This window comes from Triturus cristatus, chromosome 2_1 (genome assembly GCF_964204655.1).
Source record: "Triturus cristatus chromosome 2_1, aTriCri1.1, whole genome shotgun sequence".
In the NCBI taxonomy this organism is placed as follows: domain Eukaryota; kingdom Metazoa; phylum Chordata; class Amphibia; order Caudata; family Salamandridae; genus Triturus; species Triturus cristatus.
Window position 1 is genome coordinate 109890880 of NC_140581.1, and position 72089 is coordinate 109962968.

A 72089-nucleotide genomic window follows, 5' to 3' on the forward strand; every position below is an offset into this window, starting at 1 on the left:
CAGAGTCAGCCAGGTACTCTTCTTATTAAAGGCCCTGAAACAGGGCTCCAACAATAACACTATTTTTACTACAGGCATTAGGTATGTTGTAGCTCAATGAACTATCAGGAATAAAATGTGCACAGTGTCAACATATATTTAAAAGAATGCCTTTAAGAAACATCAGTGTAGCTTTGGAATGTTTTGAATAGCATTTTATCATTCAAACATATAACAATGTGTAACATTGTGTTAGGTAATAAGAAGCAGCTATTTATTGGTGCGGTAACTGGGTAGTAGTATACTGGAAGCTATACATCTAGGGCAAGATTTACTAAACTTTAACGCAACAAAACACAGCAAGGGAAGTTGCTGCGCCACGTTGCATCAAAGAGAGAGCGGTACTGCTCCTTATCTATTACAGTATAGAGCAGTCTTGTACACTGGAGCACTTCTGTTTGCCTAGTGCCAATGCAGTCACCCTTTCCCCATGACATGAGGGAGCCTGTGTTGGGAACATATTAGTTTTCATGCAGGAAGGTGCACTATCCTGCACAAAAACTATTCTTAGTGGCTTACTCCTCTACTATGCTACTCCACTCTATGACATTCTGCACCACTCCACGCCAATTACTCTGCTCCGCGCCCCTCCACTCTACAACACTGTACTCTAGTCTATGAAACTCCACACTACGCCACTCCACTCTACCCCACTCCACTCTTGCCACTCTATGGCCCTTCACTCCATGCCACTCTGTGGCGCTCCACTGAACTCCACTATACTCCAAATCACTCTACTCCACTCCACTATACAACACTCTGCTACACCTTATGCCACTCCACTCTATTACATTGTACTCTATGACACTCTACTGCATTGTAAGCTACTCCACTCTACTTCACTCCACTTTACTCCACTCTACACAACTCCTTTCTACGCCATTCCACTCTACAACACACTACTCCACAACCCCCTATGCCACTCCACCCTCCCTCCACTCTACTTCACTCCATGCTACTCCACTCTATGCCACTCCACTTCATGACATTCTGCTCCACTCTACTACACTCCACTCTACAACACTTCACACCACTTTACTCCACTCTGCGGTACACCACACTATGCCATTGTACTCCAGTCTTCTCCACTCCACTCCATGACACTACTCTATTCTTCGCCACTCCACTCTACTGAACTCCAGTCTACTCCAATATAATATACTCCACTCTGTGCCACTCTATGCCCCTCCATTCTACACCACTCTGCTTGATTCTATGTCACTCTATGTCACTTCACTCAATGCCAATCCACTCTACTCCACTATACTCCACTCAACACCACTCCACTCTATGGAAATTCACTCAATGACACTCCACGACACTCCAGTACACTTTTCACCACTCCTCTGTACATCACTTCTTGCCACTTTACTGCATTCTATGCCACTCCAAGCCACTCCACTCTGCGCCACTCCAGTCTGGACCATTCCACTCTAATCCACCATACTCCACTTCATTATATTCCAGTCTACGCTACTCTATGCCACTCCACTTTGAGACACTCCACTCTACCTAGTCTAAGACACGCCTCTCTATGCCACTTTACTACACTTTACGCCACTCCATTGTATGCCACTCCACCCTTCAGCACTCTATGCCATTCTATGGTACTCCATTCTACCCCAATCCACTCTATGTTACTCCACTCTATGATACTCTACTCCATTCTACGCTACTCCATGCCACCTTACTCCACTCTACGCCACTCCACCTCACTCCACTCTGTGAAAGCTTCACTCCACGACACACTACTCCACTCTATGCCATACCACCCTACGCCACTCCACTCTATGCCACTCTACTGCCGCCATGCCAAGCCACTCTAGTCCACGACACTCTACTCCACTCCTCTCCATTCTGCGACACTCTGCTCCATTCTACGCCACTCCGCTTTGTGACACTCTACAACACTCTCATCCACTTTAAGGTACGCTAATCTACACCATTTTACTCTACTCTACACCACTCCACTATAAAGCCACTGCACTCTATGCCACCCTACTCTATGATACTAACTTTTACCCATGCTGAACAGCAGCCACACTGCTATATACAACATGGCTAAAACACATTGGCAAAGCCAATAGCTCCCCCATTAGCTAGGCCTTTTTGCTTTGCCAGAGCTTGTTATGCCTAGCAGTCCGTCTCTCCATCCCTGGACATCTCTCAGACGGTACAATCTTGCCCCCATCCCTGCCGGCTGGAATTTACCAGTCTGATGCTACCTGGCGGCGCGCATGACTGCCAACTGCCGAACAGCCATTACCACTCAATTTAATCTGGGCCTTAAAAGTAAGTAGCGCGTGTTGTTTACCTTCCATACCTCCATATCATCTCATTACAAGTGTGTGAAACATTACCATCACTCCGAGGAGATTCACTTAATGCCTTTTTCAACGACCAACAAAAGACATTCTACTGACAGGGCCCATATTTCCACAGTCCATTCTTTGCTGCAGCCGAGGACAGCGTGGGTACCTCGATAGATAAAAATGCATTTATGGAAGGAATTTAATAGAAGGCAGAAAATTGGTAGCATAGGAAAGGTTATCCCTTTGTTATTTAAAAAGGCAATATTTCCTTTGATAATGTACCAAATATTCATGATGAAATCTCAATTTCAAATTGAACATACTTGCAGCCGATGGAGGAAGGAAGAGATGGGCTTGGAACTGAGATGTGCGAGCTGGGGTGTTCTTGTTTGTGTCCCCCCCTGAGCCATCAGAGCTAGGGCATTACTGGTGCTGACTTCTGTCCTGTTTCAACTTTAAATCTAATCAGGATGCTTAAAATCCTTGTACAAACTACTAGTATTCGGGATAATATGAGTGAGTGCGTGAAACAATAGCATTGAAGAGGCGGGCAAAAGCTGGCTTATTTATTTGCCTCTTCTCGATGACATTTGAGGGGTGGGTGCTTAAAGCCTTATTACCCACATGATGTTCCTGCCCTTTGGAATGGGCATTAATAGATGTTAATTGCCTTCCGACTCATTATGCACCCTTGACTCTGATTCGGGTCCATAAATTAAACAGGCAACTAACAACACTTAACTGACTCCTGAGATTGAATTTTTAATGCAGAAAGAGTAGGGCAATAATGCTTAATTAGAACCTTTGGAATGCTGGGAGCTCCACTGAAGACATCGAGTGGCTTCTATCAGGGCTTCTGCTCCAACATTCACATGTTTGTCTTTCTGTTTCTCCTGTTCAGCTTTATACATTCTCAGCGGCGGCTCTTCGCAGTGGCGGAGGAGTGGCGCCCCCCGCCAACTTCAAAACCTGAAAACAAAAAACGATAATAAAACGGTTTTATTATCGTTTTCGTTTTTCAAGTTCTATGGGCCAGACCAACAGGCACATGCATCAAACCTTTTTGCGATCGCAAACGGTGCGAATCGCAAAAATTGGCCGTTTGCGATCGCAAAATACCGTGTAGAAATGCATCAACTGTATATTTGCGAAAACCCAACTTTTCGCAAAAATAAGGAATCGCAAAAAAATCTGCGATTAACCCCTTCGCTGCTGCGGACATTCCGCTGCAGCGCTGGGGGGGGGCAGGGGGGCAGCGCGGTGGGCCTGTGCTCATGACGGAGCCGCTCCGTCATGAGCCACAGTTGAGCTGTGCTCATGACGGAACGGTTCCGTCATGACTCCGCCCATTTGCGTTGTCCCCCCGCACAGGCGGGGAAACACCGCCGCGCAGGCGGAGCGGCCGCCAACAGGATTGTCATGAAGGAACCGTTCCGTCATGAGCACACGGCAACCGTGGCTCATGACGGAACGGTTCCGTCATGAGCGGGGAAGGGGTTAAAATTGCGAGTCGGTAGTAGCGTCTTCCAAATTGCGATTCGCAAACAAAGAATCGCAAAATGAATGCATAAAAAATCGCAAATTGCGATTTCCATGAAAATCGCAATTTTGCGAGAGCTAAATAAGAAGGATCCCAACCAGGTGGTAATCATGAGTGCTAATGAGAGACAGCTGAAAACCAAATAAAACCCATTTAAACACAGCCAGAATGAGCTAGCACTTTTCACAATGGCAGGGATTTACCTGATGGCGAGTAGGATGAGGCTGCAGGCTGCCGGACAGAGACGGAGGCGAATAAATGAGCGTATTTTCAGAGTCCGCATAACTTTGCTAGGACAGCAAGAGGATGAGATATACGATAAGTATAGGCTCAATGCAGCAATGATCCATGATCTAATCAATGAATTGGACCCCATTCTGCAACGACAGACACATAGGACCAATGCTATCCCAACGCATGTGCAGGTCCTATGTTGCCGACACCTACTGGCATCAGGCAGTTTTCAGGGGGTCATTGCTGTAGCGCGAGGTGTGTCACAAAGCGCACTTTCAAGAATATTCAAAGCATTCCTTGATGCCATGATGGCCTTGATCGGGTCTCACATCAAGTTCCCTCCCACCGCGCTTGACCTTGCAAAAACAAAACAGGAGTTCTACCAGATAGCTCGTTTCCCACATGTTTTGGGTTGTATTGATTGCACCCACGTGGCAATATGTCCCCCTGCAGCACAGGAATATTTATATAGAAATAGGAAATGTTACCATTCCCTCAATATTCAGGTTGTTTGCAATGCCAAAAACATCATCACTGACATAGTTGCGCAATTTCCCGGTAGTGCACACGATTCTTATATTTTCAGGCAAAGTGGCATACAAACCCGTCTTGTCAGGGGAGAATTTGGAGAGGGACATCTGCTTGGTAAATATGTGTAATTGTTTCTCACTGTCATTTTACGTATGTCAATGTCAAACTGCCACTGACCCTTTCCTTCCTTACATGTAGGTGACAGCGCATACGCCTTGCGTAATTACCTCATGACGCCTTACCTCAATCCCACAACTGCCAATCAACAGAGGTACAATGCAGCACATATTTCAACAAGGAACATCATAGAGCGCACATTTGGCCTGCTGAAGAGCCGATTCAGATGTCTACATAAGACCGGTGGAGCACTGCAGTACAACCCTGAACAATGCTGCAAGATAGTAGCAGCATGTGCCATGCTGCACAATATTGCGACAAAGGGAGGAATGGAAATCGAGGTGTCTGACAGCGATTCGGAGGATGGGAACCAGCAAGTGCCACACCACCATGCAGCACAAGAGGCAAACGCAGCAGAAGGGCGTAGGAGAAGATTGGACATCACACAAAATTAATTCTGAGGTGAGTAATGATGACACAGAAACGTTATATTGCAATCAAAGTAATCTTTAATTAAATAAAAATGTCATGAGTGTTGAAGCACACTTTTAATCTGACCAGTGTAATGGACATAAGAGGTTTGCAAAAGAAAATGTACTTGTAAGTCAGTAAAAAGTCAGATCCCAACAATGGTTACGTCACCATGGTGGAATGTACTTGTACATGCCAGTCTAACGCTTTCTACCACGAACACCCAGACGCCTGTCAGAGCCAGCATGGTCATCCCCAATGTTGGAAGTGGCTGTGGTACTGCTGCGTGTGTTGCGTCTTCCTGCAGTGCCGACTGGAATTGCCAAACTACTTAGGCTTGAGGCACCCTCACTACCCTCTTCCGGCGTGGAAATGTTTGCCGCAATTGTGGAAGCATTTAGCAATTCTACTGCATTGGTCACCTGGTCCAGTGCTTTAGCCACATCCCCGCTCCAATGGCACATTTCAGTATGCATGGTCACAGACCTATGTGCCAGCAGTGCAGTTGTCGTGGCCAGCCTATTGTTTGATTTCGCAAACATTTTGAGGTGCTGCATTACTTCACGATGCTGTCTCTTCTGGGATACATTTCCCTCCTGCATCACCTTGCTCAGTTGCTGCACACTTTCAGTTAGTACTGCTATGTTGCTTGCCATCTTGCCTATTTGCAATTGCACTGCATATGTGTTTTTTGTCTGCAGGCGCTGCATACGGAGCATCTGTCCCTCAAGACCACCCCAGACATCAATTGGTTGCTCCTCCTGCTGTGTCCTGAGTGCTCTTCCTCTTCTACGCCGGACTCTGATATTGGTTCTGGGGACCTGTGGTTGTGGTTGTTGGATGGAAGTGGGCTGTCCATGGCTGGCACCTGGTGTTGCATCAGGCTCATCATCACACTCCATGGTGACTAGGGATGGGACAGTTGCCCTGCGTGAGTTTGTGGCACGTGATGGATTTATTTGCACTACGGGTGTGTCCATATGTTCACCTGCGCTGGTGTCCTGCATGTCTGGGGAATCGCTATCCACAGCTTCTACACGTTGAGCATCTGTGAGGTGAAACAGTGCAAAACTGCATTATTTAATGTCTGTGATCAAAATGTCACAGTAATACATTTTTGACTTTGTTAATGAATTTATAATCTATTAAACTATTTTGGGTTGTTCCTCTGAGATTTGTCATTGTAACTGCTTGACCTGACTACATCTCCCATAATGCACCTCCCCTAATGAATACATTGTGTACTGGATGTTCAAAGTGTGCACTTGGGCTGTACTGTGGTCATGTTCTACCTTTAAATTTTGGGATAATGGTAACATGCATTCATCTTACCTTCAGATGTGTTTGCTGCTCCGGACGTGTCAAGCTGGGTCACACCTACAACAGCTTCTGGCTGGATGGTGGATTCCACCAAGTCCTCCATGGGAGTGTTCCCAGTGTCTGTTGGTGTTCCCCCTCCTGTCTTTTTTGCCTCCTTGAGCCGGTCAGCAATGCGCACCTTAGCCCGACTGCGCAAGTCGTACCATCGTTTTTTCAGCTCTTCAATGGTGCGGTGTGTCACCCCAATGGCATTGACCCTGTTTTGGATCCGGAGCCAGATTTTCCTTTTCTCCTGCTCTGCCACTTTTAATGATGCCTTTCCAAACAGCTTATCATGGCTGTGGACTACTCCCTCATTGAGGGTGTCAATTTCTTTTTCTGCAAACTTTATTTTGCGCTTCCTGCCTGTTTGGCTCTCCTCTGCTGTTTGTGAGGCTTCCATTTGGTTGAGGAAGTTTTTCTAATGTCTCTGTCCCACTCCTGTTCAGCTCCCAGAGCCAGCTCCCTCCTCTCCCTGAGACTGTACACTGGAAATGAGGCTGGAGCTGCTCACTTCCTGGTGGTGATGTCATCAGGATGCATCAAAATGCGACTTCGGTAAATGCGATTTCGCAAATAGCGAAATCGCTATTAGCGAGTTCACAATTGCCGGACTCGCTATTATATTTGTGATTTTTAGCGATTCTTTATTTTCTCGCAATTTTTTAGGTGCATCGCGTTTTGCGAGTCTTTATTTGCGATTCCTTAAAAATCGCAATTAGGAACTCGCAATTTTTCTATTTGATGCATGTGCCTGCAAGTCTTGGGGGTGTTGCCATCGCAGGGGCAGTCCCAAGGAGGAGTAGTGGGCACTGCTATCAGTCCACGTCAGCTTGGCCGGCTGTCTCAGGGTCGTCAAACCAACATGCGCACTGAGCTGTCTCCAACCTGAGCTGCGTTGCCGGGTCGGAGACAGCAAGCACAAGCTCTGAGTCTCTCTGGGAGCCCAAATTCAGGGTACACAGGCTAATCCTGTATGCAAAAGGAAAAATGTTGCCATACAAATTATTGCCAAATGTCACAGGCATTGAAGATAAGATGGAAATGCCTTCATATATTGCGTAAATATAATCACAGTAAGCTCTACTGTAAATACAGGCAAGTACACAATTGGCTAAAGAACAGAAGAATAATGACACAAACTGTCAGTCAAAGAAGTGGATTTTCATAACCCTGCAATCCTGTGTTACACGTCTCAGTTCCTGAGCAGACAAACTTGCCTGTCGGCGAAAGTGGTGTGCATGTCTCCGAAAACAGACAGGCACTAGATACTGCCACATCTCGTCCCAGCTGCTGCCGTGGAGTAACAAAGTGTGTTAATAATATTGTATACGAAATGAAAATGAACATCACGAGGAAAGCTGACCAGGAGAAAACAGAGGAGAAGCAAAGTAAATACAAACAGTATAACCTATCCTCCCCCATTTTCAAATTTACGATTATTAAAGATGAAAGCATTTTGTTGGATTTACAAATCGACAATGTAAAATCGTAACTTAGACCAAGGAGGTGGTGCAAAAACCCATGACCTACCCTAAGACGTGAGAGAGGTGAGTTATGTAAATGAGACTAAAACCCATGAAACGATAGTGATGGAGCAGGGGAAATACAAAAATTGTTTGTACCCCTTCAAAGTTAATGACCTTATAATTTTAAAAATACTAACTGTTTGAATGCATGTATTAATCAACAAATGCACCTTTAATTAGACACTACACGTGGGAAACTAACTGGCATTGCAAAAATCTAATTCATTTACAAATGTGAAATTAAATTAACATAGGTTTGTGATGCGTGTAGAAAGTAGACGTAAATTGCACGTATTTCGTTAGTAGTAAAATTATATTGTGGCAAAGAATGCAGATGGTAAGTAAAATGGCTTTAAATGTCGCTTATGTTAGGTAACACCTAACACGGGTCATTAGAATGGTGGGTGGTAAACAGAAGAGCTCATTTTCTATGTCTAATTTCTGCTATGTTGTTTTCATATTAGTTCCGTTCGGGCCTGCTAGGCCTTGCTTGGGAAATGGCTGCTACAGAGAGACGTGATTGCGTGCGTCGAATAAAGATGGCCCCCGCACCTGAGCAGAGTGGAAGTTCCAGTCACGAGTGTGTGGCCTATGCCCGGAGTGAGAGATATCAAGGACAGACTGACCTAAAACAAGAGTTGTGCCAAGAGTTCAGCATGAATGCATGGGATCGGATGTAAGACTCAAAGTCCAGAACATGAACTCATTCATGACTGTTGAATAATGTTGCAAATATATTAACAAAGTTTAAGAACATTTGGAGTTGATGAATCACAAGAACTATTGTATGTTATGTTATGTTATGTTATGTTATTTATATTTTTATAGCGCACAGCTGCCCCAGCAAAGGGGCGTCCTGGCGCTATGACAGACACTACAACATAACACACAATAAAAGAAAAAGAAATTAAACAGACACGGGAAACAGGAGAGTTTTGATCGCCTGCCTGAAGGCGAGTAGGTCTTCAAGAGCTCGGATGTGTACCGGGAGCGAGTTCCATAAACCTGCCGCGAGCACCCTGAAGGAGCGGCCACCCATTCTGCTCAATTTAAAGCGTGGACAGACAGCCAGGTGAAGCCCCTCCGATCTCAAGGATCTCAAAGGAGTATAGGGCGTGAGTAGGTTGGCAAGTGCCGGCGGCGAAGCAGATTTCAAAATTTTAAAGGTCAGGCACAGCGCTTTGAACTGGATTCGCTGTCTGACCGGGAGCCAATGTAAGGCCGTGATGGTACCAGACACTGAGCAATGTCTAGGGAGGCCCACAATGGCCCGTGCCGCGGCATTTTGTACCATTTGGAGCCTAGAGGCCTCTGCTTGATTCACCCCTAACAGCAGTGAACTGCCGTAGTCCAGCCGAGATAGTATAGAGGCCTGGACCACAAGCTGTCTGGTAGGGGGATCAAAATACTTTAAAACCGGCCTTATTCCCCGCAGAATACCATAGCACGTAGCAGCCACCTTCTTAGTGTGGTCCCTGAAGGTGAGCGCAGAGTCCAACCAGATGCCTAAATTTCTCACTGCAGAAGCTGGAATGGGAGTGACACCCAACTCTGATGGCCACCACTGGTTACCCCATAGCTCAGCGTGCTTCCCTAGTACCAACACCTCTGTTTTGGTGGCATTTAACTGAAGGCAGTTGGTGCGAAGCCAGCTTGCTACTGCCATCAGACCCGCTCGGAATCTGGGGGCCTCCACCTCAGGGTCTCCACTGAGTGTCACCGCTAGCTGTGTGTCGTCCGCATATGAGGCCATCGTAAGACCCCACTGTTTGACGACACCAGCCAACGGTTTCACATAGAGGTTGAACATTGTAGGGCTCAACGAGGATCCCTGTGGTACCCCCAGCTCCAGGGGATAAGTGGCGGATTGGCCAGGTGGTATAGCCACTTTAAAGGATCGATCCGATAAAAAAGACCGAAACCACTGGAGGGCGAGATCAGTCACTCCCGCCTCCTGTAAGCGTTGGATCAGTATATGGTGGGACACAGTATCGAAGGCAGCGCTTAGATCTAATAGTAAAAGCGCTGCAGTGCGACCTGAATCCAGAACCTGGCGTAGATGTTCCGTGATGTAGAGTAATGCCGTCTCGGTACTGTGTCTCGACCAGAAGCCGTTCTGACTGGGATCCAATATCTGGTTGCGAGCCAGATGCTCAGACAGAACAGAGTTAACGTGGGCTTCTGTTACTTTGGCAATCCAGGGCAACAGGGATATGGGTCGATAATTTTCTGGCAACCGGGGGTCAGAGTTGGCTTTTTTTAGTATAGGAGTGACCACTGCCTGTTTCCATGCCGTGGGTACCGTTCCATTGGACAATGACATATTGATAAGATTCAATAAGGGGTCACGGCACAGTGGGGAAAGTGTGTTGATAAAGGCTGGCTTTAACGGGTCCGAGGGAGAACCTGACTTGACCCTGAGGCTAAGCCTGTCAAAGGTCTCAATAGTCAGTTCAGGTAGCATAGCAAGGGTCTCATATCCCATCGTATCGGGGACAGTAACCTCTCGGTTCTGGTGGAGTGTGTCAAAACCTTGGTAGATTTTTTCCACTTTCTCCACAAAAAAGGAGGCCAGCTTATCACAGTGGGAATCTGTGCAAATCACCTCTGAGGTGGATCTGTTTTTCATAAGATCCTTCAGTACCTTGAAGATCAGTTTTGATGGGTTAGGGCTGGTAGCAAATTCTTGAGCGTAAAATGCGGCTCGTGTTCTGCAAATTGCTCTATGATAGAACTTCAGCTCAGTAAAGTACCGAGTTTTCAGAGCAGGGTCATAGGATCTTCTCCAATCCCTCTCTGTTTTTCGGCAAGCTTTTTTCAGTTCTGCGAGTGACTCATTATATACTGTTTGTGGAACCGGTTCGAACAAGGAGGACAATGAGGTGACCATCACCACCCCTCCAATGGACCAATCAGAATGAATGTAGCCCCTAAAAGGTTTCAATTTTGGGTATAGCAAGTTAGAGTAAAGGGTATAAAAGAGCTTGTGCTTACAATGACGTGAAATGCTTATTCTACATCGATCTATTCAACACGACATGCTGTTCCGTTTTCTATTCAATCTTTATTTAAATGCTTATGAAAATAATGTCTAGAATATTTGTCTAATGAAACGTTACTTATTCAATTTATTCAATGAATCTAGATAAAATTCCATGCTAACTCAAAAGCTGTGTCTGTGGTTATTAGAATTAAAGTTATGATCAATAATTATCAGAAGGTTTCAACTGTGATTGAGCTGGACTTAATCGCCATGAACTGATTCCTACTAGTTGGTCCATCGACCGAAATAGGGGAGTACCTTGATGTTTAAACCGACAATTCCAAAATCAAATGTATATAATGTATATAATTATTAGTTAAGTAGGATTTCAACAAGGTACCCCATATGCCTTGTAGCTCGTCTACTTATCACTGATCCAGAAAACCTGAGTGGATGTGTGTTTCGGTGTCATGGGCCCACCGATGAATAAATGGTGTAAGGTTTTCTGGGCTGGTGTCGCAAGGAAAGGTTTTTATAAGAGCCGCGCTGCAACAATAGCTTGTGTAAGGACAATCCCCGTGTAGGGGTTACATAATGTGAAATGTGTTAACGGGAAATAAAAACATATGACACACCCTGTGTGAGGCTAAAAGTGTAATAGAAAATGGGAGTGAAACCCAATGCCCTTCCCCGAGACATAAGGGAGGTTAGCTACTGTAGATGGGACCGAACCCATAACCTATCCCTAAGCGTAGGGATGGTAAAAAAAAATGTCAATAGGACTAGACCCCATGTAACGATACCATGTGTAGGGGTTGACAACATGAACCCGAGTAAATGGGTAAAGCACCCAATAAGGTAAATTTAGTGTATGAAAATGGGGCTGGACCCATTACCATCCCTCATGTAAGGGAGTGAAACATGTAAAATAGGACCTCGCTTATGTAAGAGTTCCTATGCTTCTACAGTAAATGTGCAACCTAAGATGGATTGTTGTAACGAACATTGACAAAAATACAGTAGATACAGCAACATGCTGCAAAATGCGACTGTTAGACTTGGGGGTCTCTAGTTGGCACAGGTATGCACTTGTGACAAATAGGGACCCTCGTCTCTAGTCAGGGTAAGGGGTACACTCCTAAAATAACCCATAACCCCTGCCCACCCCCTTGGTAGCTTGGCACCAGCAGACAGGCTTATCTCAGAGGCAGTGTGTAAAGCATTTGTGAACACATACAGTAATCCAGTGACAACACTACCGATGGACACCACACAGGTTTTATATCAAAATAAGAAGTATTCTTTATATAGATTTACCACATGACCATAAACGACAAAAATCCACAATACTGTTACTTTAAAAATGGTAGTTTTATCTTAGTTCTCTTTAGTTCTTAAATGCGACACTTTAAGTCAATGTACCTTTAGATGCGACACGCAGGGCAACAAAGTGTTGCAACGATGTTGATGTGATGAAAGTTTGGTGCAAAGAAATAAAGACGTGAAGATCTCCCTGATGCGGCTCACTTCTCCGATGTTGCGAGAGATCTCGGCTCGATGCGTCAGCTGCAGCGGCGACACCCTTGTCCAGTGATGCGATGACAGCGACTTTGGCAGCAACACTCTTCTCCAGCGATGCGAGAACCTTCCGCTCGATGCGAATGTTACAGAGGCGACACCCTTGTTCAGAGATGCGACGGCAGCAGCTCCGACGGTGGCACGCTTCTCCGTGGATGCGAGGCGCTTTTCTTGATGCGGTGCAATGCGACAGCTACAGCAGCGTCATCCAAGATGCGACGGCAGCGATGGCGACATGCTTCTTCCTCGATGCGAGACTCTTCTTGTGATGCGGTGCAATGCGTCAGCTACAATGGCTGCGATGGCAATATGCTTCTTCGGTGTTGCGGGGCGCTTCTCGTGATGCGGTGCAATGCGACAGCTACACCGGCGACACCCTTGTTTAGTGATGCGACGGCAGCGGCTGCGACAGCGACACACTTCTTTTACGTGAGTCGCGCTTCCAGCTCCTTGCGACACGCAGTCCCTCAGAAGGCCCAAAAACAGCAGCAGGCGCTTCTAAAGAACTCTGGGGAGCTGGTGGTTGAAGTCTGTTGTCCCTGAGACTTCAGCAGGAGGCAAGCTCTTTTCCAAGCCCTAGGAGATCCTTCACAAGTTGAGCAAAAGTACACACAAAGTTCCTTTCTCCTCTCTTTGGCAGTAGGCAACCCCTGCAGGCCAATCCCCCAGTTTCAGGGATAGTCTCTCCTCAGTTTCTTCTTGGTTCCTCCCCTCAGCAGAGGTTTCTTCTTGTTTCCCAAAGTGATCTAAAGTTCTTGGGTTTGGGTCCCAATATTTATACTAAGATTCTCTTTGTTCTCTGAAGGCAGAGAGGCCTTTGCCTAGTCCAAACCAGTTCTGGTCAGTCCTGGAGCGCTTTGTTTACATGACTCCTTTTTTCCTTTCAGAGTGCAGGGTAGAGACATCAGACGCACCACAGGAGGTGGAGCCAGCATTGTGGAGGGAAAGCACAGCCCTATTCAGGTCCCAGGTGCAACTCCTCCCACCCATCTACATGGAGATCTCTCTATTCAACCCTGTGCTGACTCCGGAATTCCCCAGTCCCCTGGAATGCGCTCAAGAGCAGCTTGATGATACCCTCACGCAAAACCTTGCAATGTTACGCATGTGGAAATTCTGCCTCTTTGCAGCTACTTCACTAATAAGACACAGATACATTGTGGTGGCAAGTTCAGACGTATTACATTAGTTGGAATTCACCAGCCCTGTGTTGCTTCTCATGCAAGATTGTGAGCAGAGACCATCTCCCCCATTCTTTATGACTGGATTGTTTAGCCAAGTTCCTTGCTAAAGAATGTGCTCAGGATCACACAATGTATCAGGCGCAATGCACAGTGTTACCCGCAAAGATCCCTGACAGACACAGAAAAAACACTTAGCAAGTTGATTGTATTGTTGAAACAGACCTTCTTAGACATCATCTTCTAACCACCCATTTGACAAAAAAAAATATGGTGATGTAAAAAGCTGTGAGAAAGTCGTTGAAAGCGTAGTACAGACTGTACAGTAAATCCCAAGTTTGTGGTAATGTCAATGAGCGCAGCACATTAAAACTAAAAGCACAACGTGGAGACATTGCCGTAACAGTGCATACGCAATTGATGACTGTGCAACTAGATACACGCCTCGACAGTGACCTGTTACCAATCATCCTGAGAGCTCCTTCAGGATATGGACAATATGGAATTTCCTTGCGCAAAGTGCAACAAGAAATACCTTTACTTTCACAATGTAGATTTCAGGCATCTCCTCCACAGAAACCTTTTCCTACAGCCAGCAGACTAACATGGATAGTAAACAGCTGCCAGAAAGTTGTAGTGAGAACACTCCAGGTTGATGTGGATAAGTACAAAGTTCATTGAAAATGTCAATGAGCGCAGAACGCTTTAACTGTGGCTGTCAGATGGAAAGACACTTGTGGGAAAAGTCCTTAGGTAGTAATACATATGGGTACTGTAAGAGTAATCTAAATGTGCACAGCACGACTCGGCTAGGGCTGTCTGATGTTACTTGTAGTCTTCTTTTGTTTTCTGAGTAATACTTGTTTCTTCCTTGTAGTTGTCTTCGTTGTTCTGGTTGGAACACGCATGTTTAATGTTGTCTTCTTTGGTTTTGTGAAAATGACTAGTTTCTTCATTGTTGAACTCGTTGTTGTTCTGAGTAGAACGCCTTTGTATCATGTTCGCATGTTTTTCCATACCTGTGGATAACTTCTTTTATCTACATTTTGGTTGTTGCCACTGTAGTCTCTGCAGTTTGCGCCATCTCCAGGTCCACTTTTGTTCTCCAGGTTCCTGAGATCCGCATGTATCAAGTTGGTTCGTCGCCAGCTCAACGCCAAATGAATGTAGTAACAAAGGTCCATGCAGGTAAGACGTAATTAAAGATGATTTATTAAAGCAGGTAACATGTTGAATGGTTCCAGACAACAGGTAGTTGAGTTGTGAAGGGGAGCCCCACCAGGAGTAGCCTCCCTGCTGCTCAGCCAATGCGAAACTGTCACTTCACCTCTCAGTCTCCCAACATCCTGAGGCACATCATGACACCAACATTCTATAGAGCACACAGCACAAACACTGGCTGAGCAGGAGGTGTAGATTACATAACATTAACAAATGCAGGATACTACACTTTTCTACACCGCGGGCCCATCCAGTCAGCAGATCAGAGGGAGCTACAGCTGCAGTCCCTCCTCTTCCATGGAAACCACTCAAGATAGATACAAGTGGACTAAACAGTGTGAGCCTGAGTCACAAACCGAAGCCTGAGTCTGGCACTGTAGATTTAATCGGCACTTGATTTATGTTTTTTGCAAATTCACAAAAAAATAAAGCAAATGCCTGTAAAATAATGACTCATGCAGTTTGTAGGCTTCTGACTACCTTCCTACCAAAACACCTGCTTGATTGCCTGCTAGTCGACCATACGCAAGTTATAGAGTTAGGCGCAACAGCAAATTTACACTCTGTTTTCTCTGTACAGAAACTACTTACAGTAAACTATCATTAAATATAGAGGTGTATCATCCCCCTTTGTAGCCCTGGAAGCAAAGGTAGACCACCATTTTCTGTTCTACCATTACGTCTGATTCCATGTTAGAAAAATATGTATAAGATATTTGTGATTCTATTCCTGGCCAGAACCCCCATTTACTAGACTTAAGCAAGTAGAAAGTAGAAAGTTTTGCCTACGGGAAAGGTATTTCCACATAGGATAATAGGACAGAAATCCTGATTTCCATTTTAGAACAGGAACTGTACTTTTTCAAATTCATAGGTAAGTCTCTGTGCCACATTAGTGGCGCTGTAACATCAGGGCAGGAGAGTGGGCATTTACCTTTGTTTCCCCCACTTTGCCACTTCTCAAGAGACCCGCATCAAGCAGTGAAAGGACAAGGGTTGTCCCATCACCTCCCAGAGTCTCCAGAGATCTTAAGGACCTAGTGGAATGGCATGCGGTAAACCACTGTGTTCTGTCACCTCCCTTACCACCGAATCCCTGTATTTTTTTTACTTATTTAGGGTTCTGCTCCAGCTGGTTAGGCGTGGGTGCACCCTCAATATTTGAAGACTGGCAAGGTGAAGCAAGATGGGAAGGTGATGCTTGCATTACTTTTGTCAATCTTCATTACTCGGTATCTAATGTTCTCAGGGATGATGGGTGGGGAGCACCCACCAGCAAAGCACCACCAAGCAAAATATACAATGTTACTTAACATATTAATATGAATAATTCTCAAGGCCCAATGCCTTTAATGTGGTTAAGAGGTTCCATGGATCTTCTTGAGGTAGTAGTGGTTACCTGTAGCTCTGTAGCTGTTAGAATGTGGAGGTAACAATCTGGATGAGTGTGTGTCAAGATGAGATACACAACAAGTAGAGTACTCTCTCATCACACCTCATGCACAGTGATCAGGACTTGAGAGGTAATGGTACTAATAGCCTTATAGCCCTCAGTAGTGGGTAATACCTGCAATATAAGGCCCGCTCCCTTGTTAAAGGCCCTCGCCTTTGGCTGGAGCAGGCTACGGCGAGCCATAAGGCTACATTAGAACATTGGTATGTTGAGAGCTCTATTGAAAACAATGGAGTAGCTCCAGACATATAAAGGCTGGTATAAGTCCAGAGCTTCAACATTCCCATGTTTGTCTTTATGTTTCTCCCTTTTCAATTTAGAACGTTCTACCCCTTCTGGGTGTAATCTTCTAGTAGCCTTATAGCCCTTGTGCCTCAGGCTATACCGATTATTAAAGCACCTCATCCTCGTTGCAGGCCCTGGTTCGGGCCTTTAACTCTGGTTCAGGGCCTTTAGCAACCGGCATAGCACTGGGTAGTGTTTGCCCCCGACCTGTAAGGTAGCTGTCTCAGTGCTACAGAGGGGTCTAAAATCGGACTTGTTATTGTGTAGGAAGGACCTGGTTCTAGCTTCGTCTGGCATTTGGAAGATGACTGCGGTCTCGATTCTCCTTCCAAAGACTGAAGACTGGGAGGTGTTTCATGTTTTGGTTGTAGATAAGGTCATAGGGGTCAAAATTGCCCAGGCTTTGTTTGCTAGTCACTGAGGAGCATGCATGCAATTACATGTGCTTGGACGTCCCCAATTGTCTTTACCACTTTACAAGTATTGGATGATGATTAAGATTGCCATTTTTCATTAATCTCTACCTTGTAATAATTGATATTAATTATTATTGTTTAATGCTGAAGGAAGATTGATAAATTGTTCTCAGATATGGTGCGCTAACTGGTGATGTTATTCTCCTAGCGTTTGAACCTCTAAGCTTTGTCTAACCTGAGGGATAGCGCTGCTGTCTACTGATCAGTATAACTTTTAATTATTTTGCCATACCCCAATAAAGTATTTAAATATTCATAATATGAGATTAAACATCTACCTGTAAGAGGCAAAAAGGGAACGTGAAAGGAGCAGAAAGACAGATGTAAGTACTGATAATTGCAGGGCCAGCTTTAGAGCTGGTGCAACAGTGGCTCCATAACCACTCTCTTTCAGATGCATTTAATTAGGTATATAGTTATATACACGACTTTAAGTGGGCCTAGTCTCACCGGTTCTGAGCACCAGCAGTTTTTTAAAGGAGGCCTCGAAACGGGTCTCTGTCGGGCTCTGTTTTGTGCCCTGGCACATGAGGTCAGTTTTTTTCCAGACTTCAGTGACAGCAGGCACAGTGATGTGTGCGTGCTCACACTGCTCACTTCTCACTAGTGGAGAAGTTATGGCATGACGTCATGCAAGGTGAGTGTTGTAGCGGAAGGGAAATCGTTTAAAGAGAGTCATTTTCTCTCTGGATTTTCCTTCCCTTTTTGAAATTTAGGAGCAGCAACATTGTTGTGGTGTCACCAGGGCTTTAAGTGGAAGCTTTTTTGATAATATATACAACCCATAGTTGCTGCTTATTTATCGTATGCAACTAACAGCCATTGACAAAGCCAATAGTCCTGATTTGTTGTAGGTATGATGTTACTTGTTTTATTATCCATCTGGATACAATGACAAACAGCAAAATTCAAGTTGGGCTGCACACTATGCTAAGCACAGATTTTTAGCTTGTGTGTTTTTAAGCCACACCCTTAATTACATTGGCCACACCCCTTTGAGAGACCCCCTCCCCCCCAGTTTTTTCAAAATCAGAGGACTACAAGGTATAGGAGCCACATGTCATACATACTGGTAGGCACTATAGTTTAAGAGTGCTTGGTCTAGAGAAGCCCAAACTCAGAATTGAAAACAGAACACCATAGTTGGGGGCTCTCTTTAATAATAAGAATCGATTTCTCCCCAAATGAACCCCTTTTTGCAACATTAATCTGTGGTCTAATCTATACCTTGCAGTTTGCATTCAGTTCTTTGATAGCAGTTAATAATTAATCGTTCTATATTAGGATTTTCATCTATTAACTGCAAGTAACAAAATGATGTCTCTTAGAAAAGCAGTAACCCACAGATCTATTCACATTATCTGCACTTTGTGATCTGCTAGGTACATATTCTTTGCAGCAGGCATTTTAATCCAGTGCGGTGCCCTATGATGAGTCAAACTTCCACTAGAAAAAAACTCCGGTCTATTTCCAGGAAGAACATTAATCACCGAAGTTATCTTGACATTTTCATGTTTGCCCGAAATTTGCTGGAGGCCAGGGACGCGGCAGCAGGTGCTTTTAAAACCAAAATAATTTTGCAAACTTGGCACCCCCTGAAGTCAGCACCCGGTGCTGACAGCACCAGTCGCACTCTTGGCAAAGCCAGCAGGTTCTGCTCTTTGGCTTCGCCAGTGCTGCTCAACAACAGAAATCCGAGCATGACACAAAAGTGTCACATTTCGGAATAATGAAATAACGGAGATTTGAAGTGTTCTATCTTGTAAACACATTACAAAACCATGCATTTGTTTTCAAGCATTGATTGTGGCAGCTTCTATTCAAGAGCCACCAGGAGCAGAGAACTTCACAAAGTAATGACAGCAAGAAGGGAAACCAACTTCACACATGAAGTGAATGATTGCACACATCCCTGGCCGGATTCTTCAAGGTTCTGGGAATCTCAGCTAATCCCAAAATAACAAGGGGGTGACAGCAGCAGGAGACAAGCTGAGCTAAAAGAAAGGACACGGAAGAGAAGCGAGGCCAGAAGTCATCAATGAGAGAAAACATCCTGCATGAAAGGGTGAACTGCACCTCCTGTAGCAAGCAGAGGCGCTGTGCACAAGAGGAGAAGGCCATGCTGAAATTATAAAAGAAGAAAATACAGGAGCACAGATGACTGAAATAATGACAGTGAATCCAGCAATATCGAATTCAGTTGTGAAAACAACTATGGAGTAACGAGTGACAGAAAGCTACATCAAATACAAACATGCATTCAAAAAGCAGCGCAGCAGGAAGTCCGCAAACAGAGAAGAGAACAAAAACAAGCACTGGTAAATGCATTGGGTTTCGCCTATGTGATTAATAATATGTATTTTTTTGTTTTAAGTTGTAGCTTGGCGAAAAGTTGTGCAATAGAAGTTACTGCACAACAAAGTTACGGTGTTATTTTTTTTTTTAAGAAAGGCAATATATTGTGTTGTCACTGGTGTTATTATAAAGTTAGGAGATTAGGTAAGTGGGGTAATACTATGGTAAAAAAAACAAGCACCTGATGTGAAAATTAGAAATTGGTGCAGCTATGGGGAGTATAGGTAAAATGTGGAGGAAAAACCAATGCGTGCTAAATGTCAAAACTTCATGTAACTGCACGCTGTAAATGCATACAGCCAGACACTGCAAATGGTGCATCCAGAAGAAAAGTAAAGGTAAACAGCAAAAACTGTGCAGCCTTAACAAACCATGCCACCACTCCAAACATACATGCAATGACCGTGAAGCATAAGACCAATGTACCTTGAGGGATTTTTAGCAGAAAAAACATGTTTTCAGTGTCTGCCTTACAAACCATCAGATGTGAGACACACAACTGCCTCCTGGAGCTGTGCGTGTTGTTGCGTGGGACACTGTATAAAAGAAGTGGAATAATAAAAAAAAATGTTAAACGTGCTTCTTCTAGCCCAAAATGGCCTTAAGTTTCACATATCATTGCGTCATTCCAGGGAACTCCAGCTTCTATTTTAACGGGTGTGTTGATTGGGGGGAGGGGTGGGTTGCACTCAGTCTCCTTAGTGTGATGTGGCAATGATGTATTTTTTTTTTTTTGTTGCATATTTATATAGCGCGAACTCGACCCGAAGGTATTTGAGCGCTTTACATGAGCACCAGTTACATTACACATTCAAGCACGGGGAGATTAAGTGATTTGCCCAGAATCACAAGATGTGGACGCGACCTCGAGGCTCGAACCCTGGTTTCCAGCACCAAAGTCAGCAGTTTAAGCTCCCAAATGGGAGAGGGTATGGTTCACATACTGTGTGTACAAAAAGGTACATGTAAAAACTATGCATTGGGGAGGACACATGAAATATATGGGGGTCCCCCTATGGTTCTGTATCATACAATATTTTGATAAAGCACCCTGGTAGGTGCATGTAAGATTTATAACATCCCACTGTATAGTGGTTCCTGATGCTATAAAGAGGGGGGAAAAAGGCATGCATAAGCTTCACGTCGGTATTTAAAATGAAGAGAATGGAGCAGTAATGTTTTAGTTACAGGCATCCATTATTTGAATGTACCGCCCGTGCTGTGGCATCTGTGGGCAGTGATTCCTATGAATGTCTTGTTACTTACCGGTAATCTTCATTACCCCGATTAGGGTCCTCCTAGTCCCAGTTCTTACAAAGTGAGGTAGTCCTGCCTCCAGCCAGCCAATCAAAACGCTAAAACCAAAAGTCAAAGGTCATATAAACCCCTCCCACCCACCGCCATGCCTGTTATCAACAAGTCCCGGGGTGCCGCTTGTAGCGGTGTTTGTTGCTTCACAGGACCTCTTGCTACTTCCCTGAATTGACTCTGGACTCTGGACTGCTAGGACCAGCAGCCCGAGGGGCGCGCACAGCTGCGGACTCTTCCTGAGGCCCTTCCATCGCTGCCAGGTGCATATCACTGTTCGTGGCTCCCGCTTCGCGGGTGCCGCTCGTAGCGGTGTTTGTTGCTTCACAGGACCTCTTGCTACTTCCCTGAATTGACTCCGGACTCGGGACTGCGAGGACCAGCAGCCCGAGGGACGCGCACAGCTGCGGACTCTTCCCGAGGCCCTTCCATCGCTGCCAGGTGCATATCACTGTTCGTGGCCCCCGCTTCGCGGGTGCCGCTCATAGCGGTGTTTGTTGCTTCACAGGACCTCTTGCTACTTCCCTGAATTAACTCCGGACTCGGGACTGCGAGGACCAGCAGCCCGAGGGGCGCGCACAGCTGCGGACTCTTCCCGAGGCCCTCCCATCGCTGCCAGGTGCATATCACTGCTCGTGGCCCCCGCTTCGCGGGAGCCGCTCGTAGCGGTGTTTGTTGCTTCACAGGACCTCTTACTACTTCCCTGAATTGACTCCGGACTCGGGACTGCGAGGACCAGCAGCCCGAGGGGCGCGCACAGCTGCGGACTCTTCCCGAGGCCCTCCCATCGCTGCCAGGTGCATATCTCTGCTCGTGGCCCCCGCTTCGCGGGTGCCGCTTGTAGCGGTGTTTGTTGCTTCACAGGACCTCTTGCTACTTCCCTGAATTGACTCCGGACTGCGAGGACCAGCAGCCCGAGGGGCGCGCACAGCTGCGGACTCTTCCCGAGTCCCTCCCATCGCTGCCAGGTGCATATCACTGCTCGTGGCCCCCGCTTCGCGGGTGCCGCTTGTAGCGGTGTTTGTTGCTTCACAGGACCTCTTGCTACTTCCCTGAATTGACTCCGGACTCGGGACTGCGAGGACCAGCAGCCCGAGGGGCACGCACAGCTGCGGACTCTTCCCGAGGCCCTCCCTTTCCCTGTATATAATCCAGCATTGAACGCGCATCGCGAGACGCGCGCGGGCGGACGTCGGGCGAAGCCCGGGCCAAGGGCGGGCCCGTTTGAGCCCGTTCGAGTACGGTAGAGGACGGGACGGGCCCACCCCCTTTCAACATCCATTAGGGATAGATACAAGTATTATTATTGGTTTAGATTTGTAAATATACTGGAATTGGGTTATATGTTTTTACTTATTTAATTATGATTTCATTGTCGGGGAGAACTGGCCATAGGCCCTCGTTTGAGGGATCAGTGGCTGGGACTCTAGATAATTTTATCATTAGAGCATCAACATTATTAGCCCATGAAATTGAGCTTACTGAAAAGAGATTGTCTCTAGATATAGCGGCTGAAAAGCTATCTTCCATGGGAGCATTTATCCTCGCTAAGTCTCCTAGCCCGGTGCATGCAACGTCACCCCGTATATCCGAAGGGCCTATGATGGGTAGCAGGAGTTTATTAGCTCCGCTATAGAAAAGGATTGAAACTAGGCAAAGGTGCCATCCAATCTCTGAGGAAGAAGGCTTGTCTAACCGAAAGATCTTATGCCCACCTAACAGTATTAACTCACGAGTTCCATCTATTTTTTTGTCTCCAGTTAGAACTAGATCTTCTTATACCAGCCATACAAAGAAGACAGCAGCTACCTGCTTTGGTATTCTGCGAGGACTGAGGCCAGTCCTCAAATTCTTTGACACTCCCACTCGGCAACTGGTGGTTCAGGCCTCTATCCTTTCCCGGCTGGACTACGGGAGTGCCTTGCTACTTGGAGTCAACCAGGCTGAGGCTACTAGGCTTCAGAGGGTGCAGAACGCTGCTGCACGGGCCATTGTTGGCCTTCCGAGACGATGTTCTGTCTCTGCTGTTCTGACCTCCCTTCACTGGCTTCCGGTCAGACAGAGAATCAAATTTAAGGCTCTCTGTCTGACATTTAAGATTCTGAAGCTTTCCTCTCCCCCTGCTTTGGCGGGCCTTATTTCTTCATACGTCCCCACGCGGTCCCTCAGGTCTGAATCTTACCATCTGGCGATTAAGCCTAGGTTCAGGCTGAGTAGGATGGGAGGACGCTCCTTCCGTGTTCTGGCGGCTGATCTATGGAATTCCCTTCCTTCACATATTCGCGCCCTAAATAGTCTGACTCTTTTTAGACGCGCCATTAAAACCCACCTGTTTGCCTCTGCTAATTGATTTCTCTTCTCCTCAGCTTTGACCTGTTGTGTTGTGTACCTGATCAGGCGCCAGGACGCCCCTTCGCTGGGGCAGCTGTGCGCCTAATAAAAGTTATTAACATAACTTAACATAACTAAACCATCATCTGCCCCCGTATTGAAGAGTACATGTCCTAAAAGGAAACGGGGGGTGGAAAAAGGAAAAGGAAAGTTGCCTAAAAACCGTAAACTTGGCCCTCCTAATAACAATCTAGCTGTGCCCGTAGTCTCAGTCGACCGAGACCAGGGAGGGGATCCATATGAAGATCTGACCTCCTCCTTGGGCCCGGTAGGTAATACGTTCAATAAATTGGGAGAGGAATTTTGGCATAAACTGGAAACGGTATTAAAAAAATCTGTTTCACTGATCCAGGACAGACTTGATCGTATTGACAATAGGCTTTCTTGCCTGGAATTAGCCTTTGCCTCATCCCAAACTAGAGCTGATTTGCGGGTTAATGCCACCAATGGAAATGACCCCATTAAGACTGTTTCTAGACAAATATCAATCAACCAAGATGGACTGCAAGTAACCACAGGGGTAGTTTCTCTACCCCAAGTAATTCCAGCTCCTCTGGTTGTTCCTCCTAGTTCAACGGACACTGGGGCACAACCTGCTATACTTAGAGATGGGGGTAATGTTACTAATGCTGCTACCGTTAGATCTAAAGGGCAACGGGGTATCCAATCGCTAGGGCTAGCTGATCAAAGGCAATATTTAAATCTCCCGCCTGAATCGACTCCCTATGTTGTTGTTCTTACGGGGGTCCCGCAATTATCGGATGGGAAACGGGATGAGTTTCTAGATCTTAAACATAAGTGCATTCATTGGCTGAATAGACATAGGCCGTTGCCAGCGTCGGTCTCGGCTGAAATCATCTTTGCACGACGGGTGGATTGGGTGGGCCCTCAAGCCAAATTTTTGAAGGGTGACTGTATTGTTTTAAATTTTAGAGATAGAAGGGCCATAGAGCATATTTGCGCTTGGCCCCCAAACAATCTGCTCTCCCACATTAACCCATTACCACTTACATTCTTTTATCCGCCTTCACAACAAAATAAGAGTCTCCCACGTTCGTTAATGCCCGGCACCCCTCTAGGAAGGCTAATTGAGAGAATACCCCTGTTTAACCGGTTTGAGGCTTTGTCGGGTTTGGAAGACTGCGATTGATGTTATATAATTTGCCAGGGTGGAGCCCCTCTTGGAGAATTAGCAGCGGGTCTTCCAGATAGGAGTACCATTCCGACCTCTGATGGGAACCCTGGAAAACATGCCCCGATGTTAGAGGGGTTATCCTTAACCAAGGCTGTTAATAATATAGATCTACCCGCCCAGGTGGCTGGGGATATTCCACCGGAAGTAGATGAAGATATGGGCCCTAGTATGCCAATAAGTTTAATCTCTCCCAAGTATGCCCATAGACCATCGGGAAAATTACTTCAGTTACTTTATGATTGTCCTGGCCCCCAATCTACTTCTACCAGTATGCCAATTAGTCCAACTTCCACTGAGAATGCATCTAGGTTATTGGGACCTTTACCTCAGCCTCTATATGTTTGTTCTGGTCCCCAACCAACTACTACTTATGTAGGCTATTACTTAGCCACCTGAAATATTGCCGGGTGGCAACGTAAGTCAGACATTCTTGGCTGGAGAGAGTTCATTGGTTGTTGTGATTTATTTTGCATGCAGGAGACCTGGTGCAAGGAACAAATCAATGTAGACGGGTTTGTTTCTTTTAATCTACCAGCCCAGGAATCCTTGGCGGGTCGCGCAAAGGGTGGCCTTTTAATATTACTGTCAATTAAGTTACCTGTGGTTGTTAAAGCCTATGAAATGATCGGATACCACTCCCAAGTGTTATGGTTACAGCATGAAAATGGCCGCAACGTTCTGATTATTAATTATTCTAATAACCTATTTGATCAGACGCGTTCATTTGCTGTCATGGAACTCATGGGCGCCCTTGCTAAATTGTGCTCTGACAATCTCATTAATTTTGATTTTATTTGGGTGGGTGATTTTAATGTTCCTCTCTGTCATCTATCCCTAGTTGAGGCCTGTGGGTATACCACTGATAGTGAAGAGGTGGAAGTTCATTTCCCACATAATTCCTATGGAGAGATGTTGAACTCTGTTATGGCCAAATATGACCTAGAAGTTCTGCAGAGCCTAAAAGATGATCAGGGTAATTATGTCCCTACTTTCCCTGGTAGGCGCGCCAGCACTGTAATCGATCATATAGTAATCTAGGCGAACATAAATGTTTTCTGTGGAACTCCGGTGACCCTGGATCTATCTGTTAGTGACCATAACTGTATTGTTTTTATGTCTGTCCATATGGGGTTCTAAGAAGCAGGTGAGCGAAACTGTTGTAGATGATGTTGTTTTATGTAGCGCCAATGGTTACAGGATTAAATGGAATGTTACCAATTCAGAGATGTATTTGAACAGAATTGTTACCACTTGTTTACCTGAGATAAGCAAGTGTTTGGATGTTAATGCTGGTCATATAGGCATTTTACAATGTTTTGGTGAAATTAATGAAAACATTATCAAAGTTTTGACCATCAATAATGTTAAGAGACATAAGCAGGAAAGGGGATGGTTTGATAAAGCCTGCACCGAGACATTACAAAAGTTAAAGAAAGCCCTCTCGTGCAGTCCTCGGAACAGATTAATTATTTTCAACTGTAGAATAGCCTATAAGGTGCAGCTAAAGCGAAGGAGGCGTGAACTTCAGGAGGAAGCTTGGGAGAAATTGACCGTCGCGGCGGAGCTATCTAATTGTAAGCTCTTCTGGGATACGGTCAACAGCCCTTTTTTAAAGAATGATGATATACCTACCATCACATCTCAAGTTAGCAAGGAAAGTTGGGTACCTTCATTTTACATCTATCTTTAATAGTAGCGATACTACTAGTCTGTCAAGTTCCCCTGCATCTGTGTGGCCTATTATTTCCCTTAATATTACACCCCATGAAGTAGTAACTGCCCTAAGATCAAGTAAAGGTGGAAAAGCTCCTGGTCCCGATGGAGTGCCAATCGATATTTATAAAGCGGATACGACGATATGGGGCCCTGTTTTATCTAATGTTTTTAATGCAGCCATAGTGGAAAAGATACCCGCGTCTTGGGGGGAGTCTATTATTATCCCAATATATAACAAGCATTTGCAATGCAATAGGTCTCGCATTTACGTGAGTTTTAGCTATTGGCATTGTAAATGACAATGACTTTTATGTATGTTTTGGTTTTTAAAATGTAAATAAAAGGCATTGTCATTTACAATGCCAATAGCTTAAGCTTGCGTAAATGCGAGACCTATTGCATTGCAGATGCTTGTTTCTCTATGCCTTAATGTCTTACATGAAGCGTTCTCGGGATGTATACAATCATTTTTGCCCTCTTCTTAGCAAATTAACAGCTTTAAATTTCCCTTCTGAATGATATGAGCTCTGTTAATCACCCGCAGTGAAAATAAAGGCCTAAGCAAGTATAACGAAGGGGGAGGGCGGCAACCCGCCAGCATGTGGGCAATAAGGCCCTTCGCACCCGTTTTATTGTATGTTTTATGTCCCTGCGTCACACTCTCACTCAGCCTCGAATGCAGGCAAACAACATATGTTCCCGCCCGCATTGCAAGCATCCTGGTGGCGCGGCCAATCCCGCATTCCGCAGAGGGTCAAACGGGCCTTATATCTCTCTTGGGACCATCTGTATGGACATTTCCCAAAAACATCTCAGTGTTGTAGCCAAAAAGGTCAACCCTGCTGCAGCCTACCTAAAGTAAAACAAATATGGTTTGAAATTCCTCTTTCAAAACGTCGCGCGCCTATTATGGTCTGCACTTTCGATGCAATATGAAAACGTTCTTGGTAACACAACTAGGTTTGTTTTCCTAGTTTTGGGAGCTCCTGTTGCTGGCTTACTTGGATTCCTGTCTAATTAGTCTCCTTGACAACCATTGGCCATGTGTCCCTTATCTCGGTCCGTTCCATGCCTGAGTGTTGCGTCTCTAGCTCCAGGGGTTGGGACGGTCGTGGGAGGGGGAGGGGCAGGGGCTCTGGGGCGGTTGGTGCTCAGTGTGAGCATCCCTGCGACACTTCCTTCTTAGTTTGTCGTGCTGACATAACCCATTAAAGATGTATGAAACAGAGCGACTGGAAACGCGGTTACAACAGTCGCGGCATTGCTGTAAATGCTAAGGGTTAATTAAATGTGTATAAATTAATCGCTATGGTGTTGTTGACATTCGTGGCTGTGCCTTAAGATGGCATTTCGAGTAAGCTTGGGAACTAATTTATTCTAAAAATAAGAATCTGACCAGCAGTGCCTTAACGGGCTATTTTGAGTACAAGAAGTAGTACTGGCGGAGTATACTTTAAAAATATTTTTTTTGCAGTTTTTATATAGCAAGAACTCAACCTGAAGATATCGGAGGCTTTACATAAGCAAAAGTTACATTACACAAAGACACATTTATTTTTGGTAGGCAGGGGGAGGTTAAGTGATTTGCCCAGAATCACAAGATGTGAGCTTATGCTGAGACTCGAACCTAGTTCCTCAGCTCGAAAAGAGGATGTGGTCCGTCGGCTGCGCTGCCGACTTTTGTGCTGGAAACCAGAGTTTGAGCCTCGAGGTCGCGTCCACATCCTGTGATTCTGGGAAAATCACTTAATTTCCCGGTGCCTGAATATGTAATGTAAATACGGTGCTCATGTAAAGCGCTCCAATACCTTCGAGTCGAGTTCGCGCTATATAAATATGCAAATAAAAAAGAGTTGACAGCTCTGGGATTAGGCCACATGCATGCACGCCTTTGTGGCTCAGCCCTAAAATGTCCAACTCCCTATTAGTAAAAGTTTAAAGAGGGCACACAGTCATTTCTTCTTATGAGAATTGTATGCAAATAATCCCTTATTATTCTCAAAGATTCCCATTATAAATGTTTCGTTGCCAATTTGAAAATACATGTACTAGTACAAAAAAGCATTTGCAATGCAATAGGTCTCGCATTTGCAAGAGTTTAAGCTATTGGCATTGTAAATGACAATGCCTTTTATTTATGTTCTAAACAACATGTATAAATAAAAGGCATTGCCATTTACAAAGCCAATAGCTCAAACTCTCACAACTGCGAGACCTATTGGATTGCAAATGCTTGTTGTTTCGCACATTTTGCCCTGGGTTTAGCGCTGTCGGCTAAAAAGAAACAGGACAAGTTGCATGATTATCAAGAAATGTAATTATGACAAAAATGACCAGCCCTAAACGTTGTGAAATGTTGATCCGCCTCGTGGGTCTGTTTTGTACCGGCCAGGGTGGCTTCTGGGCTTACCTCGGCCACTACGACTTTAGTGCACTCAGGGACACCGAGGGGGGTCGTGCCAAAGCTCCAGGCATTCATGACAGCAGCGCGGGGGCTTCCAGTGCGAAGGAAAACAACCCTCCCGAGGCGAGCAGCGCCAAGGGGACCAGCAACACTAGCACTGGGGGAAAGCAGCTCAACTTGGGTTCCAGGTTATGGCGCTACGGGTTCACCCTCACCTGTTTCACCGTCGGTAAGATGTTTTTTTTTTGTCTTCGGCTGCGCCCTCAGGGAAGCAGCCCATGGTATTCTTCTAACACCCTAAATTACAATGTTACCCCGTGTTTTACCGTTTGTTAAATTTAAAACTGTCCCATAATTATCCTGGGACGGGAATGAGAATATTACATTAACTTTGCCCCATTTGCAACAACTAGGCTGCCCTGTGAGCGCAGCTGTGGGCAGTAAACTCAATGCATTGTCTGGAGACTGCAGAGTAGGCCTGGGCAAAAATTTCGTTCCGTTCGCGGAAATTGCGATAATTTGACATTTTTGCGTTCCGCGGAGAGCGCGAAAATGTCAAAAATTCCGGTTTCCGCAGCTTGGCGATAATTTGTTTCTTGCTCGCGCTGTAAAATGATACATTCTTGCGCGCGCGCGATCGCCTTACCTGAATCCCTGCGTTCGCCGACAAGTTTTCTTGATCCGGTCGCGTTCTCCATGAGATGTTGTATTGTTTTTAGCCATTAGCGCTGTCTCGCGACAGTTCGCGCCCGCAGTGACGTCATGCGTCGCGCGATCACGTCTTTCTTCTCGCGATCATGCACCGCGAGAACAACTCAAAACAAGATGGCCGCGCCCGCAAGCAACCACATGGGTAAGTTGGCGACCCGCAACCATGCAGAAAATCTCGCGAACATGCCGGAAAAAAACTTCCGCATCTTCGCGATATTTCTGCTTGTTTGCGATAATTTTAAACATTCTCGCGATAATTTGCGAAGGTTAATTCCGCAAATTCCGCCCACCCCTACTGCAGAGTATGTTACAGGTTATGAGAAAGAACAAACTGTGACGTGCTGCTAACTTTTAAGGTGCAATACAGTTCTGGAGTGATTTTATGTACATAGAATGACTTAATTGACAGCACCTTGCAACATAGAAGAGTTACGATGGTGGGAACCGATGTTCAGAGTTTGGTATTTTGGGGTGTTATAACACCTGGTGGTGCACTAACCCTGCTCTGGGACATACGCGGAAGAACCGGGACTGTCCAGATGAATACGGGACATCTGGTTACCCTATCACACAACCTTGTGATCATGCCGCTGACCCGACGTTCGTCTGTATCAATTTCGTACCAAGGATGCTGTGGGCTCTAATGCAGAGCTCTCGAGTTTAATATACATTTAAGTGCGCCAGTCTTTGTTTTTTTTTATTCGAAATAGATTCTCTTGTGCAAAAAATTCACACAATATTTTACATTGTGCAGAATGGTGAACATTTCACAATTAGTGTAATGAAAAAAGGCCTTGGCACACGAGACGTGCAGCTCGTTTTAGCTGAGCCGAAACTACGAAATTCTGCTTCGTGTAAGAATGTCCATGCCTTAAGCGCCACATCCAAATACCGCGCAAGGACTAAGATTGCGTCCACTATCGAAGCGTAGAAGAGGCTTTGAAAATGGAGATATAAAGGCAGCACTGAAAACTGGGGGGAAACGTGCTACACTTTACACGGTAACCGTTTATCATCGTTACTTCAGACCCATGTAGCAGGTGGCAGCAACCATATAATGACTTATTTATTCATTTTTCCTGCGCAAATTGGCGGAAGTTGTGTGTGCGCGTGCGTCATCGCGATCGCTCTGAAAGCGAAAGTGATCGCGATGACGCACACGAGTTTTTAAAGCGCTGGGGCTCAGCGAGACCTAAAAAGGGAAACAGATCTGAAGCCAAAAATTATCGCCCCATATCCCTTTTAGACTCATCATTAAAAACTATGAGCCGGGTATTATTATTTAGGTTAGAAGAGTGGGCGGAGGATAATGAGATCCTGGCTCAATCTCAATATGGGTTCAGGAAAGGCTGGGGGAACCTGGAACAGTGTATAAATCTGGATCTTATTATCGGGAAATACACACACGCAAAGCAGGGATCTCTTTTTCTCTGCTTTGCTGATCTTAGTAGCGCGTTTGACCTGGTGGATCACCATCTATTATGGTCAATTCTATTGGATCTAGGTGCCCCCCAGGCTATTATCTACTTCCTGGCAAGACTTTATACTAAGCTATCTGCAAGTATACGCTATGGTCAAGCAGGAGAATGCACACGTCAAATTGCGGTGAGTCTTGGCATTAGGCAAGGCTGCGTGTTGGCACCCCTTCTCTTTTCTCTTTTTATTAATGCCATTGAAGCTGATCTTAAAAAGGTTAAATGTGATGCCCCGCAAATTGAGGGACAGGATGTACCTGTGTTGCTTTATGCCGACGATACAGTACTCCTCTCAAGAACTCCCATTGGTTTACAAAAATTAATGGATAGGTTCTCTGATTTCATAAAAGGGAGGAAATTAAAACTTAATAATTCCAAAACTTTCATTTTACCGTGTGGACGGAAAATGAGAAATATGAAATCTTTCTATATCGAGAACCAAAAAATTCTTTTAGTAAATACATTTTGTTACCTTGGCATTATGTTGTCTAGCAATAGCATGTGGCATCAAGAGATTTTAAATGTTAAGGCCAAAATGTCCAAAAGCGCCTATGGCATTTTAAAATTTGCTATCAAATTGGGGGATCGCCGTATATCAGATATGCTACATATTTACAGAAATAAATGTGTTTCGGTAGCGCTCTACGGAGCAGGGGTTTGGGGCCATTGCCCTCATGGAGAACTTCAGGTGGAGGAAAATGTCTTTTTAAAGAAATTATTATGTTTAACTTCGTCTGCTCCCACTGTTTTAATTCATAATGAAGTGGGTTTGAACTATCTGACTGACCTGATAGGGTTAAGACCTCTAATGTTATGGAGATCAATCTGGATGAAGAAAGAGACCGGGTTTAATAGAAGTATTTTAAATGACTGTCTTTGTCTGGATAAATACCTGCAAATCCTCTGGTTAAAATATGTGGTGTCTACATTTAAGGACCTATTTCAGGTAAATATCTTGGAAAATCCGTATTATGCGACTGATTTTTCTAAGTCAGAATTTAAATTTATTTACCTGAGGGAAAAAGCTCAACGCCGTATTCCTAAGTCTATGCAGCTAGCCACCGTGGCTTTTTATTATTTCCAGGAGTATACTGTAGGGTCTCAACAATACCTACTAACGGTGACCAGAAACTCACATCGGTTCGTATTGACCCGACTGAGATTAGGTATTGTTCACCATTTGGTGGCTTTTCCATGTATAAGAAAATACCCCACTATTTCTTGCCCATGTGATGGTGTCACCAAACAGAGTGTTGCACATTTTCTCCTTACATGTGATTTTTATAAGCATTTGCGCATTATCTATCTCAAACCTCTTTTTAAAAAATACGGGACTCAAACTCTGAAATCTGCTATGAGCCTGTTGTGCACTTTAAATGAGACAGATATATGTTTTTTTACTGCCACGTTTATCCTAAAATCTATTGCTGCTAGAAAAAGTATGGTCTTTTAAATTATTCTGTTTTGATGATCAACTAATTTGTCATATAATTCCTGTTATGTTTTTGGACAAATTATTTTATTTTCTAAGTTTTATTTTACTTTGTGCTTTTATGATTGATTTTTTGAATAATCAAATAAAGCTTATTTTGAATTTGAATTTGAACAAGTCCCAGACACAAACACAGCGGGAGGGGGAGAGGGACTGGGACGAGGAGGACCCTAATTGGGGTAATGAAGATTACCGGTAAGTAACAAGACATTACCCCCTCATGGATCCTCCTCGTCCCAGTCCTTACAAACAGAGGAACTGACAAGCAGAGAACCAAGAACAGAAAATGCAGGACACCAGGGATCCATGCAAAAGAACAAAAAGTAATCAAACAAATGATTAATGAGCAGCAGTGCGCAAAACGCCAACAGAGGCATGTAAAACATCAAGGGGAAAATGCCTAACAAACGCGTGATGGGACTGCCAGGCAGGCACACTAAAAACCTCCAGGATAGAGATCCCAGCTGCCTCAGTCCAGGAAGCGGACACAGAACCTGTCGAACAACCCTGCATCTGAGGCGGAGGAGGCAGACCCACAGACCCACAAGATAGGCAGACTGCCAAACGCACATAGCGAGAGAAGGCAGAAAGAGAAACCAACCAACCCCGAGCCACACTCCCTCAGGAGTCAAACAGGGCAGGAGAAAGACAAAACCCCATGCACGGAGGAAGAAAAAACAAAGGGTGCGAACATCCAAGTATGAAGGAACAAAGGAATCCCCAACCCCAGGCAAAATAGGAAGGAATCACCTCCAGCTGCAAATGGAACACAGAGAAAACCCATGGAGAAAGGCCGGGCCTAGCCGCAAAACAACCCCATCCAGCAGAAACAACAAATAAGGGAAGGAGAGAAGCACCCAACTCACCCAACCGAAGCACGGAGGTGACAACCAACAAAAAAGCCACCGTTGCGGACAGCCACAACAAACAACCTCCAACCACGGCACAAAAGAGGGCAACAGCAGACCCCAGAAAACACAAGCCCAAGAAGGAACAATCACAGGAGAGATAGGATGTGAAAGCCAAAATCAATACAGAATCCGACTCACCCAAGGAGCAACAACCTCCAAAGAGGCCCAAGACCCTGACAAGCCTGAACCACAGCCCAACAAGCAGACAAGGCATAAGGGGAAAGGCCCAACAAAAACCCATCTTGGAGAAAGACAAGAACAGAAGCTGGACCACCAACCATGGATCCAGACCAAGAGAAGAGCACCAAGAGACAACGTGCACCACAGCCCGTAAGTGCTGAAGGCCGACGCGACAATAGAATGCCACAGCCACAGAAGAACAGCCCAAAGACGCCAACGACAGCCGCTCAAGAGCCAGGCCGACAGATACAGGCGACAAAGATAGGGCAAAGACAGGTGCGGAGACAAAAGCGGAGCCGGAGTCAAGGGAAGCCGGCCGAACCTGTCCCCCTCCAGCAGCAGCAGGAGTGGAAACCAAAGGCAGCAAGGCCAAAAAGGAGCAACCAACAGCACACACACCTTCATTCCCCTGATTCCCCCGCAGCACCCCCGGAACGAGGGAAATAGGAGGGAAGGCAAACATAAAGCCCGAAGGCCAAGGAAACAAGAGAGCAACCCCCAAGCCAGAGGACAGACCACCTCGGAACAAAACCAGGGGAGAAGAGCGACATGCGAGGAAGCCAGATCCGAAGACAAAGGTCCCAGAACAGAGGAACAGACAGACGGCACAATACAGAGGACGGGAGGAAGCAACCCAAACCGTCCTTACGAAATGCAGACGCCTCTGAATGGAAACAGCCCTCAATGCCAACAGATGAGATGTCACCCAGACACAAATCACGGCAGGCAGCAGGGACAGAGACGTGCAACTGGACCCCCCAAGAAGGCACAAGTAACAACAAGCCACCTGATTGTCGGGACAAACCAACAGACTCGTCAGCCACCAAAGACCCCAACGCGGCCCCCAACCCCAAGGAAAGGCGTCCGAGGTCAAGAAGAGGAGAGAAGGAAGCAGAAAATGCACCCCCACACCACGGTGGGAGAGCAAAGCCACCATACCAAAGTAGGAACCAGAACAGGGGAGAGAGCAAGCAGAGCCACGCAACCTGTATGGGAAGGGACCCAACGAGCCAACAGAAGAATCACCAAGGATCCGAGGCGCAGGCGAGGTCAAGGAATCACAGCCATGGAATCAGCCACAAACCCCGGGACCTGCAACCAACCCTGAGCCGGGGCAGAAGGGTGACCCTGCAGGACCCGCAGAAGAGTCATAAGGGCAGAGAACCGAGTCTGAGGGAGAAAGCAGCCCCCTGCAAAGCGTCGACTAGGCCTCCGAGAACAGGAACCAGATGAGAAAAGGCCATATCCAACACGAACCCAAGATCCTGGAACAAGGCCATCAACACCACCACTGCCAGAAGCAGAATCCAGACAAAAGCAACATAGGGAAACACAGGGAAAACCCAGACCCAGGAAAAAACCCACAGCAGAAGCCAACACTGCAGAAAAACCCGCAGAACAGCAGAGAGGCCCAAAGGCAACACCTGAAAATGGCAATGGAACCCATCCACCGCATTCAGCAGGAACTGCTGACCTGCCGGAGAGACGGGAAAGTGAAAACAGGCGACTTCCAAACCCAGGAAAGCCAAATAATCTCCCACCAGGATGGGGGGAACGACAGACAGCAACGGGAGCATCCAAAAGGACCCAGCTGCACCAAACTGTACAAAGCTCGGGGATACAGAAACCGAGCGGAAGGAACCATTGGGCACCGGGACCAGGAACAGAGAGAAACAGAACTCCAGGCCCCATTCCGTCACCAGAACCAGCACAACAGCACCCCAGGACAAAAACAGCCCGACGCCAGAGAAGATGGTAGAGTGCATCACAGGCCAATGGACAACAGGGCAACCTCGAAAACAGGACATAAGGGGGACGGCCATGGAGCGGAATCCGGTAACCAAGAGTGATGACCGACAAGACCCGGAAGGCGGAAACCAGACCGGACCAACGATTCAGAAACAACCAAATCGAGTCCCCAAAATGGCAATAATGCCAACAATGTAGACAGGGAACTCACAACCAGCGAAACACCAGGAGTTGAACACATAACCTCTTGAGGAAGAGACCACAACCACAGCCGCCAGGCCACGGTGACACCACCTGGGCAGAACACCACCAGGGGCAGCTGCATGCGCTGCAGAGGCCAGGAACCAAATGGAATGTTGGCCCACTGACCAGTGGCCCGGCCACGAAAAGGCAGAGAAGACAGAGCCACCGGAAACTCCAGAACATGGAAAAAAGACAAGACCCTCCACAGAAACTGTCTGGAGAGCAAGCCATAAAAGCCCAGGATGCACAAAAGGCAGGCAAGGGACCAAGGTGTCCGAGTAGCGGCAAGGCACCAAAGTGCGGTCCAGAGAAAACCGAGGAGAGGGCCCTCAAGGCAACAAAAGCACAACAGGCAGAAACCGAGGTAAGACCTCCGCCAGCACCAAGACAGGAGTGAGATCCCCGTGACCCGAAAGACAGTCAAACAGGTACCCAAACCCTTTGAATGGACCTGCGAAGCAAAGGCTGAAGAAGCGCCAGTACGCACCCCAAAAGAGAAGTAGCAGACGAACGCCCAAGAGCGGACTCCACCACCTGCACAACTGGGACAGCCCAGAAAGGGAAAAAGAAGAAAAACCACAGAGGACAAAACAGAATTCACCCCAGGAACCAGAGGGAACCAGGCGACAAAGTCCGCTAGGTGACACCGCTATCCCAGAAAGCGCGGACCCCATGCATGGTGACAGCAAGCCACACCACAGCCAGAATATCTGTGAGGACATCATGAAAAGGTAGGAAATCCACCACCGAGGAACTACACAGAGAGCAAAACCCAACATCAGACAAGGACCAGGCGTCAAATCCCAGCACAGCACAAACACGGATCAACATGTCCGAAAAACCTTGCCATGGATGTACTAACCCCAACGGAACAGTCCATGGCCACACATACATCCCAGCCCAGTTCGCAGAAGGCTCAATCAGCGCAGCCCACACAGCAGAATGAATGAATCCCGCAAACAGACCATGAAAGTCGAAAAGGACATTACGCTGTATGGAGAAAGATGTCCAGGCACTTTGAGAGGAATACTCAACACCCATGGCCACAAGCAGGAAGAGCAAACCAAACAGGAAGCCCAGCCCACACCAGGAAGTGCCCAGCCACTCCACTTTAACACTGTCCCCAATTAACCAAGTCCCATGAAACACAAGACATGGAAATCACAAAGGACAGCCCTGCAGTCACCCTCCCTCCCCCATCCACAGAATAAAGCACAATGGCCAGGGGAGCCGGACGCTGCTGCAAGACCCCAGCGCCGGAATGACCCAGGGCCAGGACATTAGGAAAGCTCTCTGCCCTAGCCCAGCGCATGCGCGGGGAGCATCCTGACACAGGAGCAGGAGGGCGGTCAACCGGAGCACCGGTACGGCCGCGAAGATACAAACAACAAAGACAGAACAAACAGCATGTTTAAGACCTTCAACAAAAAGATTTACAAAAACTCATGGCACCGCAACACGACCTGCAACCACCGGAAACAGTAACAGGATACACGGAGCACCAGCCATCGGAGCAAGAAAAAAACAGGCATGGCAGTGGGTGAGAGGGGTTTATATGACCTTTGACTTTTGGTTTTAGCATTTTGATTGGCTGGCTGGAGGCAGGACTGCCTCACTTTGTAAGGACTCGGACGAGGAGGACCCATGAGGGGGTAATGAGAGGGCATGTGTTTTATTTCAACAGTGGTGAAGGGGTAATTTCGAGAAGTACCGCTCCACCGGCAGGTAGTTCATACCTTCGTTCGTAGACAAAAAGACAAAAAAGAAAAATAGGCGAATGCGCACAGAGTCTGCCCAGGCTACCAACCAGGTTAAGAGGCGGCAGCCTGGATCTCAGCTGCTAATTAATCAGTAATGACGGAGTCCCCTGCTTGAGCCACGGCCGTGAAGAGTCTTCGGCAGCCTCTGCGATGACTGTCTGTGCGACCTCTCATTACTGACAGTCCAGTTGCATGGCATGACGAGGTTCCAATGAACTGTCGGTGGTGCAAGAAGTGGCTGCGGATGTAAGAAAACAGAACTGCTGCCCGCTGCGCCGCGGACCAAGAACTGCATAGTGACTTGGGGCCAGATGTAGGTGGCCAAATAGCGAGCGCTAACGCAGAAATTCACAGAATTTCAGCGTTAGCGCTCGCTATTTGGCAGCGAGCAATGTAGGTAAGTTGAAACCTACTAGCAAAATAAGGTCTCGCAAAATTGCGATTCCTTATTTTGTTCTTGCATTTAAGGAATCACAAATTGCGATTCCTTAAATGCAATGTAAGTAGCACAAAAGAAAGTGCACTCTAGACTTAAGGAATCGCTAATTACCACCAACTTCAAGTTGGTGGTAATTAGCAATTTCCTTTAAAAAAGCATTTTTTTGCTTTTGCTTAAGTGCCATGTGGCACACATTCATGCCCTTAGGGCATGTATGTGCGCCACATGTGCACACATGCACATTTCAGTGGTGCAACAGGGTGTCCTTTTTTAACCCTGGCACCCTTGAAATTGCTCCCGCAATTTGCAAGTGCCTCTTGGTGACTCGCAAATTGCGGGAGCAATTCCCATTCGTTCCAATGGGTCTCTTGGCCCATAGGAATGAATGGGAAGGTATTCCTTAATTGCGAATCGCAATTTGCAATTCACAATTAAGGAATATTAAGGAATTGCAAAAAATATTGTGATTCCTACCTACATGGCATTTTGCGATTCCTTAATAGCGATTCCCTAAAAATCGCTATTGAGTAATCGCAAACATGCATTTACCTACATCTGGCCCTTAGTCCCACACAGCCACTCATACACACCCGTCTGACTTCTTGTGTGAGGAGTAGGTTTGCAAGATAAATGAAAAAACGTAATGCCAGTAACAAAATATACAACTAGGCTGTGAAAGACCTCTTGCTGCATTATAAACTACACGGTGGCTGTATTCTTGCTGCTGAAGTTCATTTTGTGAGATTTCAGCAGCAACATAGTTCAAGCAGCAGCTGGGAGTGCACACCTCAACTTTGAAGAAAAAGCAGGAGCAATTGGAGCAGGGTTGTGGCATTACGGACAGAGCTGCCAACTGTGGAGCTGGGAAAGCAGGATCGAGCCGCAGCGTCGGCTCAACATCATGGCAACACTGGGTAAATCACTTAATGTCCCCGTGCCTAACAAAAATAAACCTGGTCTTGTTTTTATTAAAGTTAAGTGTGCACTAGCAGTACAGAAATGACACACTCGTAGTGAAGGAATTACAAAACAACGTGGTGAGAGCATATCTTGCATAAGAATCGGAACTTATTAAAACAAGTCAACTTCCTGAGAGGCAGCCATATTAAAGTCAGGCTGTTCAAACACCACGAAGAGGAACATACTAAATAATAAAAGAGACAGCATGAAACTGACCAGCCACATGCAGTTCCTGTGAGAGTAGGGCACATTGAGAGCTGTCAAGATATGCACCTCACCTGGTGCAGGCCAAACATGAAAAAAAAGTTCAGCTTCAAAAAGACATGGAAACCACTTAGGCTTTGGGAAACTAATAGGATCAAACACACTGGACGAACAGGAAATAGCATGCTACAGCCAATAGAAATGAAGGAAAAGTAAGTGACAAGCACAGGAACCAGTGAAAAGCAAGGGGGCTGAATGTTAGCCCCTTTTAAGATATGTATTAACAATAAATGTCACAAGTGCAGCGTAAACGCTGTGCAGGCGAAACCTAAAAACACATGTATTCCGATGGCATGGTAAAAGTCAAATAAAAAAGGAGTCCGGTAAATGTAACCACAGGAATGGTACAAGTCACCCAATAAAAAGAATGGTAAAGAAGCTATTCTCCAAGAAAGGGACAAACAAACTGAAGAAGAAGAGAAGCAAAGACACTTAATGAGGAGCAAACAAATGAAATTGACAAGAAAGCCAACCAAAGATATGCAGTTGGCTGATCCAAATCTGATTCTAAGCACTACGGGCCTTATTTATGAGCCTTTTATGCCGCCTTTGCATTACTTTTTGTGATGTGCAGCTGCATAAAATATACGCCTCACTGCGCCATATTTACAAAGTAACGCATCTAGGCAGATACATCACTTTGGAAACCCCTGCACTACATCATACCTGCGTAAAGTATAATGTATGCAGTGTGGGCGTTCCCATGCAAAAAAGGTTTGTAGTAGCGGTGCAGTGAAATTTATGAGATTTCACTACGTCACTTCTTGGACGTTACTGCGTCAAATCCCTATGCCTACTTCACAGCAGGTGTAAGGAGTGACACAGGCCTTTTCACATGTGAAAGGACACATTGTTGGAGTTGTGCTTGTTTTCAGACACACCCCAACAATGCGCCCCTTTTGCGCCTACAAATACGTCAGGAATACAGACGTATCTGTGAATCCTTGTGACATGGAGCACCGTACAGTTAATACGACGCATGCATGGTGTCTCAAGGAGGGCGCACTGAAAAGTGTTGCATCGTTGTTTCCATGTAGCCATGCAACACTTTTTAAAAATGAGGACCTAGGGTTCATATTTATGGCAAATTAATGCAACACTGCACAGCAAGTCACCTTGCTGTGCTGCATTACAGAGAAAGGGCAGGAAGGGGCCGTATTTAAAAGAATACACTGCATTCCTGTTTTTGTCCCTGCACTAGAGCTGTTTTGGCTGCATACCGCGAAAGCAGTCACCCATGCACCATGGTGCAAGGGTGCCTGCATTGCAGACAGGTTCTTATTTGTGCAGGAAGGGACACCTTTGCACTAAAACAATCCTGAGAGGCACATTTTCCTTTTTATGTGTGCGGCATTCTGGTTTACCTATTCTGGTAAGTCTGAAAATGTGTCGAAAACTATGGGAGTTGCATGAGAACACCCAAGCAATGCCCATGGAACGCCTCCCTGGTGCAGAGTACGGCAACACAGTGATTTTCACAGTGTAGATGTACTCAAGATTTTTGAAGCCACTCAGGGGGCCACCTTGCGTGGCTTCATAAATCTGTTTTTTGTGTTGTGTTGCATGGAATATTTCATGAATTAAACTAAAGAACAGTAAGTAAAGCATACAGTTTTACCTATGCAACATTTTAATGTCAACTGCGCAAATGGGCCCTTTCTAGAACAAATATTTTGAATGAAGTCCTCCCATGCCGACTACTGATAGGTTAGGACAGTGGCATACGTCTGTAGCTCAGCCACTGTGCAAATTGGGCATGGTGTTAACTTGACATTACAGTGCAGTGTTGGGTTTCAATACAAGCCATGAGCAAGTGGTGAGGTGTGGAACTGTTCCACTTGGCTTTGATGCTCTTAGGCCTCCCTGCCATTGTGTAAACGGTGCACTCTGCAGTCCTGCCTTTGACCCCCTGAAACCGCAAGCGCCACCGGGCCTGTATCTATGATGAAACTACTTGCCTGTAATAAATTGTTACAGGCAAACAGTGATAATATTTTTAGCACAGGAGCATTCTAATAAAAGTACGTAATTGTAATGAGATAATATTTAACAGCTTTTACAGGAAGATTACAATCTCCCTCTTGTTTCAAAAATCTAATACCCAGTAGACTGCCTATCACTTTCTCAATCCGACCAGCTGCAAAAGAACAGGCTCTCAAAGGCTCTGAGTATTACACACATTGGGGACCTGCTACCAGGTGCACTGAAGGTGTGCAGCGTGTGCATATTTACAATGGTAATATTGTGCCCTCTCCACCTTTTCAGAACAAACCCTAATAAGTATGGACACCTGCACCCGAGAGAGAATGGCTTGCTTTTATTCATTATTCAAAGCCCCAGGCAGAGTCATGTCACTCAGCGTCGGAGGACCGCCCCTATAAATAATGGAATAATTCAACTTTAGAATGGGCGCGGATGCAGCAGCTGTGCGAGCGTGCTGCATACATATGAAGTAAACTGCAGGGGTAAGTGCTAAATATAAAGAGAGAGAAAGTTTAGTTGGCGTATCACACTACAGCTGGTAAATACCAAACTTCCAAGTTACCTTTCATCGGTGCTGCTTCCGAACTTCGGAGTATATTTACAAGGGCGTAACGCCACAGGATCATCACTTTATACGACATTCCTGTGGCGTTAAGTCCTTCGCCTTATTTACAAGGCAGCGTTTAGCCACTTAGGGGTCGATTCCCATCCTGGATTTTTTTTTCCGTACGACTCGTATCCGTATTTTTTTACGTATGAATCGTACAAGTTCCGTACAAACGGCGAAGTACGATTCGTACGTGGAAAATACATACAAATCGCCTCGGGAAAAGTCTACGAGACGTCCCCGGACAGTTTTACTTACAACTCTTAAAACTGAAGTCTGAGCGTGCAAGTACGATCCGGACCGCCCGTCCCAAAACACAAGCGCATGGAAAAGGCCCCGTACGGAGCAAACTTTGTACGACCCCTACCCCGAGTACACTTGTGCCCGGGGTACGAGTTGTACGGCCCCCCCAGCCTCCCACCCCTCCCGTGTACGTCCGCACCGCACGCCCCCTATGTACGGACCATACCCCCACCCGCGTATGTACGGACCGTACCCCCCACCCACGTATGTCTGCACCGTACCCTAGGCATACCCCCCACCCGCGTATGTCCGCACCGTACCCCAGGCGTACCCGATCCTCACGTATGTACAGACCGTACATACGCGAGGATTGGGGTATGCCTGGGGTACGGTGTGGACATACGCGGGTGGGGGGGTACGCCTGGGGTACGTTGCAGACATACGCGGGTGGGGGGTACGCCTGGGGTACAGTGCGGACATACGCGGGTGGGGGGTACGCCTGGGGTACGGTGCGGACATATGCAGGTGGGGGTACGCCTGGGGTACGGTGCGGACATACGCGGGCGGGGGGTACGCCTGGGGTACGGTGCGGACATACACGGGTGGGAGGTACGCCTGGGGTACGGTGCGTACATATGCGGGTGGGGGGTACGGTCCGTACATACAGGGGGTGGGGGGTACGGTCCATACATACGGGGTGGGGGGCACAGTCCGTACATATGCAATGTTGGGGTACGCACCGTACATGATGACACGTATGATGTGGGTGATGGCGTGTATGTCGCGTAGCGGGCCCCCTTTTCCTCGTGCATCGCAGTGTACTTGGCTTATCTGGCACTTTTTGGCTCCCGTAAAAATATAGCTGTGCGGAGTGCTGTAGGTACGAATCGTACTTGCTGGTCCATAAAACGCTGCCTGACTCCGTGCGGACATCGCATACGCGCTGTCCAGGATCGGAATTGTATGTATTTTTTAGCCGTACGGTGTTTTTTACGATTCGTACGGAAATGGTATTTCTGTACGAATCGTACTTGCTGGTTTGTACGGTGGACTTCCCGGGTACGAGTCGTACGGAGAAAATGCTCCGTATGACCATTTGTACCCGGGTTTTACAGGATCGGAATCTACCCCTTAATGTACTTATTAATAAGGCCCCCTTTCACACTACACTTAGCGTGAAAGGGGAGGGTAATGGGTGTTGCAGTGGGCGTTCCGCCACGGCACCAATTGTTTTTTTACACTACCCCCTAATTACAAGGGTGGCATAAATATGGAGTGTGTAAAAATTAAGACCAGGGAAAACCTGGTCTTACTCTGGAGCAACGAGGAGAAATGTTTCATTTCTCCTCATTTTTGCTGTTTCTATGTGTGCTGCGTTGTGCAGCACACATAGAAACAGCAAATCGCCATTAGTGATTGTTCATGTGCAGGAAAGTGTCCCTTCCTGCACATCAACAATCATTGGAAAATGACGAGTTGCAATTTCTATGTGTGCTGCATAAGGCAGCACACATAGAAATTACGAATCGCCATTACTGATTGTTTATGTGCAGGAAGGGACACCTTCCTGCACATAATCAATCATTCCCTGCAACGCAGGCACCCTTGCACTATAGTGGCGCTATAATGCGAGGGTGTCTGCGTTGGCGCAAGGCAGCTACATTTAGTGCCAGCGCTAGGGGAAACTCAGGGGTGCGCTGCATTTTGTAATTATTATACTCATTAATGGCCTATGTGTGCCTCATCATCTAAAAAGACCTATTCCACAGTTTATGCAATTTCCAGGCTCTGACTCCTATTACTCACAATCTTTTCCTCACTACAGTTCTATGTGTAGCACTCTAATGGCATATCTCTCGTATGTCCGCACCGTACCCCAGGAGTACCCGATCCTCGCGTATGTACGGCCCGTACATACGCGAGGATTGGGGTACGCCTGGGGTACGGTGTGGACATACTCGGGTGGGGGGTATGCCTGGGGTACGGTGCGGACATACGCGGGTGGGGGGTACGCCTGGGGTACGGTGCGGACATATGCGGGTGGGGGGTACGCCTGGGGTACGGTGCGGACATACGTGGGCGGGGGTACGCCTGGGGTACGGTGTGGACATACGCGGGTGGGGGTACGCCTGGGGTATGGTGCGGACATACGCGGGTGGGGGTACGCCTGGGGTACGGTGCAGACATACGCGGGCGGGGGGTACGCCTGGGGTACGGTGCGGACATATGCGGGTGGGGGTACGGTCCGTACATACGGGGGTGGGGGGTATGGTCCATACATACGGGGGGTGGGGGGCACGGTCCGTACATATGCAATGTTGGGGTACGCACCGTACATGATGACACGTACGATGTGAGTGATGGCATGTACATCACGTAGCGGGCCCCCTTTTCCTCGTGCATCGCAGCGTACTTGGCTTGTCCAGCACTTTTTGGCTCCCGTAAAACTATAGCCATGCGGAGTGCTGTAGGTACGAATCGTACTTGCTGGTCCGTAAAACGCTGCCTGACTCCGTGCGGACGTCGCGTACGCGCTGTCCAGGATCGGAATTGTATGTATTTTTTAGCCGTACGGTGTTTTTTACGATTCGTTCGGAAATGGTATTTCTGTACGAATCGTACTTGCTGGCTTGTATGGTGGACTTCCCGGGTACGAGTCGTACGGAGAAAACGCTCCGTATGACCATTTGTATCCGGGTTTCACAGGATCGGAATCGACCCCTTAATGTACTTATTAATAAGGCCCCCTTTCACAATACACTTAGCGTGAAAGGGGCGGGTAATGGGTGTTGCAGTGGGCGTTCCGCCACGGCACCAATTGTTTTTTTACACTACCCCCTAATTACAAGGGTGGCATAAATATGGAGTGTGTAAAAATTAAGACCAGGGAAAACCTGGTCTTACTCTGGAGCAACGAGGAGAAATGTTTAATTTCTCCTCATTTTTGCTGTTTCTATGTGTGCTGCGTTGTGCAGCACACATAGAAACAGCAAATCGCCATTAGTGATTGTTCATGTGCAGGAAAGTGTCCCTTCCTGCACATCAACAATCATTGGAAAATGACGAGTTGCAATTTCTATGTGTGCTGCATAAGGCAGCACACATAGAAATTACGAATCGCCATTACTGATTGTTTATGTGCAGGAAGGGACACCTTCCTGCACATAATCAATCATTCCCTGCAACGCAGGCACCCTTGCACTATAGTGGTGCTATAATGCGAGGGTGTCTGCGTTGGCGCAAGGCAGCTACATTTAGTGCCAGCGCTAGGGGAAACTCAGGGGTGCGCTGCATTTTGTAATTATTATACTCATTAATGGCCTATGTGTGCCTCATCATCTAAAAAGACCTATTCCACAGTTTATGCAATTTCCAGGCTCTGACTCCTATTACTCACAATCTTTTCCTCACTACAGTTCTATGTGTAGCACTCTAATGGCATATCTCTCGTATGTCCGCACCGTACCCCAGGAGTACCCGATCCTCGCGTATGTACGGCCCGTACATACGCGAGAATTGGGGTACGCCTGGGGTACGGTGTGGACATACGCGGGTGGGGGGTATGCCTGGGGTACGGTGCGGACATACGCGGGTGGGGGGTACGCCTGGGGTACGGTGCGGACATATGCGGGTGGGGGGTACGCCTGGGGTACGGTGCGGACATACGCGGGCGGGGGTACGCCTGGGGTACGGTGTGGACATACACGGGTGGGGGGTACGCCTGGGGTACGGTGCGGACATATGCGGGTGGGGGTACGCCTGGGGTACGGTGCAGACATACGCGGGCGGGGGGTACGCCTGGGGTATGGTGCGGACATATGCGGGTGGGGGTACGGTCCGTACATACGGGGGTGGGGGGTATGGTCCATACATACGGGGGTGGGGGGCACGGTCCGTACATATGCAATGTTGGGGTCCGCACCGTACATGATGACACGTACGATGTGAGTGATGGCATGTACATCGCGTAGCGGGCCCCCTTTTCCTCGTGCATCGCAGCGTACTTGGCTTGTCCGGCACTTTTTGGCTCCCGTAAAACTATAGCCATGCGGAGTGCTGTAGGTACGAATCGTACTTGCTGGTCCGTAAAACGCTGCATGACTCCGTGCGGACGTCGCGTACGCGCTGTCCAGGATCGGAATTGTATGTATTTTTTAGCCGTACGGTGTTTTTTACGATTCGTTCGGAAATGGTATTTCTGTACGAATTGTACTTGCTGGTTTGTACGGTAGACTTCCCGGGTACGAGTCGTACGGAGAAAACGCTCCGTATGACCATTTGTATCCGGGTTTTACAGGATCGGAATCGACCCCTTAATGTACTTATTAATAAGGCCCCCTTTCACAATACACTTAGCGTGAAAGGGGCGGGTAATGGGTGTTGCAGTGGGCGTTCCGCCACGGCACCAATCGTTTTTTTACACTACCCCCTAATTACAAGGGTGGCATAAATATGGAGTGTGTAAAAATTAAGACCAGGGAAAACCTGGTCTTACTCTGGAGCAACGAGGAGAAATGTTTCATTTCTCCTCATTTTTGCTGTTTCTATGTGTGCTGCGTTGTGCAGCACACATAGAAACAGCAAATCGCCATTAGTGATTGTTCATGTGCAGGAAAGTGTCCCTTCCTGCACATCAACAATCATTGGAAAATGACGAGTTGCAATTTCTATGTGTGCTGCATAAGGCAGCACACATAGAAATTACGAATCGCCATTACTGATTGTTTATGTGCAGGAAGGGACACCTTCCTGCACATAATCAATCATTCCCTGCAGCGCAGGCACCCTTGCACTATAGTGGCGCTATAATGCGAGGGTGTCTGCGTTGGCGCAAGGCAGCTACATTTAGTGCCAGCGCTAGGGGAAACTCAGGGGTGCGCTGCATTTTGTAATTATTATACTCATTAATGGCCTATGTGTGCCTCATCATCTAAAAAGACCTATTCCACAGTTTATGCAATTTCCAGGCTCTTACTCCTATTACTTACAATCTTTTCCTCACTACAGTTCTATGTGTAGCACTCTAATGGCACATCTCTCAGAATAGCTTCAAATAAATGAAAGAATGCTGATTTGCATTTTCATACCCGACTGTCACTCTCTTTTACTTTCTTCTTATTGGGCATCTGCTGTGTAGCGCTCTAAAGGCACATCTCTCAGAATATTTTCAAATAAATAAAAGAATGTTAATTTGCATTTTCATACCCAACTGTCACTCTCTTTTACTTTCTTCTTATTGGGCATCTGCCGTAGGCGTCCTTCTTCATTTGTTTGTCCCTTCCCTGGAGCAAGGATGCATTACTTGTGTCCTTCTACTGCTCATTTACTTAGGTACTATTTCTTTGTTTGTGTTTAAGCACTCTACCAGAGTGCATCTTTTCTGCAGTCTCCCTGGTATACTTGCCTCAATAGTGTTCCTTTTGTCCGCCGACCCTCTCCTATTTGCGTGCTTGCTCCCAGCCTCGCTCTACTGCTGTTGTCTACCTGCTTGCCCCCAGCCCTTGCCTCCTAGCCTCTGTTGTTGTCACCTTGCCGAGTCCCCTCCAATTATCTGTTGGCCTCAGCTTAATCCAAGCCTCTCCCTTCCACCACCTCCTATCATCAGTTTGTCCACTACCCTTCCCTCTCACCCTCCATTGTCATCAGCTTACCCTCAGGACCTCCCTCCCTCCTTCCATTGTCTGTATTGCTTCCCCAACTCACCCGACTCCCTCTGTGTTGCCTCCTGGCTACTCTCCTTCATATTTAAAACAAGCATTGGCATAGCCAATAGGTCTCGCATTTGGGACCTTTATAAGTGTTTAGCCATGCAACAGTTGCATAACTAAACATGTGTAAGGTCCCAAAAGCGAGACCTATTGGCTATGGCAAGCGGCCGTGCCGCCGAAAGTGAAAGTGATCGTGATCAAACATCAAAGCGGCCGTGCGGCCGCGAAAGTGAAAGTAATTGCGGTAAAAGCAGCGCGCGCGCCCGCGCACATGCACTGTACCTCTAGGCTGGCCTGATAGCACTTTTTGGAGCCCTCTCAATAAGTCTCGCCAGACCAGCGCATGAGCTGGGTCAGGCGAGACCTAAAAAAAGGATTATGACTGGCTTTGTGATAGCACTTTTCCCACACCCGCGGTCTGTGTTGTTCCCCCACACCCCCTGCTCCACGTTGCTCCCATCGTGTCAGTAGTAGAAAAAATATAACGCTATGACGTGGACTGCTCTGGCTGCACCATAGCTCTTTTTTCCAAAATTTCAGCCATTCTGCACAGCCTCCGATACTTTTTAAGCCTTGCTGCTCTTTTGGCTTTGGCAATGCTTGTTGTTATTGTGGTATGCAGTTTCTTGCTTTTCATTGCCTTCTCTGCAGCGCAGACTTTCTTTTATAAGGTATCGCCCATGTTTAAAGCTATTTTGCGCACACAATGGCTCTGATTCGCTAAATTGGAGCCTTTGCAACCGTAAAATAAGTTTTGGACATGTCTGAAACCCAAATTGCTATTCGGTAGCTTATTACTGAATCGCAAAACAGGTAGTGACTACATGCCGAATTGCAAGGTGAAAGGGACGTGTTTAGACGTCCCTTCCAATCTGTGATTTCTAATGGAATGTACCTATTTCATTCCCCTTTGGGTGTTCAATCTTCCTTAACCTCTCCCCTGAGGAGCAGAACCAAGAATGGAAGAGGAAACATTACATACTTCATGAATTTACCAGAGATACACACCTCCTTCATCTCCATACTGGGACTGAGAGTGGGAAATTGATGACTGGTGCAAGGAAGACCGGATGGGGAGTAATAAAGATTACCAAACCTAATCCAGGCATCACCTTCCTATCTTGATTCCTTGCATAAAATAACATGTATTTGCAAAGCACACGTTCACGCGTAGGCATCTTGGCACTGAATGACAGATGTTTATTGTTTCCCAACTCAATGGTACTCATTTTATCGACCTCAGATGGATGAAAGGCTGAATGGTCCTGCTGGGATTTGAACCTGTGACCATGAAGTCAAACGCAGATTCCTACAGTGGACACATTAGTCCACTGAGCCACCAGACCCAGCTAGCATTCATCCTCTGTAGAAGCTCTACACATAGAAGCTACACCGCTACCGAAACCGCTGAAGGAGAAACGTTAAATAAGTGAAAATTATAAACAAAGAACTCGTGTTCTCACCATGCACAAAGTTTAATCACTATGCAGAAAGTTAAATTAATATGATATACAGTATGATAAAGCTAAGTTTATCAGGTATGGCATTTCTAATAACTGAAAAAGAGGGTACCTGAATGCACTTAAAAACAAACAAAGGTTACACGGTGTAATTAATGCCTTCTTAGTAGGATTCAGCATATTACAACCACGCAAAAGACAAGAAGAAAAAGTGATCATACTCTCTTATTCCAAATCAGGAGAGCAAAATATCTTAATAGTGGCCCATTGAAACTTTAAGGTACCCACAGCCAATCCTTGTTTGAACCCATCCAATAGAAAATCTAATACTGTTAGAGGAGGACAAAATAAAGACTATAAATCCTTCAACAAGCACCATGTGTGGGGAAAGATCCAGTGATGTTCAAAAGCCTTCCTAGATGAAGGTTTACCAAAACGCAGCACTGCAACAGAAGTGAACTCACAAAAACCAAGATGTTGAAAATTATCCTTTCAGCTTTCAAACTCTCAAATTAGAGGCAAACTTACTGACTCTGTGGGAGAGACAGGCATTAAAGAACATAAGATGTCAGAGAAACCAACCAAGGCGGGCCCACTACCATATCTAAAAGGAAACAATACCAAACCCTTCAACCGAATTTAGAGCCACCAATATTACATAACCATCCTTTGGAGGGCTTTTGAAAGAACCGTTGTCTAAAGAGGTAATTGGGACATGTGTAAAAAAGACCACAATCCCAGGGATTTAGTATCTCATCTATTGCCAAAACCAATAGATCTTGCATTCATGAGCAGTAGATTGGTGGACTACGGTTATCCCTGAAGTCAAACAGATTCTGGCACAGAGTGCTAAGGCTGAATCACATTTGGTGAAAGTCTCTCTGGATAGGCAGTAATTCTGTGAGGGGGAACCTTCTGCTTAGATGATCTGCTCTAAGATTAATTTCTTCACAAACTTGAACTGTCATCAGAGATGATACCTGAGTCTTGGCCCACCTGAGTATTCTTTTCGCCGCCAGAAACAATGCTGGAGATCAAGTCCCTCCTTCACGATTTATATCTGGGCACTGTCCTGTCTGTTCTTTTCAGTACTCCCTCACATTGGAGATGGTGAGAAAAAGCCTGGATATCTCTGCTGGTGGCCTCTAGGTCTCTTCAATATGAGGTTCAGTTTTTCTCCATTTTTACCATCAGTTCTGAGTCTCCAGAAATCCTTTCCTTTGGCACTGGTGTCACAGTTTAGAATCAGGTGCAAAAGAGGATCCAGGGGAACTGCCTTATTTAGATCCAGCTTGACTGGATACAAGCAGCAAGGAATTTTCAGATGAACCTGATATCTTCCTGAATTCAGATCCCATGATTTCAGAAGAGGAGAAAACAGTGGTCTCAGAAGAAAGCAAGCCCATTTGGCTAGAAAATCAGTGAATGCTATGTGACCCAGAACCCTGAGCCAAAACCTTACAAGATCTGAATTGGCATAAAGAAACATCAGTAAGTTCTGAAATGCTTCCACCCTCCAGTCTGTAAATATGACCCTGCTCCTGGACATGAACATGATCTTGTGACCAGAAACTATTTTGTCATAGCCCACAGCTGACACAGACCATCCAAAACACAGATGCAAGAATGATATCGGGCCCCCACGCCATACCCACATCACACCGCACCTCAAGAAGCTTCACTGGCTCATCATTCACAAGTGCAGTCAATCCAAACTTCTCATGCACACATACAAAAACCGACACAACACAGGACCAAAATACCTGAACATCCTACATACACTTTCACCAACGTACTAGACACCTATGTTCTGCCTCACTCTCACTCGCACACACATTCCCTGCATCCGCAAAAGCAAAACTGGATGCCATTTATTCTCCTACACTACACCTAAGACATAAAACAACCTCCCTCCGCACATCAGAGCCTCTTTCTCACTTCTTGAGTTCCGCAAGAAGCTGAAGATGTGACTTTTCATATAATCTCCTTAGCCACCACACACCTACACACCTCCTAAGAGCTGGATACCCACTAGGGTGATTAGTGTGTTATGCAACTCAACATAGCATAACATAACACAACATAACAGATCAGAACAGAATGAAATGTGATTTCTATGTAGTTCACCAGCAATCTGTGTTGTGAAAGGACTTTGCAAACTGTGTTCATGGTCAGATATGACGTCTCCACTGAAGGGGGTCCAATTAGCTAGTAATTCATGCATGAAAGATTGACAGACTGTTTACGCACAGATAGCCCACCAGAGGGGCCAAAGCTTTTGTGAATACCCTAGGAGCATTTTTCGGTCCATAAGGAAAAATGATGATCTAATAATGCTCTGTTCATGAGGTGAACCAGAGCTACTTCCAACATATCTGATCCAAAGGAATGTGAAGTAATTCATGAACCAGGGGATCACTTGCAGGGGGATAACACGCCAAAGGTGGACAGGTCTAACAATGCCTTTGGCATCATGAATATCCGAGAGTAAAATCTGGAACCGCTTTCTAGGAATGGGGAGGGATAGATTGCATGTTTCTGCAGTAATTCTGCAATTATATTTTCTAATGCAGAGCTCTTTGTATTTAAACATGGCTTTGGAGTCATTCGCAGACCTGGAGCCACTAGTGGTCTTATAAATTCTATTTGAAACCTTTGAGAGATCACTTTCAATACCTATTTAAGGACATTGAAGAACGTCTACTCGCAGGATCCTACACTTTTTTGACTTTTAGCTGAACCTTAGTTATGCTGGTTATAGAACTATGTGCACTTTACCCCTGCCAACCAGTGGTTAAGTACATGTGCTATCCCTTTCAACATGATGACATTGGTATACTCCTTATTGGCATATTTGACTTGCATATAAATCCCAAGTATGTGGTACAAAGTGTACCCAGGGCCTGTAAGTTAAATGTCACTTATGGACTGCAGCACCCATTGTGCCATTCACTCCAGTAACATTGCAAACATGACTGTAGACCTACCATATGCGTTCTAGCAAAAAAAAAAAAAATTGACAGGCCGAAACCTTCCTTTTAAATATTTATAAGTCACCCCTAGGTAAGCCTTATTTCCCAAAAGGTAGTGTGAATGATATTTAAAAGTTGGACATGTAAACGTTTAATATTACATATTTCTTTACAGTGAAAAGAACACAAAAGCTATTGTCACTGTAGCAAGGCTGGCTGCTCCGAAGGAAAATATTGGAATGCAATATTAAATACAAATACTGTATCTTGGGAATGGAACTAGTTAGAAAAATAACAAAGCAACTATTTTAATAGGTATTAAAAATCCAATTAAATGAGTGTGCCCTCTGAATTTAGAATCAACCATTTCAATGTGACAGAATATCGAGGACAGAATTAAAAAAAAAATATAGAGATAAACAATTTCTATACCTAACTCCACATATATGTACCTACAAGAAACATATATGTTCAAAGTACTTAGATGCAGAGTTATGAATAGTAAATCTATTCTTCCCTACATGCACTTACCTTTCGATATTTTGTCCATCAATATTTTGTCCTCAAGATTAGTATAGCACAATATTTTTAGTGTATATATTCAATAATACAATCAATTCGATGGGGAAGTCAGATTTTTACTGAATATTTTGGGAAAGGTACATTTAGAAAGTTACCATTTTCCTGCCTAGAACCTGTCTCAGCCCATTTGCATTTGTTCTCTCACTGCTGCCAGGTAGTAAGCATATGAATAAGTGCAAATTGGTGTGAAATTCCTCCCAGGAGTAAGCAAGAGGCAGACCTGAATGGGCAGATTTGACCCATCTGAATTTGACAGAATACGTACTGTGCTGCTGTGAGCACGCTTTTTGACATTAAAGTGTCAATCCTGCTTGAGAGGACTGCTGGGGTTTTTCATATAACACTTGGCGCTCACTTCAATTACAAGCAAATGTTAATTGACACCTGGGCAGGTCCTTTCCTTTGTCCTCCCCGCCGTCCACCCAGGCCAGGCAGTTTCCTATCATAGTGGGCCTCCTTTTGACATTACAGTGTCAAAGCCTGCTTGACAGGCCTGTTGGGTTTACATATAACACTTGAGGCACACTTCAAAGGAGGCAAATAAGATGCCAAAATAATTCTTGTGTATTGCCAATTGGTTTCTGGAAAACCCTACTCTTTATTTTACCAGACTTCTGTCTCTGTGTTTTTGGGGGTAATGTGGTTGCTTAAAACTGGAGTTCAGTGTTAGATGTGGGAGAACTCTAGGATTGTCATAGTACACTCCTGTAACACACAATCATCACTCAGAGACTAGGTTTAATGCTTCAAAAGACTTCTTCCATTTTGAAAATGCCCAAAGTGGGTAATGTTAGCCCTGGGAACCTTTACCCCCTTGGTTAGGGCATCCATGGGGTCATTCCCACCCACTAGCTCATGCAGGCATAAATGATGCATCTTCAGGCACCCACTTCAGGACACTCCTGGACTTGTGGAAGATCAGAACCTGCTGTTTCAGACGTGAGAAGAGACTAGAGGCTTGGGCCTGCTCTCCTCTTGCATCCAGAATAAAGAAGTGGACTCCAAGGGGCATATGTACAAGCCCCTATCGCCACCACAACGTCACTTTTAGTGATGTTGTGGTGGCGATAGGGGCCTCGCCTCACTTATAAGGCAGCGTGAAGCGACTTAACGTGGCTTGAAGCTGCCTTGTAAATAGGGCACCCTTTCACGCTATGCTTAGCGTGAAAAGGGTGGGCAGTGGGTGTTGTGGTGGGCGTTCCACCTTAACATCTATTGATGTTGACGCAGCCCCCTATTTTAAAGGGTGGCATAATAGGAGGCAGCGTCAAAATTAAGACTAGGGAATACCTGGTTTTAAGTTGGCGAAACAAGGAAAAATGCTTTATTTCTCCTGCTTTTTCCATGTGTGCTGCCTTGTGCAGTACACATGGAAAAAGCAAAAAGCCTTGGATTGTTTATGTACAGGAAGGTCCCCCTTTCTGCACATAAACAATCTTAAAAAACAAAAATTACATTTTGTGACTTCCATAGAAGTTTCAAAATGGCATTTAATGATTGTTTATGTACAGGAAGGACGACCTTCCTGTAAACAATCTTTCCCCTGCACGCAGATGCCCTTGCACCATGGTGCAAGGGTGTCTGCATTTGCGCTACACTGCAAAGTGTAGCGCCAGTGCAGGGGAAATGCAAGGGTGCACCATATTCTCATAAATATGATGCAGCCTTGCATTTCTGAAGTGGCGGAGTGAGGCGTTAAGCCATGACGGCTAATGCCTCACTCCGCCACTTCAGTTGAAAATATTCCCCCAAGGGTCGTAAGGCTGAACTTCTATTAAAGCTACAGGGGTACATGAAGCTGCAATAGACCTTTTATTGTAACTGCCCAGCTGACCAGTGGCAACTTGACTTGGATTAGATCCTGCTGTTTGGTCTATGCCTGATTCCTTGTGACTCTCAAAGTATTTCTCCTGATGTCCTGGGGACTTTAGAAGTGTGCGCCTGTGGTGGATTGGGATTTAAATTATTAAAGTCAGAAGGTACAATCTTTGGCCAGCTCACCCCTGGTTGGTGTAGCCCATTCTTAATCTATTGCAGTCAGCCTCAAATTGTGGCCAGCTACCTGTCTACCACTCCCATTGACTATTATTGGCACTTTGTGTTTCTTGGGGCTATATATACTAAAATATAAAAATATATTTCCTGTTCCCCATGTTGGATTCTTGCCATCTTTGTGTCATTTTGTTCATTACCTTTTACTCTATTATTCAAATTCAGCTCCTGTTTCAGTGCTGTATAAATACTTTACACGTTGTCTCTAAGTTAAGTCTGTCTGCTTTGTGTTATAGCTTCCACCTCACCAGCATTGCGATTATGTCTTGTGATGGACACTTACCCCCCTCAACTAATAACCCAATTTCTTACAGAGACAAAGTGTACCCGTCCAGCATTGCAAAATGAATAGAATGAAGAACCAGATCTACGGTCCAGATCCTTAGATATGGTGGAATCAGCTAGGCTGTAAATTGGAAAGAAAATACATACTTCTGATTCTCAAATGCACTCTTTACTAAGCAATCCAATTCAGTGTCCAAGAGAGTTTGACCTCCGAGTGACATTTAGGGTAACATATTCTTTTGTGAAGCATCAGTCTCCCAGACTCTAAATCAAATATTACTTTGTGCCTTAGTAGTAGAACCTCCCACAATTTAGCCACCCTAATGGAACCAAGTACTAGATCATCAAAATATTCTATTTACTTTTCATGGCAGAGAAAACTTCAGAAGGGTTCAGTTCATCTTGCATCTGCTCATACAAGGGAGAAAAATCCTTCTTAATAGACTTTGCCAGGTAAGCATGTAAAGAAATCATGGAGCCAGTATATTTCTTCTTATGGTAGATTGTACCTTGCTATATGCTTAAGGGGGTTATTTACAAGAGGCCTGCGCAACCGGAGCATCACTTCTTTTTACATTCCAGTTGCGCAGGCCTCTCAATCATATCTATGAGGCAAAGTAAAGGCACCCTTTATGGCTTTGCATAGCCTCACAGATATGGAGTAAGGCAAGGATGCGCAAAGCACTGCATTGCCTTCCTCTGTGTCAAGGAGGCGTTTCTTGGGTCTTGCAGTGGGTGTAGATTTTGACTCTTCCCCAGATTTTCTAAATAACGTAAAACTGGGGCAGTGCCAAAACCTTACACCTGCCCAGAAAAGGCACAACAAGGAGACTTTTTTTCATGTCTCCTTGTTTTTTCCTCTTTCAATGTGTGCTTCATTCTGCAGCACACACAGAATGAGAAAAAAGCCTCCATGGACAGTTTTTGTGCAGGTAGGTGTCCCTTAATGCACAAAAACAATCCTGCCAACAACGCACACACCCTTGCACATGGTGCATGGGTGCCTACATTGGCGCTAGGCTGCAAATTGTACCCCAGCACTGTCTGAAAGGACAGGAATGTATTGTATCTTCTAAATACGGTGAAGTCCTGCCCTCTCGAATTGGCATAGGGCAGGACAGCAAAAAGACTTGCTGCGCTGCCCTACGCCAATTTTTTGTAAATGAGCCCCCAAATCTCTAGGGGTCAGGTCTACAACTGACATGTGTGATCTAACAAATAGATTAGGTAACACTGTATCAACAGGTACTTTATCTAATTAACTCAATTCCCCATCCACAAATGGGTCTGGCTTGAACATAGAGTGAGTAAAAGCCAATTTGTCATGCTTCTTTCCCTCTCTTTGAATAGTAGCTTTCATTTGATGATGAATACTGGCAAATGTCAGTTCTTAATGCTAAAGGAGAGTGAAGGGGATCACTGGAGTGGGGCCAGTGGGGGTACCAGGAGTGAGAACAGGTTTGTGATCCTAATCAAGGTCTGTTCCGTCTCATCTTCACTGTTTTTGTATCTGCTTTCAACATTTTTCATAATTTGAAGAAACAGTAAAAAACAACTTACCTGCCTGCCTAAATGCTCCCTATTCTTCTTGAGTGGCAAACTAGAACTTGACCGCCCCCACATCCATTTAGTAGTGGAAGTAAGGGGCACCCTGTAATCACTGCAACAAAGGTAATAGGACTGCAAATGAACATGTATTCTGCATGATTTTGACAATAAGAATTCAAGTTAAGAGTTTTCTGAAAAAGAAATGAAAGAATACATCAAAGGCTTTTAATATAGCCCAAGAAACACGCGCAACCAAGGGTGCCGAAGCTTCAGTATTGTAATTTAAAGTGTTAATTTCAAGAGACTGAACATCAAGCTGTATCCATGTAATAGGTGCCCTTATTAAAGAGTTTAACGCCGCACATGAAAGAAGTGAAGGCATGATCGATAGATGTCCGACGGTAGCAGACTGTGGGCGGACTGTACTGGAAAAAGCAGTTAAAATTTCAGAATGTGGTACTCCCAGGTAAATGGGTCTATTAACCTTGTGCTATATCCAGGAATGTAATAGAACAGTGGAGTTTCTGTTCATTAATTAAAGATATACCGTCAAATATATAGACACATAGGGGCATATTTACGAGAAAATGTTGGAGCGCGGAGCTGCGCCAAATTTGGCAGCGCAGCTCTCTGACATTTTCAAAATGCAGGGATGAGCCATATTCACAAGAATGAGACGCACCCCAGTGTTTTCCGTAGCGCTGGTGCTAAATTTGGCTGCCTAACGCCTACGCAGGCACCCATGCACCCTAGTGCAAGGGCGCCTACGTTGCAGGGAATGATTGTTCATGTGCAGGAAGGTGACCCTTCCTGCACATGAACGATGTGTTACTTCTATGTGTGCTGCAGAATGCACAAAAAGTGACTTAACGTTGCTTTGTAACTATGGAGAAGGACATATCGCCACCAGAACTTTGCTAAAAGAGACGTTCTGGTGGCGATATAGTTAAAAGACAATAGTTCAAGGTTTATTAGCAGCAGCAGAGCATGGCGTCCTACAGGTAGAACAGCTCCACTCTAACTGCAGTGCAGACCAGGGATTCCAAGATCAACATTCATTTGGAATCCAGAATTCACTACACCAAACATTACACAGCATGTGCCAGGAACATATGCTAATTTAGTCTAATACAAATGACAATGCAACAGATATCCCCTTGTAAATATACCCCATAGAGAGATCTATAACCGGTGTATAAGAGGAATCTGTAATCAACCTGACTTTTGCCCCTAGCAATTCATTAGATTTCCAAAAACTGTGATCTATGAGACTATTTGTAACTTTACAGCACAATTTGTTTGTTGGATTGTAGTTGGAGCTTTAAATGTTTGATAGTTTCACTGGTTCCATTTGAATGCCATAGGTACCCGACATTGTCTTGCATTACGTCACTGCCTTTGCATTATGCTTTGCTTTATGTTATTTACGGAACTTAGAAAGAGCAAAAGTGCTTTATGAAGTACTATATATAAAAAAGTTTTTCTTATCATTATTATTAGTTGTAAAATAAAGACTAGGTTATTTTAATCTAAGATTCATCCAATCATGATTGTTTTTCTAGTATAGTGACTTCTTCAGAGATCTGTCCAACAACCAGAGCTGAAATTGGAAAAATGTACCCTAGGAGCCATAGAATGGGGGTCAAGGTACGGTAGAAGAAAGGGGTGGGAGTCTTGAGAAGTGGAGTTATGAACACAGAGTCTGACAGTCAACGTATACACTTATTTTTGAAAAAATCTGCAGCAAAGAAATTGGCACCAAGAACAAATGTGAAAGTAAATCTGTTCTAGCTTACTTAGTCTTAATGAGGCTGCATTCAAAATACTTTATAGGGTTAATACACCTGTTGTACAGTGCTTGAAATGGAAATATAGAAGTCCAGCTATACTTGTCCCAAGGTACATGTTTGCTGCTGAAAGGTGCTGGGATTCTTCCTTCCAAATTAAAGAAGTGAAGGCACTGAGTACCTGCCCATTTAAAGCACTGGTGCAGCAGATATTTTTTTTGTTTCCAGCAGTTTTCAGGGGATTATATTAATGGTAAGATCACTCTGTTGATTAATGCTATTCCAGGAGAGGTCTGTTTTGTCACTAGTAACATTTTTAACTAATAAAGCAGCACAGAGGGGTAATATGCCTGCTGCAAAGCACAAAGTGTAGCATGCAGATCACAGATTTGTATTTTATGTAGATAGGTGAGTGAGTTATTTTTTTTTTAAACCAAGATCCTTTTGTTACTTCCAGTTCACAAGCAACAATCCCAATAAACTACACCCTCAGAGGCTAAGCAGAGTGTGTTTAAGAGACTGCTGAATCAGCTTTAAGGTTATAAACTGTGTTGGAAAGTGTATGTAACCCTAATTTTCTGGCTAGAAAAAGGGATCTGTTGATGTGTGTGTAAAGCAGCATTTAAGTGGTTCAGAGTTTGGCCAACCTGCAGGACGACCCAGGACCAGCAAAGTGTGGATTGAGCCTGTCTGTATTCAAGGAGATTCTGATCTTTAGGAGCTGCTCCCAAACAACCCTGAGCCCTCCCCCCACCTGCAGTCACCCTAAAGTGTATGCAGGGCACACCAAGACAACCACTCCATCTTGTGGCCTTTGCCTCCCTGGGCCCTACAGAGCCCATGGAACAAATGACAGAAAAGGTGGTAATAACACAGACTTGTGCACCTTTGTTTAAACTTTAAAAACACTGTTTATTTTTCTACCCATGACTGTTTAATTTTAATCTCTTGTCCTCTGTGCAATTTGTTCTGTTAAAACTAATGTTTTCTTGCTCATGATTGTTTGAATTTAACTTTTGGTTTCTGTGCAATTGGTACTGTTTAAATCGCTGTTTGTCTACCCCTGAATGTTTTAAAATCTGGCTTAGTTTCCCCTGCACTCTGCTTAGGTATGCAGTGGCAACCAACTGGCCCTCTCATCCTCTTTTTGGGTTGTGTATACATTGAAAAAGCAAACCACACCTTCAGAGGCTAAGCACAGTATGTTTAAGAGACTGCTGAATCTGCTTTAAGGTTTTAAACTATATTTAGAAAGTGTATGTAACCCTCGTTTTTTTGCTAGAAAAAGGGAATTGTTGAAGTCGTGAAAAGCAGTATTTAAGTGGCTAACATTTCAGCCTATATGTAGCGTGAATGAGGGCCAGCAAAGTGTGGATTGAGCCAGTCTATATCCAAGGAGATTCTGATCTTCAGGAACAGCTCACTGTCCCCTGCCCATCAACCTGTGCTTGAGGTCACACCCTCAATATATGTGCTTGCAATTGGATGTTACATCTGTGCTCTGATTTGCCCCTGTGACTGTTGTTGGGATTGGGTGTAGGGCTTAGGATCCAGTTTCTAATTGGCTGATAGGTCTGGTGTTCTGATTGGTCCCTGGGGACAGGGTTTTTATTGGACTTAGATCTTAGGCTTCTGATTGGATGATAGGTCTGGTGTTCTGATTGGTCTTTGGGGATAGGGTTTTCTATTGGACTAAGAGCTTAAGGTTTGTTTCTGTTTGGCTGCTAGGACTAGGGTTGTGATTGATTGGAAGGGCCTGGTGTTCCATTGGTCCTAGGGGTTAGGGCTAGTGTTTTGATTGGATAGAGTTTACTACAAAGAAACCCTACACACATTTCAAAGTCTCAACAACCACTACAAAACTGTACAAACCTACACACCTATACACCCTTCTAACCCAACCACCACACAATGACACCATCACTCACTTACAAAACACCACTCTGCCCTATGCACATTGCCAACCCAACACATAGCCATACTATACAAAACCTTAATCCATCCAGACACACACCACCTGTTCATACAAAGCACCAGCTCTTTACTCCTAACCCTTTGTTTCACCACCAAACCTTTACTTAGCCTCCCATCATTTCATCCAGCCACAACCCCTTCCTCTTTTTACCAGAAATACACAACCAAACAACCCTTACACTCCACTCCACCACACATATTACCTCTTCCAGCTATCAAAGCAAATACAAACACTCATAACTCCCGTCCATCCCTTATTACATACCACGTGCACTCTTATCCAAAACACATCACCACCCCTTTACCATTCAAGTTTCACTCACCAACAATACTTTACATACATATACTTCTCAGAAAACAACAACATCACCTTCTCTTCTCACTACTCCACAAAACCTAAACATAACAAACACACCAGCACAACAAAATTTCACATTCACACTATTTCAAATACATTCCATCACAAACTAGAAATATACACCTACTTTCACCTTCCTGACTACACAAAGAATACACATCATAAACTATCTTTACTCCCAAGTTTACAAATACACCAACACAACAACTCTCATTCAACCGCCTCTCATCCATTGGACAATTCAGAGCCTTTCAACAAAACCCACCACCCCTAACTCATCCACCTTCCACCCTAAACCGATGCAAACAAAATAAACAACATGCCACTCTTCACAACTTCGCATCTTCATGTCTATTATATAACAAGGCTACTCTACAAAAGCAACACAGCTTACCAAATCATTCTCAACCATCCTCTCCACTACCTTCACACACAGACCCATCAAAATGTCTTTTAAGCCTGCTGGATGAGGAATACTATACAGAAAAACAACACTATTGCCGTCCTCATGCACCTAATACCACCACTAATGGCACACCTGCTACAAGTTCAAAATATATCGATCACTCTTCTACAAAACAAAACTTACACCATCAGTCTAAACTGCCTTCTAATAAATGCTTGATATCTCTCTAAAAACAAGTATCACATCTACGACCTACTCACTGACACAACCTGACTCGTTCGTCATAACAGAATCATGGTTGGGAGATGACAGTGCTCAAGTGTTGATGAAGCCCTTCCTCTAGGCTATCAAACTATCAAACAAAATTATATAGGCAAAAGAGGAGGTGGTCTAGCTGTTATATTCAAGCAAGCAATACTTCTCACTAAAGCTGACAACACCACCATATAAGGTTGTGAGGCCCGCTTCACCAGATGCAACCCTACACCATCTTCCTACTGTAACTTCCTTCTCCTTTCCTGACTTTCACCTAGCAATGCAACATTACCAGACATGTTCTTAGGCACAGTTTCAACCTGGTAGCACTATACTCCAAGGAATGCATTCTTAGTGACCTAAACTTTTGGTTTGACAAACCCAATACGCCCCCTCCTGAAACCATCATCACTGTCCTAGACACAATGAACTTACATCAGATCGTCCACAAACACACACATTACTGGACACATCCTAGATGTCATCTTTGCAAATCCAGAACTAAGAACCTTTCAAACAATCACTCCAGTAACATTGTCAGATCTCCATTTGCTATCTTTCTAACATAAAACACCACTAAGCCACAAACCTAAAACCACATTACATGCATCCACCTATCGATCATGGAACAAACTCAATTTTGCACACTTAGAAACACAGCTAACAACCAACACAGTAATAATTCCTGAAAAAAAATATTTGAGTTCCTACAGGAAGCGTCTGATATCCTAATACCACTCAGAACAACAAAACAGGACAAAAGAAAACAGGCACCTTGGATAATAGAGAACTAAAAGAGATAAAACAGCAAATTAGAAAGCTGCTATGCACATGGTTCAAAACAAACAGCAATAAAGACAAACTTCACCTACAGAAACTAAACAGATTATACAAGTCAGCAATCGAAAAAGCTAAAAATAAAAGGTACTAGTCAGACAAAATTCCGAATGTGCAAATAAAGTATTTTTATAAAATTCTCACAGAATTTCATTAACCTAAATACTTAGAGGGAACTCATCCAAATATTTAAGTATTCACTGGTAAACTGGCAAATCATTACACAACCAAAGCAGACACGCTAGACTCCTATTTAAAACAAAGTAAAACCACCAGCACCGACCGCTTTCAAAGCCCTTCCACACCAACCCAAGAGAAGGCTGACTCAGCCTCAGCATTCCTTCAAACAAATATCACAAAGTGAATTTATGGATATGGTCAAAGCAAGCAGGCCTGCTGGCAGCCCTTCTGACTCTTGTCCACAACAAGCTTTCAAGAACATTCTGCTAACTACCTCTGCTGCCACATCAGTTAGAAGAATAATCAATAATTCCTTAACTATGGGAATCTTTCCTGAACACCTAAAAAAGGCATACATATGCCCATTATTAAAGAAAACAAATGCACTCGTTTGACAATGACAACTACTGACCAATTACAAATGGACCTGCTAAAAAAAGCAGCATTTGCCGAGATGTCACAATTCAATGAACATAATTCCATGCTCTTGGACTTCAAAACACGATTCCGCCCAGGAAAGGGGCACAGTATCTGCCCTCATCACCATCTGAGATGACCTTAAGAACAAAGTAGACCAGAAAGGCGTTGCTGCACTACTTCTCTTGGACCTCTCAATTGCCTTAGACACAGTTGACCATGACACTTTAATACAAAGACTCTTAAGAAGCTGGCATAGAAGGGACTGCTCTTGGCTGGATTACATCCTACTTTCAAAACAGAACAAATGTCATGCATTCACCCAATTCTCATCCAAAACATACTTCACAAAATCAGGGGTTCCTCAAGGCTTTGTCATCTCACCCATGCTTTTCAAAATCTAAAGGAAGTTGTTACCGGCAATGATACATGAATTTCACCTTACATGCTAAAACTATGCAGATGACACACAATACTCAAACTGGAAAGCCCCAAAGACATTGGAAACTCTCAAATTTTCAGTTGCCTCAGAGCCGTTGATCAGTGGATGACATGGAACCATTTCAGATTGCATGCTTCAAAAATGAAAATACTCACATGTGGCAAATGGAAAAATTATGACCCACTCGGTGCCGGGCCTGACGATCTGGCAACACCTCCTAAAGTATCTAAGGAAGTAAGAAACTTTGGAATTACCATAGACTCCAAGCTATCGATGAATGCCCAAGTGGTCAAATAAGCAAGACCATGCGTCATTACTGTGAAAACTCTGCAACGCATCTTCCTCCAAGTGGGATTGCCACTCAAAGTCCAGACTATTATGTCTCTTGTACTATCTAGTCTTGATTAGGCCAATAGCCTCTACAATGGATCATCTTTATCAACTGTGAAAAGACTACAACAAATTCAGAAAATTGCTGCCAGACTACTCCTACATGAAAAGCCACAAGCCCACATCTCCTCTGCCATTAATGACCCTACATTGGTTACCGGGTGCCAGAAGATCCACATTCAAGATGCTTTGTATCACCCACAAATCAATTCATGCAGCAGGGCCACTTTACAAATACATTGAACAAAGGTTGCTTTTCCTCCAGATTGGTACCCCATCTCAAAATTGAGCCCGGGTAATAAACTCTGCTCGGCTCATGGGGTTTGTGGAATTCGGGCACTCTGTGCTCTGTAAAGGAACGCAGAATTCCTAAATTCCGCCATTCGGGCGCAAAGGGAATGTTTTTTTTCCGTTAGCATGCTCACGTTTTCTTTTGGGGCCCAATCACGAGCCTCTCGGGCCGCTTGCCAGCCTTGAGCAAGAACTTCTCATACCACTAGCGAGCTCCTGCAAGACTTTGCGCTCACTCACACAGCTTCAGCCGCAACAGCACCAATCTAGCATTGTAAACGGAGAAGTCGAGATGCTTTTCTGCTTGAGAATGCAGCTTAGAGGCATTTGGGGTAGATTTTCTTCTCAAACTGGCCGTTGGAGTTGGTTTTTTGTGCTAGAATCCATTTTTTAAAAGCATTTTTTTTCAAACCAGTAGGAAGTGTCCCAGAGACACTTACTTCCTGTTCCTGTCCAGAAGGCTCCTCCCAGTGCTGTGTCCCACTCCTGGTCACTTTTCATTAGGTTTTGGAGATCAAAGGATAACTCTCCTTGTCTGCTGCATATATACCATTGGATTTAAGGACTTTGTTTTTGAGACATCACAAGTAAGTTGAAAAACTGGTGTATAAGAGAGTTGTTTGTTTGACTGGGGGCATGCACCTGGATTTATTTGTATTTTTATTATTTTTTTAAAAATTTGTTGTGGTGGGTGGCTAGCAGTTTTAGTAGCAGCCTAGTTTAGAATGAGATGATGGAGATACCGTGGCATACAGTCACTGCCCCACCACTACAACACACATTGAATCTACCCCTAGCATCTACTTCTCAAAAGACGCCTGTGTGAGTGCCCCAAGAAAAAAAGAAAATCCAGGCTTCTATTAAAGGCATGTTTAGGCAGGAGAGGCCCTATGAGCAAAACTACCGAACGGCACGTTTATGCAATGGGAGCTGGCAAAAATGTTAGCACTGGACCTACTCCCTATTTTCTTTTGTGGAAGGAGTGTGATTCTTAGAATTTGTGGCAGCCAACTGCCCAAAATGGAAGGTACCAAGTAGGACCTATTTTGCCAGAGTGTCTGGTCCAGCGCTGCATCACGATGCAGTTGTTTGGAAATGCTCTGCAGCTAAGTGTTGCTCACACCATCCACCTGATGACAGACAAGTAGACCAGTTATCAGGTGACTGATTACATGTGCATCACTGCACACTGGATCTCTTTTGCAGGGGTAAAGCAAAAGATATCTTCAGGTCTTAGCCCTGAACAAAGTTTTAAGAGGCCATATTCACGATGGAGAAATTATATACAACTGTAAACTTCTTGGAGGAATTTAACAGCAAGTTGTATGAATGACTGTGACCCATAGGTCTTGGAATTGGATTTGTAGCCATGGGCAATGGCAGAAACATAGTCAAGTCCATGTCAGACGGAGGCTATTTCAGGGTCCTGTGTTTGGCCAATTGCATCAACCTGGTGGTGCACGGCTTCCTCAAAAAGGCAGACATAGTTAGCAACATGTTGACAATCTGCAAAAAAATATGCACCCATTTCAGCCATTCTTTACAGCCCGGAAGCAGCTGCAGATTGTTCAGCATAAGAACAGAGCACCAGTTAAAGCCGTGATACAGGAGGTACCAACACATTGGAACTCCACCTTTTGCACGCTGCAACGTCTGTTTGAGAAGTACAAATAGATCAGTGACTATGTTATTTAAAGAGGATGGGATGCAGTTGGTGAAGTTATGACCATGGATGCAGACAAATAGGGCCTAGTCAAATGCCTGACACAGATGCTACTCCCTTTTGAGGTATTCACACAGGAAGTTAGCAAGGAAGACAGTACGATGGGCCAAGCTATCCCATTGTTGCTTCTCCTACAAGACCAGGTAAAGAAGGCGTCTGAAAGGTTTGCCCCTACAGGTGTGAATGAGAAGATTTACATGGAGATTGACATTGACATATTGACGCGAAGGCATCGCACATTCACGATCTGGTGCCTTTGAAAACATTTTAATACCCGGGGCTTCAGGACCCAACATAGACAAAACGTTGTGTGCTACAGAAACCCTTTGTGGGACGGAAGTATAACCACAAATTATAGGTTTTTCTTTGAAAAGACAGAGCCTTGAAAAATCGCTGGATATTGCCCACAGCGCGACGAAACACGTGTTGGCTGCTACTGTCTGAAGACAAACAGGAATAAAACAAGAGAATCTATATGTCTTTTGAAGAAACTTTTGCCTACTCTGTACTTTTATTATAATTTTAGAGACACCTTTAGACGTGTGCTGGGGACTGTTTTGAGAAAATTTATATATATGGTAAATTGGGTCTCGGGGATAGAAGGACGGTTTGCAATGCATGTATCTGTACTCTGTTATACTCATTCATTTGTTTCCGTCTAACAACAGATTGATGGTGAATGATGTGCTCCTGCTTATTGCCCATATGAATGTTGTCCTTGTGTTGTAGTGTTTGTCTTAGTCAAACCTTTCCCCAAATCCCATTACCCATCCATTCATCATACCCCTAATCCTCTTCCCCCGAGTTGTGTGATTTATTGAGGTGTGGCTTAAATTATAAAATCAATGGATCACACACTTGGTAGGGCAGCTGTGGTGAAAGCAACACCAACTTACTGTAGAATCTTTTAAGTAGTAGCCCACACCAGCCCATTACCAACCCGCACATACAAAATTATCTATATTTTGTTTAGATGTAGAATGAAGAACATCAGTCATCAGCATCATCATCATTCAGACCTTGTGTTGCCTATCTGTAAACGCCTAACCTAAGCTTGTTGACTCCAGACTTTAAGTAAAGTTTTGATAGATTGAGGATTTCACAAATAATACTGCTAGCTCCACATTAGCCAAAACCTACTAGTATTGCTATTTTTTCCATTTTAGCACAATCAGGCATTCTCATTATGTCATCACGTAGTACTCAGGTGGTGTCAATTCTTTGTAAATCTTTGATAAATATATAACCCAATTACTCAGTCATTCTACTTCCATTTAGTTTCCTACGATGGATAATCAGTCAATCATTCAGATCAATTCTACAGTTGGAGCTCACCTGGGTGGAACTGGAAGTAAGACCTCGCATGTGAAGTTGTGATGCCTCCCTTGTTATTGCAGCATGTATATTCAGGTAAGACAACAAGTATGCATGTAATTTAACTTAATAAGAAATAAATTAATTGCTACTGTTTTTTATCTAGATAGTTCAGAACTTTGACACAATATAGGTCATCATGGCAGCATAATGGTCAAGATAGTTAGAGAAGTATAAGCCTAGACTGTATGACTAAGTGCTAAGCTAGCTCTTCAGATACAACACATAAACAGGCTGTGTAAAACTACTTGAAGGCAGCAGAGCAAAGTAAGAGTGAAATAAACTTCTTCACGCATAAATTTAGATTTTAAAAAATAGTTTCCCCCTTTATTTTTTTACAAAGCAACCCAGCCTCTCCACCCAAATAACATGCCCATCCCTCTCCCCAAAAAAACTGACCCAAACTCCAAAACTCAAAATGTTCAAAAGAGGGCATTATGGACGTCGGTCCGGAGCTGGCCCATGCTATGCTCCATCGAGCTGAGCCGGCCCTCAATGGTGTCCTCCTCCACTTCCAGGACCACAAGCTGTTGGTATTCCTGCTGGATATGCTCCATCCTCTTCCACCGCAAACAGGCCGCTCTTTCCTGCCTGGTGTTCTGGCTGGACCAGCAGGAGCAGCTATATTGAGAAAAACAAAAAATATAAATTGTAAATAATGTTCTTGCAAACAATTGTATTAAATAACTGGGTGGCACAGTAGCAGTACATTGCTGGTCCCCGGGGCCATTGGAATTTATTTGATGTGATTTAGATTAGGAGAATCACAAGGCCAATTTTATGTTTTCTTTTTCCCACACACACTGACAAATATAAAAAAGCTCTGACTGTGTTGCAGAAAAGTAACAGACAGAGAATAACATTCAGGATTTAAAAAACATTGATTGGATTATTTCTTTTTTCTAAAACCTTTTCAAATAACAACTATATACAGAGTCAGATACTTTGAGTAGAAAAAAAATGACTTCTCATTGTTATGTTATGTTATGTTATTTATACTTATAGAGCGCACGGTTACCCTAGGGTGTCCTGGCGCTAAGTACTGGTTACCTGGAGGGGCTGAAACGTACTACTGAGAAAAGAGCCATGTCTTCAAGCCCTTACGGAAAGAAAAAAGGTCCGGGGCATTTCTAAGCTGCAAAAAGAGCTAGTTCCAAGCTCTGGAGGCACAAAGAATAAAGCATCTACCTCCCCAATAGTTTTTTTTGAAGGAGGCAACTTGCACTTCTTTAGCACCAGTTGATCTTAGCATCCTGCCTGGAACATACCATTGGAGTTTACGTCTGAGAAACTCAGGACCTGTTCCGTTGATGGGTTTAAAGACAATACACAGAGCCTTAAAGCATGTTCTTAGCTTTACTGGGAGGAAGTGCAGTTTTTTCAGTTCTCCCTTAACAGAAACGAACTTCGGTGTTCCAGACAGCATTCTGGCCGCTGCGTTCTGGACCATTTGAATCCTATTCAAGTGTTGCTTTTGAGCATTAAGATATTAGCTATTACAGTAGTCCAGACGCGACATTATAAGGGCCGTCACCACTGTCCTAAGATTACTCTCAGTAAGGAAAATCTTAATTTTCTTGATAATTCTGAGAACCATAAAGCAGCCTGAGGTCTCCATACTTACTTGGTCCCCCATAGTCAATTTGTTATCCACCAGAATTCCCAGATTTTTGGCTTTTCTTGAATGTACTGGACATAGACCAAGGTCCTCTGGCCACCACTTCGGTGTCCGCACATGGGGATTATTGCCAAATTTTAGGACCTCGGTCTCGGAATTACGTTTTAAACAGTTGGAGGACATCCAAACCGAAATGGCACTCATACAGTCATGGAAGCGATCCCCGGCCTCCTTTTCAGCTCCCTCTGTCAGCAATAGCACAATTTGTGTGTCATCTGCGTAAGAGGTGAGCTGGAAGCCAAAGGACCCTAATGACTCCAGCCAATGGTGCCACATATATATTAAATAGCGTTGGGCTAAGAGATGAGCCCTTCGGCACCCCACAAGGGAGTGAGAAAGGTTCCAAGGTATTACCATCCAGGTCAACAGTTTGCGACCTATTTGATAGAAAAGAATGTAAAAGTTTCCAAGCGGACCCCTTTACGCCAATTTCAGACAACCGGTCCATCAATATTTTATGATGGACCGTGTCAAAGGCCGCCGATAGGTCCAATAGATTGAGTATAGCATTTCCTCCCCTGTCCACGGCCTCTCTGATTTCCTCCGTGGATTTTAACAGAGCCAGCTCAGTACTATGATAGGCTCTGAACCCATATTGCGATGAGTCCAGCGAATTATTAAGATGGAGAAAAGCACTGAGTTGGTTGTTCATTGCCTTTTCCAGTATCTTGGCGGGGAAAGGAAGCCTAGAGATCGGTCTATAGCTATTAGAATCTTTGGGGTCCAGAGTATTCTTCTTCAACAAAGGAAGAACGGATGCTTTTTTCCACACATTAGGAAATATGCCTGATGACAGAACGGCATTCCGCAAAGGGGTCAGTGCTGTTCCAATTGTTTCTGGGATTTGTTTAATGATCCGTACTGGACAAGGGTCATTAGGAGTTCCTGATTTAATCGCATTCAGTACTTTGAGTGTATCTGACCTCTCCAAGGGAGTAAAATGGTAAAATGACGATGAAGAGCCGGAGTCGTCCGCTTCCTTCATGTTGGAATTGATCTGATTCTTTAAAATCATACTAGTGAATGAAGAAAATATTTTTTCTATTTTATGTCTAAAAAAGTCCGCAATTTTATTGCAGAATTCAGGATGGCTTTGACTTTTAGGAGTATTCAGGGTAGATAGTTTAGCTATAGTTTTAAAAAGTTCTTTTGAATAGGATTTAACTAATGCTGTTTGCATTGAAAAAACTCTTTTTTGCTTCTAGGAGTGAATGCTTATAGCTGGTGATAAAAGTGTTGTATCTTTCCTTATCTGCTTCATCATAGTGTTTACGCCATGTCCTCTCCGATTGCTTACAAGCCAATTTTTTTACTTTGAGTTCGACAGAGTACCAAGGAGCAGCGGGTGAAGCTTGTTTAGGAATCAATTTTTTCCTTGGGGCTAGCTGATGAGTACGGCATTATGTACGGCATTATGCACTATATGGAGTTCAAGTTGTGTGCAGTGCTAAAATAATGCTCAATGCTAGCCAGCTCCTCTGCCAGTTTGCTACTGTCTGCAGCTGTAGTTGACAATTATTTATTTTTAATTCCAATGGCCCTGTTCTTCACCAAATGTATCTCTCTTTCTACCCTGTCTCCAAAGAGGAAGATGAATAATAAATAAGACTGCCTCAGTCACACACCTCATGTATGAAATGTGGATATTAATATATTATCCTGTCTGCCGTAGGTAGACGTTGAGGAAAATGAATCTAATGGGCTGCACTACAGGTAAAGGAATGGAATATATGTATATGTATTTGGCACATTCATCACTGTGCATCCCATATGCCAAACTTGATATCAAATCATGCACTCACTCCCACTTTACTGTGTAGCCTCGCTCGCCACCACGTATTTCCAACAAATTAATTTGCTGGGCAGTAACCAAGGTAAGGAAACTTAATTTCTCTACTGCAGGGGGTAGGATAGAGGGATTAGGCAGTAAGGGAAAAGCTTTTCTTATATATAATAGAGGGGCCACTACACTGATCATCGATTCATCATCTTTGGCTTATTCTGTCACGGTTCAATTCAAAAGGGAAAAATCTGAACAAGTGTAAATTAATCTGTTATAGGAAACTATGATATATGTTCTGTAATCACTTCACATGGGCATCGCATGATTAAATGTGGCACATGCCAAGAATGGCCCACCCACCCTTTCACTCATATACCATTTCCTTTCTTTTAAGTTACCTTCCGTTCTTTCATGTCTCCCTCAAGCCATCAAATCTCATTATGAGAGATTTTGCTGCATTGCAGAAAGAAGAGGCCATAATAATAACTCAACCACCGCTGTGACTGCTAAAGCTGGGGGGGGTCACCTCATAGTAATTTGTTTTGACGACGAGCGACGTAATGGCAATAGCTAGTGAGCATAGTAATTGCAAGAAATATGAGACTCACCAGTGCCCATCCCTGCTTCCGCTTCTCCCCCTACAACTGACCCATCGCTGTCTCTTCCTGCAGCGTCAATGGAGCCAGCAACATCAATGTTCTGTGTGGCTAGAATAAAACATTACACACAATTTAGATCCCAGATATGCAACCCCAAATACAATGACACAATAAACAGTGTAGTTTCTAAACAATTAATAAATTGACCACAGCAATGGCAAAGTTCTTTGCTGGGTAGGGTCGACGGCGTTTCAGCCTGATTGATTCCAGGCTTTCTCTCGTATTCCCTTGTGGTCTCCCTTTTTTCTTCCCCCTCCCTATGTGATTTATATCACTAATTCTGAATTTGATATGTTTTAAATGACTTCCAGTTGAGACGTTGTTGTTTATTACAAACCCCAAATACAACAGCAATGCAGCACTACAGCTCAGTTAGCACGTCAGTATCTTCCAAATATCACTCTGGCCATTTGATTGGTTGGTTCACAAAGTTAGACAAGCCAGGCGTAGAATAATGGTCAATGAAAAACATATGGTGTTGGGTGGCAAATGCAATGGGAGTTGAACCTCATACTTTTTTCCAGCCTTGCTGCACTGTCATTGGAAACTGCTGGCATACTGTAACTATAAATAAACGTGTCTGCAGCATACTACATTGGGGGGTGTGGTCCATGATGGCCATGGCCACTGTCTCATGAATTGAACTGTGTTACAGCTAGGCATAAGCAGGAAAAGGAAAGCCTTCTGAACAACCATAAATGGTGATTTTTATTTAAAATACTAGCTTACTTGGGACTGCTATCTGAATCTTAATGAATCATGATAGATAGCACCAACATTCCAGTAGACCAATAAATACCCCAAGATTCTACGGTTCTACCCTAAGAAGTCCACAACAATCAGAAAAGGACTTGCTGGGATCAGTAGTGCCCTCTGCGGCTGCACGGCTCACCAGCTTACCCCGGACACTCCAAATCATCCCTTTTCTTGCCCTTAGGTGCTGAGGAAAGAAATTAAGAAGATAATTAAAAATAAATTAGTGATTCTGTTAATAATCTCCACAAAATGTTTTATGAAAAGCAAGCGCAGTCGCAAAAACAGATCACCTATAGTACAACTCGTTTCGACTCGAGCCAATCAACTGTCGTTAAATCCCTTCTCAATTCAATTTAGCAAAAACTACATTTGGAACTAATGCATTGCAGTGAATGAACTTTGATTTTATTCTATTCCCATTTCTCAATACCCTTGATAGGCCAACTCAGTCTTCCTTTTTTGCAATGCATAGATGCA